The sequence below is a fragment of the Clupea harengus genome, chromosome 9 (genome assembly GCF_900700415.2).
Source record: "Clupea harengus chromosome 9, Ch_v2.0.2, whole genome shotgun sequence".
NCBI lineage: Eukaryota > Metazoa > Chordata > Actinopteri > Clupeiformes > Clupeidae > Clupea > Clupea harengus.
Window position 1 is genome coordinate 14,247,096 of NC_045160.1, and position 72,089 is coordinate 14,319,184.

At 41.6% G+C, this 72,089-nt stretch overlaps 1 protein-coding gene across 5 annotated transcripts; it reads right to left on the reverse strand.

Annotated features, from left to right (window-relative positions):
• Nucleotides 1-15,026: 15,026 nt before the first annotated feature.
• On the reverse strand, nt 15,027-38,181 carry st3gal4 (ST3 beta-galactoside alpha-2,3-sialyltransferase 4). Of its 5 annotated transcripts, XM_031573591.2 has the most exons (12): nt 37,806-38,181; nt 28,505-28,601; nt 27,136-27,204; nt 25,079-25,151; nt 24,904-24,996; nt 22,653-22,753; nt 22,465-22,528; nt 22,035-22,130; nt 20,592-20,781; nt 19,815-19,952; nt 15,888-16,040; nt 15,027-15,716 (listed from the first exon to the last, which is right to left on the reverse strand). In XM_031573591.2, exons 3-12 carry the CDS (start codon nt 27,155-27,157, stop codon nt 15,627-15,629), a joined length of 1,020 nt encoding a protein of 339 aa, XP_031429451.1. In that variant the 5' UTR covers nt 27,158-27,204; nt 28,505-28,601; nt 37,806-38,181; the 3' UTR covers nt 15,027-15,626. The 5 variants fall into 5 exon arrangements, with proteins under 5 accessions (XP_031429451.1, XP_012682147.1, XP_012682149.1 ...); XM_012826693.3 differs by lacking the exon at nt 28,505-28,601; XM_012826695.3 differs by lacking the exon at nt 28,505-28,601 and having other exon boundaries at nt 22,653-22,750; nt 37,806-37,997.
• Between the last annotated feature and the right edge of the window lie 33,908 nt (nt 38,182-72,089).

Genomic DNA, 72,089 nt, shown 5'->3' on the forward strand with positions numbered 1-72,089 from the left:
CTTGAGATCAATCGTCCAACAGCAGTCTCTGGATGACGAAGGGCTGTTAACAGTCATGTGTGAGGTGGAGTCCATCATTAACAACAGGCCTCTCACACTGGCGTCAGGCAATCCCAACGATCTGGACGTCTTGACACCCAATCACCTGTTGCTTTTGAAGGCACAACCAAGCATCCCTCCTGGAATTTTCTCCAAGGATGACCAATATGCTCGAAGACGATGGCGGCAAGTACAATATATTGCAGATCTGTTTTGGACCAGGTGGCTCAGAGAGTACCTACCATCACTGCAGAATCGACAGAAATGGTCAAGACCAAGAAGGAATCTTCAAGAAGGAGATGTCGTCTTGATTGCAGATGATGCTGCTCCGCGGAATTCCTGGGTAATGGGACGGATCAGTAAGACTTTACCAGACGGCAAAGGTGTGGTAAGGAGAGCTATTGTGCAGACGAAGACCAACAAGCTGGATAGACCAGTCAGCAAGCTTTGCCTGATACTAGAGTCAGGATGAAAATGGCTCTAGGACTTTTGAATTGGATTTTTGAACTGTATAGTTTTGAGTATGTATTGTAAGGTTTGAGTTATTCTATGTATAAGGCATGAGCATATTGTAAGTTTACATTGTTTGGCTCTTGTTTAAATGAAGGAGTTTAGTAATTGTTCTACCCACCTGCATAACAATTAGGGGCCGGAAATGTAAGAGCCAATTTGAAGAAGAGTTTTTGTTGTATAAAAGTTTAAAAGGAAGAATTTTGGAAGTTTGGATTTTTTGTCGCGTTCACACTGGTTGCTAGAAGCCTGCTCCATTAGTGGCATATGGAACTAAGACAGAGTGCCACTTACATCTTTTTTTGTATAATGTAGAATAAATGGACATATCATTTTTGATATACCCGCCTCTGTAAAATCCTTAAAGAACTATGTGACAGGGAGTAGGAAAACTTTCAATGATAAGGTAGGCTACATCTTTTCTTCTTAACTCCACTAAAGTGTCGCGGGCAATTCACGCATTCTTGAACGTTTTCTTATCTGGAATTCATTCTAGGCTAGAACAGGATTTAAGGATTTACCTTTCTCCTTGGCACGTTTCTTTTCTTCTTCCTTTCTTTTCTTCCTAAATTGCGCCCCGGATGGCTTTTGCCTCTTCATTATTTTGTTCTTCAAAGTTTCTTGAACACACACACTCTAACCAAGGACATACGTACCCCTTCCGTTTTCGACTTTTAGCTAATTTTACCCTAATGTTAGAATTTTTTTTTATGTCAAAATATTGGTTGGAGATATAGAAGGGGGGCGCAAAAAAAAACTGCGCCCAGCAAAAAAAAAAAAAAAAACAAGAATTGTGGTTTTTTTTTTGCTGGACAGAGTTTTTTTTGCGCCCCTTTTTTTACGGAAGGGGTACGTATGTCCATGCCCTCTGAGTGGCGCCCTAGGCGACCGCCTATACCGCCTGTAGGAAAAACCGCCCCTGCTACAGGGTGTCAAACATGCACTCTGACTGCCATACCAATGAGCCAGGCTCCATAGTGTGGCAGTCAGAGCACACACTCATCTGTAGTGACGGCACTTCGTCACACTGCCCTCCACTTCGGGAAGTGCACACTTGCACTTCATGCACATAAGCATTCCTCGCGCATCCACCAACTGTACTTCTCCCATCCAGAGTGCCCCCCACACACAGACACACAAGTGCTTCACCCATCTATGGGGCCCCTCACACAGGGGCCAACCTACCTGGGGGTCCCTCCTACAGTTTTACGGCCACGCCTCCGATGACCTCACGGCAAGCCATCCCACCTCTGACACCATCTGTCACAGGCTGTACAGTTCCCGTACCAAGTGATGATGCTGTCAGGACACACAGCTGATGGGTGCTGATGCTCTGAACTTCCTCAGCTGACGTAGGAAGTACAGTCTTTGCCTTGATTTCTTCAGTGTGTGCTGGGTATTCACAGTCCATGTTAGATCGTCAGTAAGGTGTACTCCCAGGTATGTCAAACTTGATCTAAATGACTTAACATAAGCATAACATTATCGTATATTTGCCTCATTTTTCTTATTGGACGCGGCTCTGTATACAGCACTATTTAGAATCCATTTAGCCCACTTTTGAGGATGTTCGGGTGTTTTCCTCTTTATCGGTAACGTTGAATCTAACCACGGGAGCCGCCATCTTGCCATTCTGTTGACAAAAAGCAGCTACCTCATTGGTGTAGAACGATCACGTGTCGAAAAGTGCCAGCACTCGCGACCAAGATCCTATCACGCTCTGAAGAAACTAGTTCGGCATAAAACATAGACGCACCAAAAATTGACTGGAAAGTGAGCGACGAACTTTTTTTTGGTAGCTAAGCACGACTCGTTCTTTTTTATGAGCTAAAGATTGTGTAGATGCGCGACTGTGGAGCGGGTTGAAACGAAAACAGTGTTCACATTGCGGCCTAATGAGGGGACCCCGGGCTTTGGGCAAGGTCTACCATGTCACGGGAGCGGCTCAAAGCCCTGATGGCCATGTTACATGTAGTGGACCGCAGTGCTGAGGATGGAAATGATAAGATGAGAAAAGTCAGTCAAACTTTCCTTGACCATTTCAAGGAGCGCTGCAAAGCCCTCCATCAGCCCCTTCAAAATGTGTCCGTTGATGAGCGAATGGTAAAGAGTAGGCCCAGATCTGGAACTCGTCAATATATAAAAAGGTCCAACTTTCCTGGCTTGTCGGCCTCCGAGCCCTTTCCCTCTTAGTCTCACACCTCTCCCTCTCGCTGGTCTTGGGTTGGCTGCCAGATTTTCAGGACCACCCTCATCACTGCTCTCCTCGTGGCTAATATTGCCATTACCTAAGCTGAAAATCAATTCATCTGAAAAAGGAACAGTTCATTTTCTATTCTTCTTTTACACTCATATATATATATATATATATATGTACAGGCGTGAAATTACAAGAACACAAAACCTTGAGGTCTCAAATCAACAACGAAATATTGACAGAACTACACTATCTAACTACACCAAAACCATAAGTAACTGTCAAAATTGTTCATGAATTAGGTTAGAAAAATATCTTGAAAAGGAAAATAAATACTCCTTTATCTCTTCTTCTAAATGTCTTGTAAGTCCCTGCTTGCTTATGCCTTTCAAATGCCAAAATGAAAACCCAGTAACATGTTGTTTGCTTATTAGTACAAGGTGCGTACTACAGCTTTGCGGGAAACGAAACAAATGTGAATGTTCGCCCTCAAAAATGTCTTATAAATCTACAAATCTAGCCAAGTTGAGAGTCGAACACAAAATGAAATACAGGTTGGATAAAGTTTATCATTTACTCCGAGAAACAAATGAGGAAAGCATGCATTTCAGTGACTACCTGTTGGGTGTGTGTATTTACGATGAAACGTACCTCGCGATAGAAACGGAGTCGGAGCACTTTTCTCCTGTGCTTTCTCCTTCCAATCCTTGGTACAATTAAAACTTTTCTCCACTGGAAATCCATCCAGTACCACTGTGTAGAATGCTTTCTTGGTCACTCTCATCATTCATTAGAAATGCTGCTTCTTCTTGTGCTGAAAATCGCTGTTGCTCACTGAGGGGTCGTATACTCGCGGACGGCATGTTTGTTTCTAACCTCAAAGTCGCGTTACTCGCATAGCTTGATTTGACAAGCTCTGTGGGACTAGCCAATCAGCAAGATGGATTTAAAAAGCATGCAATCTGATTGGATAGGTCTTGAGGCTTTTATATAAAAAAAAAATATGTTCAAAAATGTATTATTTTCCATTGTCATGGCACCAAAACGTCATCGTTCCAAAAGGAACGATATCACACTATTGGGTGTGATGATAGCAGCGCAGGTTGTGGTGCCACCGGGCCTGCTATACATACGGCCACTTTAAATATGGTTCCACTGCTTGTGATAAGAGACTGTGCATCACAAACACCACCCTGGGTAAGGAGCAGTCTAGCTTATTGGAACTGCATCGTGCCTGAGAGATGGGTGACCCATCATGTTCAGGTCCCCGTTCGTCGTAAGGGCTGAAGCTAAGTTAATCAATTGTCCTATTAGCCCGTTAACATTAGCGAGCTGATTGAGGACAGGATATATCGGCTCGTCAAAGGCTGGTCCGCATCCAAATCATGTGGTTAATTTCAACCAGGCTAAACTTATCAGGGCAATTGCGCGTGCACGTCCTACTTCAAAAGGCAGTAAAGGTCGATCACCAAAACCATGATTTTCTGACAGTAAAATGGCTTCTAAACTCAAAGAAAGTGCCTCTTTTTTTCTCCGCTGGCGAGCAGGAGATGATCATGAATGCTTATGAAGAATACAAGACCATAATCATGGCCAAATCCAACACCGCCACCGCTGTGAGAGCAAGACAAGAACCGTCCAAGAATAGCAAACAAAACCAAACAGGGAATAGGCAGGAGAATAGTTGTAGGACAGGCAGTGGTCAGAAGCACGAGTAATCACTTTAACAAGGAGGAAGCGCTAATCGCTAGGAACAGCGGGGAAAAACAAGGAACATACCACATAACAACAATTTACGAAGACGCAACGAGAAACAAGAAAACAAGGACTATATATACACACAGGCAACAGATAACGAGGGACAGGTGAGAACAATCAAGGCGGGGCAGACAAAGACACAGGTGGACTAAACAAGGGGAATTAACAGGACACAGTTGAAACCAATAATACAAACAAACCGGGAGATTGGGAACAGGTGAGGGGTGGAGACACGGACAACAACAAGAGGGCACATGGCATAGACAAACAAACATAGGAAAGCACATGGCGGGAACAAGGAAGCACGAGGACAAGACAAGGGAACAAACATGTGACAACACAAGGGAGACAAACTCAGAAATCACACACAGACAGAACACAGACCTTACATCCTTGGTCAATGGGATCTCTCCTTTTTCCGGGGGTGTGGCAAGCTTATCCAGCTACACTTAAGTTAGCCTGCGCTGGAGCAGGTTAGTGCTAATTGATATGTTACTATGGTGATTTATCGAAAGTTGCTTCCACAAACCAAAAAGAGGGGCGTTTTTTTTTATCTTAGCCTGAAAATGAGCTCGCTAAACCGCTTAGCGAGCTACGACGAATACCCCCCAGATGCAGGGAAAAACTCAGGATTGATTCACAAAAAAGTTAACGCACAGAAGATCAAGGGCAAAAACAATCCAAATTCCGAGGAATCACAGAAGATCCCAACTTCGGGATCCAAACACGGGCAGAGCAAAAACACGGAAGCAAGGCAGAGAAGGAATACAAGAACGCACACAGCTAAACAGGACCGAATCTCTCACCATGCTAAAACTGACGAACCCACGCAAAACACAAGACTGACTGAACTGTTAGGTGAACTAAACAAGGGGAATTAAAAAGACAGAGGAGAAACAAATCAGGCAAACAAACAGGGTGATGATTGGGAACAGGTGAGGGAAAAACCAGGAAGTGGCAGAGGGCAGGTGGGGGACGAGTTTCAGGACAAAGACAGAAAACACATGGCCTGACAAACACAAGAAGCACATGACAAAATAAACAAACAGGGGAAAGCACATGTTGGGAACAAGGAAACACAAAACGAAGACAGAGCAGGATCCTGACACCAACACTTTCTAGACATCCCATAATATTCATGTACATTGAAATTGAAATGAAATTATATGCATTAAATATCATGCTTTTATTTGCATTTATTTCATCTGTATTTTTAGTTTCCAGTGTTTTTTTTCATTGATTTGGTGGAATTTTACAGAGCAGGAAAATGTATAAACAAAGTAATAGAAGGCCTGATAAATGTCAAGCTGAGGCCAAGACTATTGGCATTATGCCTGGCTCAAATAACTTCTTTGGAACTGGAACTGTTTACACAAACAACATTTACAGATGGACTCATAAAGGAGGATAGATTACTGATTAAAGATGGTGGTGATTAAAGGATAAGATAGGCTTGGTTCATAGCGTTAAAAAACAAGCTGTGAATATGTGATGTGGAAAGTGATGTGTGTGAGCACTTTTTTTTTTGTTTTGATTGAGATTTAGAGTATTTTAAGTTTTGTAGGTATTTTTGCAGATTGATTTTATTCAAAGTGGCATACAATAATAATTTAGAATGTAATTAAGTATATTAGTAATACAAAAATATTACTATCACAAGAACTACTAATAGTAATGCTACCAATAGCAATATAGTTAAAAGAATAATATATTTGGGGAGGATATGTGTTAAAGTAATACTATGCAACAATTTTACACTTTTTGAGGTATAGGCAACTAGTTTTGGTACCATCCTCAAAATTCATTTTGATAGCATATGGTCATGACCAAATGTCAAGCTGAGGCCAAGACTACTGGCATTATGCATGGCTCAAATAACTTCTTTGGAACAGGAATTGTTCCATACACACAAACAGGACAATAAAACATGGACTCATGAAGAGGATGGAAAATGAGGATCAATTACTGATTACACATGTCGGGAACAAGGAAACACAAAAAGAAGACAGGGCAGGATCCTGACAGTTTTATAGTTTGATATCAAGCTTTAATGCACATATAAAGCCACACAATCATTGTCACCACCATAGAGCAGTCACTTGTGTTGATGTTCAACTCTTCTCTTCAGCCCCATAAAAGAAAGGAAACGCATGTATACATATTTACAGAAACCTGTGTATGTATATAATGTTTTGCTGTGGTCTGGCATAAGCTTATACTGTAAGTACAAGATAAAGAATAAACGAGCCTAACAAATTTGTAATGCTGCCAGTGGAAGTAACTACTGTCGGCTTCACCTTAAGCCTGTTTGTGGAATGTGCAGTACACACTCAAATAAAGCATATCCATCATAAGTTAAAGAGACTTGTCATACTCCTCTATTCCTTAAAACTGCCATGTACTGCAATAGTTTAGCAATCCATGCCTGAAGAAGTGGCTCTAATAGAGTATGGAAGTCGACCGGAAGTTTGTAGTTTTTAGTGTTTGTGTGGGTATCATATCTGCACTGGTACGGCATTAAAAGCGTTGTGATTGTGATTGTGATGTGTCGTGTCTTCATCTGTCTACGGAGCATTACATTCTGCTACCCTATTGGTCAGAATCTGTTTGGTGGCTGTTTTTTTGCCAGTGTCTGGCAAAGGACCCTGTGAGCAGTTAAGCACAAGTATCAATTGATACTAAATACATTACCTATCGCGCATTGTACAACAATAGCTAGGTGAATCAGTTAGAGGTTAGAGGCATGATGAGTTTGTTTTGTCATTCTTGAGTTTTTTATTACGTTTTTTTAAATCGATGAAACATCGATATAAACAAAACATCTGTTGAAGTACAAAAGTAAAGGGTACCACTTTACAACAAGGCTCCCCTTGTAAAGGTTTATAATGATGTTACTAATTAGGTTATAAACACTTTATAGGTCATTAATAAGCCATTATAAACAAGTTATAACACAGTTTTCATACATCGATGCGGGCTCAGTATTTGGCAAGATCCCCATCTTGGCAATCCACTGTCCATCCCTTAACTGGCTATACTAGCCCATTGCACACTCCCTACCATTCTTGTATCTGTTACTACCAGACCCGTAGAGATTACCCCCGCAGCCCCCGCAGGCTCGCCCCCATCCCCCCCCCCCCCCCAAAAGACAAAGAAAGAACGTTTTTTATTAAATATATTTAATTGTGCTTTCTTTGTTAGCTAGGTTAGTGACGTGACGACATAGGTCAGAAGATCACAGACCGGCGCGCTCGCGGCAAATAGGGAGCTTGAGTTTTGATATCTGAGGGGGGGGGGGGCTCTCAGGGTTATTCTGCGGGGGGGGCCTCACGTGTTTCCGTTACAGTACTGGTTACTACCCCACTCCTTTTGAACGTGTTCTCCCTATGTGTATGTGATTTGTGGATGTTGTATCTGGATGCTACTGGATGTCCTAAAATTTCCCTCGTGATTAATAAAGTATCCATCCATCCCAGATCAAGTTACTGCTTACTACTCATTAATCTTACTAATGAGTTACTACGTAATGTTTTTAACTGGCAAAAGGGAGCCTTATTGTAAAGTGTGAAACACATCACCATATATTAATGAGTTACTAACATTTATAACTGGCCAGTGGCGGTTTTAGCCTGAAATTTCTGGTGGGGCAATTTTGTATGATGTCATGTCACCGTCACAAAAATAGAGGTAGCTGATTATTATAAGCAGTAGGCCTATATATATCAGGCCGGGAATTTCAGGCACACATGCAAACTGCAGGTTTGATGAAACAGTTGAGTTTATTCACTCCCTGACTGGTTGGGCAGGCTAGCTAGCCTGATTCCCCAAGCTACAAACACAGCAAGGTTATCAAAGTTCACAACCTCACCGGATACATAAACACAAGTACGTTCCACAATAGCACGATTAGTCCAAAGGAAGGTAATCCACAAAGGTAATCCACAAAGGTAATCCACAGGAAAAGTCTTATCCAGGTTGAGGTGGATGCACAGAGTTAGCAACAGTCAAAGGCAATTAGGGGCTAACCTATGCTAAGCTAATCGCGAGTGCGTTAGCATTCCATAAACAGGGTTGAGATACCCAAACAAGACTTCGTAAGAGAAGCGAGAAGAAAGGTAACTGTACTCACAAGACTCCATGACCGAGTGAAGAGGGAAGGACACCCAGTGCTTAAGTAGGAAGTAGTAATCACCTCAGGTGTAGCCCAGTGTAGAAGAAAGGTTAGTGTTAGGTGTTCTAGAGTGAGTGTCGCCCTCTAGAGGACTGGCGACCCTGCACAGACGTGACAATATAGACCAGTAAGATATGCTATGGGCTGCATTTTGAGTGCCAGCAGGGAGCAGAAAACCTATTTCAAATACATTTTGCATGCTTCAGCGCTAAGCGCGACACAAAGATGTTGCCTATAATACAGCATTAAAGTAAAATGATTGCAACAAAGTAAAAAGATTAGATAGACACGGCTCAAATAACTTTCATAATTTATTAAGCTTGTGGCACACGTGTGGCATACAATATGAAGCAAAAGGCACAACTGAAACAAATAACAGCAACAAAACAGGCTGCTAAATGAACAAAACTTTGTAAAAAGACGATGTCCTGGCAGATCGCATTGATACATCCATCAGCTTGACTCACCGAATCGTAGTGTACAGGTCTCGCGGTTTTCGCATTATTCCAGTCTAGTTGCCAGGCAGATTTCGTTAGATTTCGCACATCTGAAAGTGCCCCACCTCTCAATGTTAACTTTGGCCTGTGTGGTTCACGCTCATTGGTGTTTCCATGGTAACGGTGGGGCAGCGTGGGCCGTTGCCCCACCGGAAAGGGAGGGACAGCGGACAGCAGCATTTCACAGAGCCAGCACAGAGACAGAAAAACACACAAATCAAATTACTCCAAAACAAGACTGTAATGCTTGTGAGCCAAGTTTATTCACACACATATTCACACTACTTTGCATAAAAAAATATATATTTTGCCGCAAAGTACGAATGTATTGAGCTTTTTGCACAACAGCGTCATCTGGATCTGGTGGGGCAGTGCCCCACCTGCCCCTAATGTAGAAACGCCACTGTAACTGGCAAAAGGGAGCCTTATTGTAAAGTGTGAAACACATCATCATTTATTAATGAGTTACTAACATTTACAACTGGCAAAAGGGAGCCTTATTGTAAAGTGTGAAACACATCACCATATATTTATGAGTTACTAACATTTATAACTGGCAAAAGGGAGCCTTATTGTAAATTGTGAAACACATCACCATTCATAAATGAGTTACTAACATTCACATTCACCTTATATAAGTTTTTCACATGGAATGGAAAGTAAGATGCAACAGATACAAGCAAAAATAATGTATTCACACATGTTGAAAATCAACACTCAAAATAATGAAACTGTTCTTATATGCTTATATTTAGACATAAAAGCTTTACGCAGACATCAATAAAACACTTGGAAAGAAATAATGAGATTCAGACTGGAAAGGCTTTTCGTATATCCTTGAACAACCGTCCAAGTGACCCATCAGGGTGACCAGATCCAAAAAGTCAATCATTTTATCCGGGTCACGGCACCATTGTAGTCTAGTAGCCAACTAGGTGAACCCGGAAATGTTGAGTACACCAACGTTTTTTTGCAGAAATGTGAAGTATGGGTTCCCAGTATACAGAAACTGCCGGATGCTAATTTGCATATGTTGATCAATTTGCATAATTAGCATAATTAGCATTATTAGCTTAACCGTCCAATTTGACCACATATTTTGCCCTGTATGGCCATGGTATGGACAATATTGGAGTCGTTTTAGAGGATGCTGAATTCAATTCTGGCACTTTCATACTTTAAAATGGTAATTGAATAACAAATTTGGATACATTTAGACACATTTGTTATTAATTTTGGACGAAATCTAAGGTTATTTTCATGGTAAACACAAGTGCTCTTGTGAATGTTAAAGCATTTTTTTTCAGGGTGTAGTGAAGCTGAATTCCCTCCTGAGACTTGACTCCTGATTCAAATTTACATTTCTGGAGGAAGAAGCATTGCGATTGCAATAAACTCCTTGGGGTTAAACACCCTGTTGCCTCATGTGAGCGGTGAAGCTGAGAAGGCCAGTCTGCTTGTGAGGTGGCTAGGGTGAACAGATGTCACCAGAGTCACAATGTAAACACTTTGATGGTGATTGGGTATCACTTCTGGCACACCCACTAAACGCAGTTAAACTACCTCAAAAGCTGCTGGGCACCGGTGTGCATCGTAACCACCAACCACATGACGAACCGGTATGTAACGTAACTCTGTTGAATGTCCCCCATGTGCGATCAACGAACTATGTACAAATATACACTATATACTGTACATGCCATACAAGACAGGCCCCTTAAGTCGCTAGGGTCATGCCCGAAAGGCAAAAAGGCTGCCCAGGTTGGTCCGCAAATCGCAAGATCCAACGAGGACCCAGTTAAAACACCGCCAGACGCAAAAGTTAAAACTGTCTGGGCAACCGGGTCAGCCCGCCAGACGCAAGACTAATCAAGAGGGCCTCACCTCTGCACCACAAAAAGCACAAACTGGCTACCACCTTCAGGCAAACGGCTATGCCTCACAATTAATCAGCAAAAAGCAGCCTCCTCATCTTCACTATCCTCGTCTGTTCTGTCATCATCTTCTCCAGATCCTTCATCACTCTCTTTGTGTTCTTGCTGTTGAGTGAGTATGTTGCAGCATATCCCATCATTGCCTTTGCAGGAACAATAACTGGTACAGGCCAGACCTGCAGCTGCACAGCTACACTTTGCTGATGTGCAAGGTTTCAACCCGGCTCTGCAACCACAGCTGACGACATCTAACAAAGCCAGAGGAGCAACTGGACTTGAATCCTGGGTGGGCATAATCAGTTCCTCTCCTTCCTTTAGGCCCATCTTCTTGTCCCATACAAACAAAGTGACATCCACAGCCGGTGGATCAGCCTGGTCTGCTGCTTTCCATAAGAGCACCTGTAGGTGGGCACGTCTTCCATGAAGGTGCATATTACGCTCTGTAGGAGGTAGTGTTTTCAGTGCTGGGGGTCTTTTGCGCTTTCGGGAAATGTCATACCGAGCTGCATCCAAGGTCAGAGAGTTCCTCTGATTGTACAGAGCCAGAAAGAAAGTCCTTGTTGCTTTGGTGATCTGTAAATCTGTGGCTTCTGCCTCTCCAATACAGTGGAGAAGCTTGTCAGGTACAACTGTCATGGCCTTGAGTGCAGATACCTTCCCCTTCCCAACAGGATATGAGGTGGTATCACATCCTGAAAGAGCATGCATGGCCAGAATGGAACAACAATGGTCACCCAGGTTCTTTGCAGTTGTATTTATGCTGAGAACAGTGCCATTCCATTTTTCCATCTGTAGGTTAGTTGTGATACCAGCCTTCCAACACCAATAAACCATAATCACAAAGACATCTGTGTCATTACTAAGAATGCGAACAGTTGAAGCCCCATGTCTGACAACATCTAACATGTAAGATATAACTGATATATCAGCCTCATCATGAGTGTCAATGCTGTCAGCTTTACTGACCATCACGATCTTACTTCCTACATTGAAAGTACACAGGAGTTTGCTCAGCCTTTGCTTGTTGTGCTCGACTAGGTAGAGGTATAGTCAATGAGAGCTTGTACTCTGTGGAGCTCTCCCCTGCTCTTCTTTGTCTCTCATGGTCCTTGGCAGACACCTGCGAAGATATTTTGTCAAAGATGACAAATGTTTGGGCGTTGTAACAACTAAGCCGATGTCCCATGCTGGCTGCAAGATCTGCCACTGTCCCAGACGATGGCCAAACCACGTGATAAATGAGCTGAGATGCATCCACAATGACAACATCTGGTGGCTGGGGATTGCAAACTGGAATTCCAAGCTGCTGGACAAGCACTGACATATTGCCCTTTCGGAGGCATCCATTGTCATCAATGATTGACAAGGGGACTGGGCTAAGCTCATATTTGAAGAGAGAAGAGAGCTCCACTTTTCTCTGGCCTCCCACCACCAACAATCGAGCAAATAATGACTCAAGGTCACAAACAACCTTCCCCCTGACCTTCAATCCCTTTTTCTGGAACTTCATAGTCACTACCTTGTGAGAGATGGGTGCATTAAATGCCTCCAGACGTGATGAAGTAAACTTTTTACACATAGCCTGGCCAATCTTCAGCGCATCCTGCACATTCACCTTTTCATCAGCCACCTGTCCATTTATGATGTGGTAGAGCAAAGTGCTCTCTGTCATGAGTGGATTTGTGTTTTCCCACAGTATCCTCACAATTTTAGAGCGGTCCTCAGCATCCAACTCCCGTCGTGCTTCACCCTCCTCTTTGTGTCTGTTGGACAGAGTCTACTCTGATGCTACTTTATCACTGTACATATCATCCAATGACTGAGAAAGATGTGAACATATGCCAAATGATTGGATGCAAACTGCAACCTGTTTAGGGTTGGTTGAAATACCCTTCATGCCCCCTGCTCCCTTCCCTTGCCTGATGCATGTCTGCTCCCCAAACATATCTGCACTCACTGCAAGTGCACCATCTGAATGGCGGCACACATGACTTCCGGAAAGAAGGTCATCTTTTGCAATGGAAGGAAGGTGCTTCATTTCTCGTATATGCCAAGTTATCCATCTAGATTCTAGACTATGCTCCCTTGCTTTACAACATGCTTATTACAACAGCGTATTTGCATAAAAACATGACCGTACCTCAAAAATGTACACAAATGTAGGTTATCAACATTCACATCAAAGAGTAGGAGCTCTTGTGATTCTAAATTGTGAGTTTATTGTGTTCACCATGAAAATAACCTTAAATTTCATTTGGCAAATGTTCTCGTGCAAAACATATCAGATTTTGCATTAAAAAACAATTACAAATATTATAACAAGTATTAACTCAAATGGGAAACGAGAAATAAGGACACCAGTGCAGGTGATACAAATATATCTGAATAAGTAATGAACATGCATTTGATAATGTACTTAACAATATTGTTCTAGTGAACAAGAGTGGCTATGGATAAAGACAGCAAAGAGAGAGTAAAGAGGGAAAAGTTTAAAAGAAGGGAAAAAATGGACTGAAGTAGAGATGGAGTGTAAAGAGGAGTTGGAGAGGGATAGAAGAAAAACACGTGGATGGAGGTTGGAGAGAGAGAGGGAATGAGTGAAAATAGGAAAGAGAATGGACTGGAGGAAGGAGATGTTAGAATGATCGATGGATAAAGTGGAAGATATAGACATGGAATGGAGGGAGTAAAGGAAATTGAAGGGAGGATAGAGGACTGTAAAGTCAAAGAAGCCTGACAAAAAAGTTGGAAAAAAAGTTGGAATTGATGGACAGAGTAATTGAAAAAAGAGAGGAAAGAAGAGTGAAGAGGAGTGGCTATGAATAATGAGATAAAGGGAGAGTGAAGAGGGAAAATATTGAAAGAAGGAGAGAAAATGGAGTGAAGCAAAGAGATGGAGTGTGAGAAAAAGTAAACTGAAAAGGATAGAGAGAAAGATGGAGAGATGGAGAGAAAAATAAGTAAAATAAGTAGAGTATGGAAGGTGTCTGAATATTTAAGCAATATAGTACGAGTGGGGTAGGTAAGGGATATTGCGAGTGGCGCAGGCAACAACACCCGTGGGAATATCCCTTACCTACCCCACTCGCACGAGTACTATATTGCTTTTATAAAACAATTTTATAGTCAACCAATTCACATTTAAACACGAAGTTATTGATTAAAAAATGTTTATTTCGCCCTTGTTTCTCCACAACAAAAAAATAGTTCCATTGTCAACGTCTTTTGGAATGTTTCATCGCGGAGTGATTTATTATTAGCTGTGAAAAGTCCGAGTTGGGATGTCCTGGGATATTCCAACTCATGGAACGTCTCTCGTCCAATCAGAAACAGCTAAATAATTCAATAGAACCCAATTGTTTTATAATCCTAGTTTTACCGTTGAATGTAGAGACAGAGAGAAGAGGCGCCTTGGAACCTTGGCGCAGGTGTCAGCGAAGCACAAGTGCAAGCCAGTTTAATGACCCTATTATGATGTCATAATTCCTAGTTATACAGTTGAATGTAGAGTAATTATTATGTAAGTGCAATTTAGACAAGTCCAATGAATTCATAGACCCAGAAAACATGGGGTTAGACACCAAGATTACTTGGCTAGGTCAAAAAAATGAAGGAGTTAGGATATTTTAAAGACTTCCTGCTCATCTCGGACGCCATCTTGATAATTTTACTTCAATGAAAAGGTAAGATTTTTGTGAATATTTCGAGTAAAAGACAGAGAGGATAAACAGCAAAGACATATTTTTTCATAGCCTGTTTTGGTCACATTCACTAAGGGTGCCTATAATTGTGGAGGGCACTGTATGATGAACAGGAGCATTTTAGCTCGTCAAGATGCTTGTCTTCATGAGTTTGTCTTCTGATTTTATCAATGCCCATGATCGGTTTGTGGATGAAAATCAGCGACAGAGAGAACAGGATACCAAAAAAAATATTTATTTGATTTCATTTTAATATAAACTTAAACAATTCATAGAATAAAATATCCAGTGGTAGAGATTAAGAAGAAATCATTCTAAAAACATTAAATTACAAATTACTCTTAACAAAAGTATGTCTAAAATCAGACATACATTTCTGGAATTGTGGCGTTATTTCTGATCCAGAAATCCAGAAGTCCAGCGCAGTAGGAATCAAGTGTTTTGCACTTTGGTCTGTGTGGAAGTGCGAAGGAGAGGCAGAGAAAATGTGGTGTCATTGTGTTCATGGGTGTCATGTAGATAATGTTTGTATTTATGTACCAGTACATTTTCAAGCGTTTTTATTAGTGTATGGAAACATTCACAAGTTCATGTGTGCAAAAGTACAGATGTAAGGATGTTCCTTAACATCTGTGAATGCAGAAAGGAGAGAGAGATTGTAGAATTTCAGCACTTTCTTTGCTCAGAAGTACAAATGTGTATGGGTCTGGATGTGTCTCTGTGTGTGTGTGTGTGGGTGTACACGTGTATGTGTTTGTGTGCACTCATGTACGTGCATACATGTATGTGTGTGTTGGTATGTGCATTTTTATGTGTGTGTCAGGAATGAGCATGAAGATATAGTATGGCCCCTGCCTCCTCCAGTTTCCTCAAGATTTGGGCCTCACGTCCAAGGTCATGGTAAGAATCCTGACAAGAACAGGAAGAGATCACATTGTTAATAAAGTTCAATCAATGTCCACTTAGCCTTAGTTTAGATTAAAACAAACAAAATCTGTAGGAAACATTCAGTATGGTAGAATATCCTAAGTGGTAGGATATAGAGATCGAGATGAGATTTACAGGTGCAGAAATGCCTACCTTCATGGCTGTCATAGTAGAGGAACCAAAGTAGTGAATTGGCTGCTTCTGGTCCTTGACCTTGGGGTATCCAAAGCCTGCTATGTGCACCACATCACAGTAGTTCAGAGCCATGAACACAGTTAAGATCCCAGTGGTTGGGTGGAAGAGTTTCTGCAGGCCAGACGACAAAAGACAGTGTAGAGATAAGCAATACCATTCCCAAACAGTAGGTGGCAGCAGCCTCTCCAAGTGGGTCTAACTCTTCAGAGAGAGAGCGTGACATTAGAAACTGACTGGGCTACACCACAGATCCTTGGATGATTAGCTAATGGAAGAGGCAGGGGCAGAGGAAATGGGGAGGAGAAGTTTCACGTGTCCACTGAAGGGGGGCGGTCTGGAAAACCTACACAGATGACACATTGAGAGCCTTGAGAGATTCCACCATCAGAACACACTCGTATGCAGTCACTTATACCCACCCACCCACGCTGTTCCTTCAAACGCACGCACATACACACAAACATACAAGCACTTGCACACAAACCTACGCACCCACACCACCTGGTACCGTCATTCCAAACCATCACACACCTGTAATCACGCACACAAACTGCACTCTTACACACACACACAAGTCAGTGGGTATTTTGTGTCTGGCAATGTGTTTTTTACATTTATATGCATCCTATACAGAAGGCAACATGTCCGCTCCAATTCAATTCAGTTAGACAATAGACATGGATCATGCTCCCGACCACAGTTTTATTTTCCAATAACTACAATGCCAACAAATTGGCTGGTATTTAGTCAAATAATTATCTTTGACAGACACTGTTATATGCATGTTTTACAGCAGGCAACATGTCAGATCCACGGTACACCTGGCACATTATTGGAGGTGAAATCAGATCCATCAGACAGATGCTTTATTTGATTTAAAGGCTGTTTATGTTGGAGAGTTGCACCCTGGCTACATTCACAGTAGGGGAGACGGGTTGGCTGTTTTTGTGTATCAGTCTGTTGAGCCCCACAAGAGAAACAACACGGAGGATTTTAAAGTTAAATAACAGTATTGCACACAATGAATGAAGAATGTGTACTCATTTTAAAAACTGATTAGTCTTTCAGGCCTATCTGCACAGATGGGATTGTCAGTGGTTCAGTGTTGTTTCACCTACAGGGTTATGCTGTTTACAGTAACAAATTCATCATGAGTTCAATGTAATGTCTGACTTCCCTTTTTATGTTAATTTCTATGGCAATGGAATTGTGCCTATATTACCTAGGATATCATATGTAAGGGCTTGTCCGATTAGCTGGGAGTGATACTATCTTGAGGATTCCAAAGCAAGCAGGCTAATCGAAGTATCATTGCCATGATTTACTGTACACTCAAAGCATGGAGGATGGGTTTGCCAACCACAAAGCCTACTGTGTGCTGTATGCTCATGTGTTAGGGCTGTATAATCTGTGTGCAGTATGCTCATGTGTTCGGGCTGTATAATCTGTGTGCAGTATGCTCATGTGTTAGGGCTGTATAATCTGTGTGCAGTATGCTCATGTGTTAGGGCTGTATAATCTGTGCGCTGTATGCTCATGTGTTCGGGCTGTATAATCTGTCATTTGCTGGGTTAACAACCCTCTACTACTGCTGTACAATCACATTTAGCATTTTCTTGCGGAAATGCATCTCTAGTTTTCCTGCCTTTTGTGAAATCTCTGGTAAAGAGGAAAGCTTGATTCTATCCACTGATTCGACCTAACACGACTACTGCTGAAAGGGAAGGAGAGAAAAAAAAAGAAAAAAAAACCTTCACAAACACTTCACGGCTGTTCGCAGGCTTGTGGTGTTGTTTTTCTCACACCCTTTTCAAGCAATTTGCCATTTTAATACACTCCACTAGCTCTGGTTTCTCAAGTACTCTCATGCTGTTGGGCCAACAGTCAGTATTTACACACCGCCTAAAACCTGACAGAAGCCTGACACCCAAAGATAGCAGGAAAGTAAAAACAAGCCTGGGCACGGATCTCACAGGAGAAGCAGAAGCGATAAGAGGAAGGGCAGGGCAAATTTATTAATACAGCAAGTGCTGTGAAACCTACAAATAAGGTGTACAATAAGTACAGAACCCAGGTAGTAGAACATACAGAACGACAGAAAGACCATGTTTGAGTAGTAAGCTAGAGGGAGACCTGTTTTTTTATTGATTGAATCTTTAAAAGCAGAAGATCAAATTATCAAGGTGGTTTGCGTGTTTCGTAATGTCACCAACCATCTGCGCACAGTGCCAAACTAAGGGGAGGAAATGGAAGATCGCTGACCGAGTTTGAAGTCAGCACAAAGAGTGTGAGGACCCAAATGTGACCGCATAAACATGCCACAGTTGTACCTACTGTGCCATAGCAACAATAACTAACTCCTGCCATCGGCACTCTTAACTATTAAATCGTCTTAGTTCCCTTTTAGGTTCTAGAACAAACAAGGCCCACACCCAGGGCCGGATCTTTTGTGACTCAGTTCATGTTTCCTGCAAGAAAAAGGATGTCTGTGTCTGACTATGCCTCACCCTTGGCCCTAAGGAAAAGCTCTGCCAAAGGACATTCCTTTAAATCCACTTCTCTTATGGACTTAGTATGGGTTTTCACTCTCTTACTCTAGCTCTCTCCTGCTTGCTCTTCCTTTTTCCTTCTCTTCAGTGTAGGCCATGCAGGGGACGTGAGACTGCTTGAACGGTGTGAGAAAGGGCGCTCAAGGAAGTGTCTCTCCACGCCCTGATAAACTATACATAGTTTGGGGCCCGGCCAATGCTGCCTTGGTGAGAGTGAGTAAGACAGCCAGACGGTGAGATGTATGGTGTTGCATCTCATCAACAGTGTATGCAAAGAAGGTGAAGGAAAAAAAAAAAAATATATATATGTTTGTGTGTTTCTGTTAGTGAACATTTGGATATGCATAAACTTGTGTTTCTTGTGCCTCTGTACATGTCTATGTCTACATTTGTGTGTGAGTGTGTGAGTGTGTGCATGTGCATGGGTTTCTGTTAGTGAACATCTGTAAATGCATAAGCCTGTGTCTTTAACTCTGTGTGTGTGTGTGTGTGTGTGTGTGTGTGTGTGTGTGTGTGTGTGAGACTACTAGCAGACGGTAATGTTTGTTTGCCCTCCTCTGTGAGGCCCCTGTCCTGACTAGTCTGCCAGCAGAAGGCCAGCCACCGCCGCCTAAGCAGACATTGCCTAAGCAGAGTGGCCGCATGCCAAGAACATGGCACCCATGTCAGAGAGAGCTAAAGTGAGAGAGAGAGAGAGAGACAGAGACAGAGAAAGGAGAATAAAGGAATAAAGATAATGTTTTTTTCTCTCTCTCACATACACACAGACAAAGAGGGAGAGGGGTGGGGGTGGGGGGGGGGGTAAAAGAAGTCTAGGGACAAAAGCTATGAGAGAGGCAGAGAGAGAAAGGGGGAGATAAGGGACCTGAGATGGCCCTGTAGAATCTTACATTGTATCGGAGATGTAACAACCTACAGCACAACATCCCACAATATATTTGTAGTGCTTAAAACACATTTATGCTGTTATTCTGTTTATGCTAACCTTTTTCTGTTAATTACGAAAAGGAAAACAGACAGCAAAAAAATGGAAAATCAGACATTAAGTATTAAAGGTAGGGTCAGCAATTACAAGTCACCTCATTTTTTTTTTTCATTTCTGTCAAACCCCATACTCCAAGCTTTACAATAGCAGGTAAAAACAAATTACATGGTCCCCAAAGAACCAACCTATCAGATGTGCACCAGCCAAAAAAGCGTGCTTGAGTGAGAGGGGTGTACATATTTTCACAGGTGTGTTTCAAAACAGCCAACTTTTTGGCAGAATTGCTGACTCCCCCTTTAACAAGCCAGAGGGTTTTTGACATCCATCATGAGGGTGCAAGCTGTAGCTCACCTCTCTGCCCTTTTGTTGCAGAGGGATCTGGAGTAGTTTGCTGGCGGTGTGGTGCAGAAAGTATGGGTCCAGCACACGGATCTGACTGGGCTTAGCCAACCAGATCTGTGGAGGAGGCTTCCAGAAGCCTTTCCTCACCTAGCAGAGAGACAGACAGAGAGAGAAAGAGAGCAAACATGACAGCAAGGGAAAGAGGGGAGGAGGTGGAGACAGAAGGAAAAATACCTTCATCATTTTGTTACCATGACAGGTCATGTCAGTGACCTTTAATCTATTGATTTAGCGTCCTTAGCATGAATGCCTTAAATTTAATGCATGGTGCACAGTGCAACACAGTTACTCCCTAAGCAACTGACTGTCCAGAAAGCTATCCATAAGGGTGGGCAGGGAACACTGTGAGTGGAAGGGCTAGCATACAGTAAGTAAGAGGTGGTGTTTTTCACAAAACACCTGGAGTATGAAAATTGGACTTAATGAGTGCATGCCACTGCTACAACCTCTTAAATGTCAATAGCTAGATGTGGACGTGGCTGGGGACCAGCCGGACACAAACGTGCTTATTACCCACTGTGTCCATTCACACCCGAGAGAGAGAGAGAGAGAGAGAGAGAGAGAGAGAGAGAGAGAGAGAGAGAGAGAGAGAGAGGGAGGGAGGGAGAGAGAGGGTCAGCCAAACATCGCTGGCTGCGGCATATTAAAACAGAGCTTAGTGGCGGAAAAATTAGAGTGATGAAAGTCTGGCGAAGGGAAGTCGGGGCGAGTCCAGGCATGCCGTACCCTTTTCTCATTGTACAGGATCTCTTTGAGCCAGCGCAGGTCCTGCTGCTTAAACGGCACCAGCACCAGGAGCGTGTCTGGGTTGTTGTGGAGGCTGGGGTTGTAGAAGGCCGACTCGGGGTAGAAGATACGAAGGGTGGTCTTGTTGCCCACGTCCTGCTCGTAGCCTCGCACTGGACCGTCGTTCAGCCTAAGGGGGGCGGGGGTACACAGTGTCAACATGATCTTTGATTGAGCAATACTGCTGTGTGGTTGTGTTGCCCTTTCTGTGGTATGTCCCCACATTTTAAAAGTCAAAGAGACACAAATACTGATAACTGGAAGAAAATCAACAACTCTGTCTCAGTCAATGCAGTTAAAAAACACCTTTTTTATCTAAGGATTTTGCATCCCTGTCATATTCTGGAGTGTGAGCACAGCATTAGAAGACCTTATTTCACAATCTTCTTCAAACAGTCAACTTCCAATAACCCCCAAAGAGTGAACCTTGTGCTCAGTTCGACAACCTCTGCATCATCTTCCTGAGAACTGCACAATGTACAACTCAAACAACCAGACGCAATTATCGAGAATAACCTTCATCGCCAGCTCTAACGGCATCTTATCGAACATGTTCAAGTGGGAATGTTGACACAGGTCTTATCATTTCATCTTTGTTCTTGCACATCTGCTTTTAAGAGTCTACGGCCATCTTCCTTTAAGACAGTAGCCATGTTGTCTAGAAAGGACGCATATTCTGCAAGTGATAAGAAACCCACAATTCCACCACTTCCTGATTTAAAAAGAGAAGCATTTTGAAATTCGAAAAGGTTGTGTCTTACTACAGTTCAGCCCTCAGTGTAACATCTGCACATGAAACATGTAATGGGCTCTAATGCTCTTGCTTACAACCTAGTTACTGGCTGGGGGAAGCGGCACTCTATCTGGAATTGTGTCCATACTCTGACCTCATTGGTGTTTGTATGTAATGCTGAGGGAAATGTCAATGAACCAGGTTTTTCTCCTCTTTAGCTTCTGGGAAAGAGGGTGACATGCAGGGGGAGGTGAAAGGTGGCGGTTAATGACGGGTGCTTTAAAAAAAAAAAAAAAAAAATAGAGAGGGGTCAGTAAGAGGCTTAAAAACTATTAAAAACTGCGGTAAATAACATTGTGTTACATAGGCACATGAGCTTCTTGGCTGGGAAGGTCAAACAGCCTTTTAAGAAGGTCTGCCAAGCCAACATTTTACAGGGAAAGTAGCGTTGGCATTTCACTGGTATGTCAGGGGGAGAGTTAGAGAGACGGGGAGTGAATTCGAGAGCAAAAAAAACACACCTGAAAATGATAAATCACTCTGAAATACTTAACTTGGATGAATAATGTAAAATGGTAAATAAGATTGATGAAGAACAAGAAAACACATTTTTCTTCATTTATGAACAAATGGCACATTTCTTACCGTACCTGAAAACAACGTCATACTTGTTAATAGCAGCTCCGAGAGAGCTGTTTTTGATGGCAAATCCGTTCCCTATGACCACGCAAGTTCTACACTCCAGACTGCAGGAAGAAAACAACATTAACATTAATATTAACAACAAAACACTTACATCTAATTAGAACAAAGACAGATTGTCGGCCCACAAACGATTTTAGCATTGCTGTAAAAATAAATAATAATAATAATAATAATAAATTAGAGTCTTTTAGTCTATTAGTCTTTTTGGCTAATTTATTGCCGCATTATCTCAATAATTGTTTTGACAACACTTGACTTTGAAACAAGTGCATTGCAAATACTACTCACTACTAAAACTGTTGATTCAACAACCAAACTACTAAGCCACACACTAGACTCACACTATTAGCTCCCAATTTTCTACTCGCTACTTACTTATCAATAGTGGAAGGCATTTTGTAATTGGCAGTGACTGCTAAAATCTTCAGCAGGAGCGATTCTGAAAAGAGAAAATATATGACTTTATAAAATCAACTGTTTGGCCATGCAGGGTTATCAGATTACTGTACATAATTCTCATCCATGGCTTGACAGAAGGACCAACAGAGAGAGAGAGAACATACCACTGCCTTTAATACCATAAGGCAATGCTAGCGTTGACAGATGTTGTTGCCAGAAGAAATCCTCCAGTTTTAAAAATAGGTCAGTCTTCCTGGTGATGCTGCTTTATTTAGAGACAAAGAACAAAACATACAGAAGAAGCTTAAAACATGCAAGAACATCAAATGGCCGTGTGAGCACACAACACACAAGTGAGCTAATTTGGCCTCTCCAGTGGCATCACCAAATACATTCGCCTGACCCAGCCACACCTGGAAGATCTTTGTCAAAAGATAAAGTTTAAGTTTGAATACTGACAGAGGTCTATTGTTTGTACTGTCAATAAGACTTAATATTTCCTGCATATCAAGCATTCACAAATAATCACATTTCTATACTTATTTAAAAATATTTGATTTAAAGTACTTACAATGGCTGTGGCCAACCAGTTTGCCTTTTTTGAGTAAAAATAAAAACAACCTTGCATTCTGTCTTTGAAATGAAATGAATAGGATTTTGTGGCATCTGCATAGTTTTTTGTGTTGTTCAATATAGTTTAAAGTTTGGACAAAAGCCAGAAACGCCATCAGAAATGGTCTCTAAAATGCAAATGTGCAAATATGCAAATATTTCTAGGCAGTTTTGGCATGGGAGTGAGTGCCATTTTCTTAAATAAAACTTGGTTTTAGCACTAGACAAAAAAAAAAGGTTAATGTGATACAGAGTCTGAAAGTGCAAGTCTTTCACCAAAAGTGTGGGAACCCAGCTTTAGCTGTGAACATCAGGAACACACTGAGAGAAAATCGATTTCAGACAGTTCTGGGTCTCACTGATGGGTATGCCTTGAGTGCTCTCGTGAGGATGCAAACCAAGCTTCCAAGAACAAACCATTCCTAATTGGCGGCCAACCAGACCTTGTTAACGACAAAGCTGACTTCAATTAGCCTTCTCTGACAAACAGTATGCTTCTATGATGTCACACCACAAGTAATGGCCATAGTTCTAGAAGCAAGGCAAACCAGAACACACACACACACACACACACACACACACACACACACACACACACACAGTTCTTGAGTTTCTGGTTCCTAAACTCTACTTCCTCTTTCTATTCTTCTTACTGGTTGAAACTTTAGACAAATAACTAGTTTACTGTTATTGATTACCCCTAGGGTTTGGTTCCATGTAGCTGCATGCATACACAAACACTTTCACACTTTCACTCTTACACACACACACACACACACAAACATCACTCTGGTCAGGGTCAGTGTTTGGACATGTGACCACTGTGTCAGCTGTGTATGTCCCCCTTGTGTTTGTACTTTGGGTGGAATTCCTCACAGTGAACACTGTTTTCTTCTCTCTACAATAGCCAATATTGTCTGAGGTACTATTTTTGGCAAGCTGACGCAGTATAGCGTCTGTATCCTTTTGCTTGGTCCCATGTGAGCCATTAACACTAGCGCTATAGAGCCCCCTCTTCTCTGCTAGTGGCACAATTACAACAGTGTACACAGTCCTTATTCATAAAAAAGGACATAAGCCTAAAACATAAAACATGACATCAAAATGTGGAGCCATTTAAACCGTAAAGTCTCAACACAGATTTAATTGCAACAGGCTATGTAGAGTTAAAGGGGTGTGCTGCTTGTTGTTTTGGCTCTGTGTCAGTTCTGTTCTCTAAAAAAAAAAAACTACTAAGGTATTAAGGGAAAGCTGCAAAATGCATGCAGTGGCGAGAAAGAGTTAAAAGTCCTTTTACTCGGATTACAGGGATACAGTCTCTTTCCTGGTGCATACTAAATGCTTTGCAACTTGGGATATGCAGCAAAATGACCGACTCCGATTCAGAGTATTTTGAGAGCTGTCCAGCTGTGTGGTATGAGTGGTTTAAAAAAAAAAACACCAGCCCCCCCTCTCCAAACTTGCAGGGGTCAAGCCCCAGGTGGGGTAGAGCAGCGTTGTCCTATCCACTGCGCTAGGGAATAGCCAGCTGTACAAACTGATAAAACCCAAAAAAGGGCGAAAAAAACTAAACAAATGAATGCAAATAGGATCTTTTTAAGATTATGCAGTCTGCCAGGCAAATAAATTAAAAAGGAGGGCTAAGAACCCTAGGAACTAAAACTTGAGATAGCAAACACATACAAAGGTTCCCACACCTACGCTGTCTAAAACACACACACACACACACACACACACACACACACACACACACACACACACACACACACACACACACACACACAAACACAAACACAAACTCACGTGAAGTTGAGGCTTTCCCATTTCTTCCCCTGCCCCATCCATTCCTCACACAGGGACTTGGTGGGAGCAGGAAATTTAATGGTGCTTCCATTGCTGAAAAAACAAACCGATTGTCATGGACAGCAAACCCCCACGGAATCAGCGCCTCACAGACAGCTCTCCTGCCAAGGCTTACCTCTGAACGTAAAAGGTGAAGCAGTAGTAGGAGATGAGCAGCAACACAAGGGGAACCAGTCGAATGCACCATGCTGGAAACAAACACAGCACAAATAAGGACATAAGACTTCTGATATTTTGTATGTATGATATTCTGAAATTTTTGTCTGACAGCCTCACATTTGACCACAGCATTGTAACTGTGTTGTAGGGAGGCTAAGGCCTCTTTTTCTTCAATTTAACAGACAAGCCATTAATGCGACAACACAGAGCCCAAGGCATTTCAGAGGAATAGCCATCACATGAGCCGAATAGTTACAGAATGATTCAAAAGTTAGTCATATGCCTTTGCAAGCAGGATGCAATAAGGTAAGAGAAGCCTTCTCGGGCTGGGCGGTGTCCAAGGGGAAGGAAGGAGAGAGGGAGAGGAGTAAAATAGCAGAGTGTTCATCAGGTTACTATTACAAGGGTAACTACTGCAACCGGAAACTATGTTGATGGTGGAAATTCTATTAATTATATAATACGCACTTGTAAACAATTGAGGCCTCATACAATGTATAGCACTTCAGAGGCTGCACATGATAACTGTAAAATGATATCTTGCAGGCAAGCCGGTAGTGCTTGTGTTAACACAGCATACTGGCCCACAGTGTGTGTTCTGCTTCGATAAGATATGGGTGTGCTGCTGTAGATGCATGGAAAAGCACTTTACTTCCACATGAGAGCCGTAGTCAGGCCCTGAACGGAGCAGAGCACAAGGTGATTTCCTCCCTCAAGAAATTAGTACTTCCAAGAGGGGACTGGGGGGACATTTTCCAAATTCCCATATGAAGGGACATTATTTACAGGAAGTGTTAAGCTATTGTCCCTCCCTTCTTGGCCCTGATGACGCTTGCTCCCATAAGGGGTTGAGCCAACCTAACATGCTACAGGATCGCATGGCACTGAAATGACGACGGGCAGACTTTGTTAAAATCTGGGTCAGATCGTGCAGAAGTAGTTTGCCTCCGCAGGCATGCTGTACATTTTCTCCCATGCTGGTTTCCCAGAATACCGTAAAGTCAGGCAGCTGAGGCCAAGCTAAACACCGCCTGTGCTGACACTCCTTTCTGGAGCTCCCATTAACAGACCCACACATGCTTTAAGGGGAGTCTCCTCTGAGAAGGATAGGACTCATCCCAGCACTCCCACACACACACACACACACACACACACACACACACACACACACACACACACACACACACACACACACACACACACCCTTACAGTCCAAAAAAGCACCTATCCTTCACCCATGACATGAGCGAGAGGCACGGCATGCACTGCAGCACATGGAGTCAGTATGCTCTTGTGCTTAAGGTCTGATGCTCAACATCTGGCTAGTGAATGACATGGTTAATGTTGACAAAGCAATTTTCTGATTACAGAGACAGATTACTTTGTAAATAGACGGCACAATCTGCACTAAATACACTGTATTCTAAAACCATAAATATTCCACCATGGATGCACCGGCAGGTAGAAATGACACAGCAGCTCGACAAGTCAAATTTTTTAAGCTTTTGTTATGCCCCTCTACACCCCTACTGGCTTTGCAGTGGCAGTGCAACAGCTTTTAGGTGGTGAATGGGCATAATTAGCCTGATTGTCCACACCTGGGGAGGTGTGGATAAAAGCCAGGCGGTTTGCCCTCAGAAGGAGGCCTTGCATGCTCACCAGGAGTTTGATGCTGGTGTGCACACTATTGGGTTTTGGTGCTTGGCACTTACTATTTTACTCTGTGTTTTGGTGTTATAGAAATAAATGCCATTTTTGTACAACTCTGTGGTCTGTCTCCAATTTATGTTGCGGCTCATGAGCCGGGTCGTAACACTTTCAATCCGTGCAGAGGATACAGATTCTTGTTCTAATATGCCAAATATCAATTACCAGTAAAAAGTCAGGAACCAAACCCTAAGGGTAATCAATACAGTAAACGACTTATTTGTCTAATGTTTCAACCATGAAGCATAAACTCAAGAACTGTGTGTGTGTGTGTGTGTGATTTTCTGATTATGTATTTGTACTTACTTTTCGCCACCTTTAGGTACATCTTCACATGTTCCTCCGCCTTGGCATCTCTGAACTGCACATGTTAACCTGCGTGGGAGGAACAATTGAGGATTGAGGAAAGGTTAAGACCACATCAGCTGACCATCCATAGTGTATGGCTGCATCATTTGGCCTTCCTCTCACTTCATATTTCTATATCTGCGCTCATACCTCATACAGTGAATGCGTTAGCCTGTAAAATGCTGTAATTTTAGGCTGTCCAACTGTTGATGTACTGAGGTAACTGTTTGACATGTTAAATCGGGCACAGTAGTGTGTGGCTGTGTTAGCCAGTTCAAGCCTAGTGGTAATTACAGGTGACAAGACATTTTAAAAATGATAAGAAACTGTGCAAGTTTTCTAGCGATATGTTTGCTAGGCTAACTTAGCTCGGTTGACAACAGAACAAATATACGACAACATCAATACAATCACTACAGCGATTTTTCAAACCTTCAACAGTTTCTGATTTTTGGTCCCCATCACAGCCATGAAATCCATTTCCAGCTATCATACTTTGTCCGATCCATTAAGTACCACACATACGGAACGTAAGCCATGAGAACAACAGCCTTACGCCTCTCTACCAACCACTAGCACATCCCGAAGAAGCAATCAGACGGTAAACTAGCACAACATTCAAGGTCCTTAAAGACCACTAGGAGTTATAAGACATCTTTACGGCTGGTCCCATGCCTGTTACTACACTATCTGCAGTCCAGTAGAGCGCGGCTATTACAACAGCCAGCCAGGCAGTCTGATTTATGGGTGTAAATGACAAGGGTGGATATTTCCTTTGCCAAGAGTATTCCAATCCCCCTACTGTGGCATGTAGGTCAGATAACCTGTGCCTACGGACTGTGTTCATCAGGGCTCTGGATTCAGATAGAGGATTACACAGGATTATAGGGCCACTGATGTCACTAGCATTGAGACTGGATCAGGGCAACAGTGACTCAATGGCACAAATGCATTCAAGCAGACTGGCTGTTTAGCATGTCCATTTGAATTCACAAGCAACTGATAAAAAAAAGTTTGGTTGTTGATTTAGATTCATATGTTTGCTATGAGGCTGCGATGTTTAACACCAAGTAAATTTAGGAGCCATTGCTTTTAGCTATAAATGACCACATTAGTGAGTTATGATCAAGCTTTACATTAATAGCATATGATCAAACATGGTCATATTCAGCAAATCAGCAATTTCTGTAGGCTAATTTATATAATCAAACAAATTCATTTCTTTTAACATTAAAGTGCTACACATAAATGTAGGAAAATGGTCTTTACTGAAGCACCATATAGAAAACAAAACAATGTCTAGTCAGAAAGTAATTTTCAAAGTCACCTGATGTTAATTATGAGTCATGTGATCACATCCCTCAGAGGACCCCTAAAGAATCGTAACCCCCTCAGTTTATGGCAATGTCTCCTTCATCCACTCTCTGGAACCACACACACACACACACACACACACGCAAATCAATCAGATGAACATTGAAAGGTGACTGAGTTCTATAGTACAATAGACAGGTTGTTAGATACTACGCCCAAATTCACTCCTAGAATGCACTGAAATCTCCCCAGCCATTACATTTGTTTAACTGGCTGCTTGTGTTGAGAATGCAGTGGACTCTTCCGGTGTTACTTTTGGTTTGTTGCCAAAGTTGTAAAATTAACCTTTATTTGTGTTGGTTCCTCAAAATTAACACCCTAGCGCCCCCCTGGCGCCGCCCCTGAGTAGAGGAAGCTAGGCAACGAGGTTGGCACCTTGAGGCAGTTTGCTGCAAACTGTTTCCAGAGTGAAAAATTCACACAATCCCAACTCAAAGCAAACATTGCATGGCCATGATTCCTAAAATTGTTTTAAATTCCAACACAAGAATGTTCTAAGGATTTTCAATTTCTCAGCATACAAGATTAATTAAAATAATCAAACACATTAATAAAACATGTTATCAATTAATTTTCATTATATTCTATTCCGTCGATGTAGCCCTACTTAGACCAGTGAATCCTAACTCTATGGTGAAGGTATTTATGCAGTCCTTTATTTTAGCTGGGACCTTTTCTGCAACAGAGCAGGCTAAACATCTAGAAACACATAATCTATACGTATAGATAGGTCTACACTATTCATTAATGTTTAGCCAATGTTGACACATCAGGGAGCTGGTCCTTTCTGTGTCGCATTAATCAATAAAATGCATGGAATTCCTTCCACAGAGTTCTAAATAGGTTGATCAGTGTCAACAACTACGTCTTTTTCTACCATGAAGTTGGACTAACTTGGACTAACCATAATCGGCAGCCATACACTCTCATAGCTGCTCTGTTAACGTCACACAATCATCACCTTGTTAAATGCTCTACAAAAAGATCAAAATAGCCTACAGTAAAACACAGTAAAAGCAGTAAATAAATATATAAAGTATAAAGTGAGCAAAATGGAGGGTAAGAATAACACTGTAAAACATTTTTAGATTAACAAGGTGGCCAAGTGTGCTCAGATTGCAATTATCCTGATGGAAAGAATGGTAATAATAACAGCAAATTGTTCAGTGTGATTTGCAGAATATTCAATGTTAAAGTTTCAAATGTATCAGGATGTGCGTATAGCGCGTATTCAGTCACGTGACCCTTATCCATAACAACAAGCTTTGGCGGCCATGTTGGGGTCCATGCACGGCATTGTTTTGCTGTGTTTTATGCCGCTCTTCTCAAGAAATGACCATCATATAAACAAACAAGGCTGACTGCAGTCAGTTTTTATTGCACGAACAACTCACACGTGTTATATATATGGAGGCGACCAGGACACACTACACACACACACGCACACTGAGGTCGCCGTGAATTCTTGCTCTGCTTTTTTCCCATCCCGGGACGTCCTTCCTCCAGGACCCCCCCAGGAGCAGTGGGCAGATTCTCAGCGCCAAGTGGGGACCAAATGAACCGTCCGTCTCGGTCAGGGACGGACAGGATTGTTCTGTTGGGGTTCTTAGCGGAGGAAACCCCTTGTGAACACGGGGAGAACATGCAAACTCCACACAGAAAGGCCCAGAAGATAGCCCACCTGAACACTGAAGGTCTGGGGAGGACATGCCCCCCAGAGCCAACAACGCCCCATGCGGGAATCAAACCCATGACCTTCTTGCTGTGGGGCTGCAGTGCAAGCAGTGCAAGCAACTGAGCCACCGTGCCACACAAAAGGAAGGAGACACAATTTCAGTTCAAAACGGTGTGCCTTGTGATTATGGTACTGTGCCTCATTGTTGGATGTGGGACTAGGACGGGTAAAGCGCACACACACCGCGAAAAGGTTAGGTTGTTTCATCCTGAATCAAAAAAGGATCGATTCCAATCGCTGAAATCTTTCTTTGGTAACGCAGAAGGACATGAGGTTGAAGGCCTCTTGCATAATCAGACAGCGGACACGCTAGGTCAACTTCTTCTGACATTTAATAAGTGGACCCCAAGATGGCGTGATTGAGCCACGCGAGATGCTGACGTCACGTGAATACACCCTATAGGACAAGTTGTGAAGAGGTCTCATGTGACATCTTATGTTTATGAAACGTCTTTCTTCATGAAGACAGAAGTTATCTAAGAAAACAGTACATGAACCCGCTCAGAACGTGATGACATTTCCAGTTAATTAGGCAAAACAAAAGGCATGTGACGTGTTTGTCTAACCCCATTTCCATTGGCCAGTTTGGAGATATGGGTGTTGGGGAGCAAGCAGCAACAACTATCTACAAACATTTTTACTTGACAGAACTAGAAATACATAAGTATTCAACAGCAGATCAGATTCTGTTACTCCTAGGGGAAACGGTCCCATGGCTGCCGATTGGGTTTCTAACTTTATATGACAGTAAACTAAAACCAAATGACAATGACAATTAGGGGTGGGAAAAAAAATCGATTCTTCGATTTCTCTCGATTCTCTCTACAACGATTCTGTTTCGATTCAGAAAAGTTCATAATCGATTTTTTAATTAAAAAAAAATTATACATATATATATATATATATATATATATTTTTTTTTTTTTTTAACACATCCATTTTGTGTTGAAATGCAAGCTGCATTGATTATTGCATTGTTCATTGAAAGTCATAATTGTGACAAGGAAAAGCTTTTTCTCTAATCGATGATCGATTCTAAACCGATTATCGATTATCAATTCTAAACCGATAAAACGATTATCCATGGATGTCGATTTTTAAAACATTTGAGTTTGCTACTCAGTCTCAAATCACTTCCTACTTTGTGTTTGATAATTAAAGAAAATCAGCAGATGAATTACCTTCTCAATTTTTTTATTAGAGAAAAAGCTTTTCCTTGTCACAATTATGACTTTCAATGAACAATGCAATAATCGATGCAGCTTGCATTTCAACACAAAATGGATGTGTTAAAAAAATATATATATATATAATTTTTTTTTTTTATTAAAAAATCGATTATGAACTTTTCTGAATCGAAACAGAATCGTTGTAGAGAGAATCGAGAGAAATCGAAGAATCGATTTTTTTTCCCCACCCCTAGTCGCCACACGTGTGTGTTGCTGTGTGTCGTTTATGCAAATAAAAACTGACTGTAGTCAGCCTTGTTTGTTTGTGTTTTTGTTTTGTAAATAGATGAGGTCGTTGACAATGTCAATGTCAACTGAATGTCAATTAAGCTGAACTGAACTGTGAAGGAACGGAATTCAGTGGCTTTAGAAAATACCACTACAGGAGACATAATGTAATCCGAATGGCAAAAAGGTAGTGCTAGATGATTGCACAAACATTGTACTCAAACACCACTTAATCTCCTCTTCTCCATTATCCATTCCCTATGTCATTCTGTTTCGTCCTTTGGTGTTCGTCCCAATATTCACAAAGCTTCTCTCTTCTTTCATGTGGCTTCTCTGTCCTCTTTTTTGATGTTTTGTGTTTCAATCATTTGAGGAGCGCCGTCGCACTCCCTGGCAACTTATAAAATGACATGCATTCTCTACTTTAGGTTTCATCACGAAATGTAAGCAGGCCCAACTGTTGGCAAATATGTCAGGGCATCACTGCTCTTTGTCCAATGGAAGCCCACGGGAGGCGTCTTACTCATAAATTGCACCATTTTTCATGGTTGAAAAATTCAATATCGTTTGATATTAAATATTTAGATTTCCAGCGTCAGCCGTGTGTCCCTCTGTTCAACATTTAAGTTAATTTTGGCACCTGATAACTATAGCCTATTACTCATAGAGAATAGGGATGCACAGATACCACTTTTTTACAAACCGATACGAGTACGAGTATTTTTATGTGTGTACTTGCCGATACCAAATACCGATACTTCTTAGATTTGGTCTCCATGAAAGTGCAATTAATTTGGAGGCAGATTTTATTTTATCCTCTGCAGATTATGTCAAGCCTATAGTACAAAATTAACAGAAGGCTTTCCCAAGCCAAAAATAAACAGAGCTTTCTGGTTTTAACAACAAAAAAAAAGCCTTCAAAGAGACAATGTCATCACATTAGACAAAATGCAAATATAACCAGATAAAGGCAATTCAATTTGCTGCATAGTTAACAACACAGTCTACTTAACAAAAAGTGAACAGAACTATTACTGGATTAGCACATTACAGTTACAAAAGGACCAAAAGAGTCTCCTCCTCAAGTACACAAACAATCACTTAAAGTGGCATTATGTAGGAACGCGTTTTTTTTCTTTTGCAAGACGTCAGTTAAGGTTGGTTGCTTCGGTCTTGCGCCACTAGCATTAGTGAACTCTGTGTACTATGGTGCGTCTTCAGATGTTGTGTTAAACGAAGTAGCCAACTTTCCTTTCCGCCCCTCGACACCGTAGCAGTGCAGATCTTACACTGTGCCTTACTTCTGTCGTCATTTATCTTCAAATGAGCCCAAATCGCTGACATGGCTATACTCTTCCGTTAAAGCAGCAAAACGGAGGAATTGCTCATCACTAACGAGATGCCAGCGGCTAAACCTAGCGAAACCTGTTGAAATATGCTTACTTTGACACTATGACAAACTAGAGAGTCAACAACTCTCCTAACACAGTCAAACATCAAGAAAGTGCAACTTAAGCTGTTATTTTAGGGTAAAATAGCTAATCCTAACCCTGAAGTACAATTGCTACTGTTACTTTAACATCTATCCTTTCGTAGCCTACTTTCACACACAAGAGCTTTTGGACAGAATCTCCAAGTTTCCGGCTCATTGTTTCCCCCTAGACTTTGAAGTCAGGTAGGACAACAAATCAAATGTTTTGTCCGCATAGCGCGACCAGTTTGATGTAGTGAAATACTGTTCAGTGGTATCGGTGCTTGGTATCGGCAATTCAAAAACGAGTACGAGTATGAGTATTTTAACGAAGTATCGGCCCGATACCAGATACTGGTATCGGTGCATCCCTAATAGAGAATAATGACAGAAATCAAAGAGAGGAAACTGGAATAGTTCCTCCAAGAAAGGAAACTGGAAGGTGAAATGTATGCTCCACATAGAGATATGCTGCATCTGCCACGAAAAAATGAAATCAACAGAAATTGCACTCACCATGGTGTGAACTCACATATTGCTCATTCTTACATTAAGCAACTGTGCAGGTTTTTCAGATATCCACCCAGGCAATGATCTAACACTTATATGATTAACTGTTCAGTCGTACACAAGTGAACACAGCCCAAGTCCTGCAAAGCTCCACACACCCTGACGAGATCAGCAGTGCCAAGTCACACACTTCCAAGGAACAAAAATGTATAGCGAAAACCTTTACCAAGGTATAGAATTCAACGGTTGCATTTCAGCAACGCCCTTTTCCGGTCTCACAGGGTGCTCTTTCCTGTGACTTCTGAGAGCTTCATTCAAGGTACCCCACCAGCAGGGCCACGTGGGTGCCCTGAGGAGGAAGCTGGGGCGCTCACCACCGTGTCGCAAAATGGTGTCTTTTAGTTCCCCCTTCTTTCTTTCCTTCATTTTTACAAAGCAATTTCATACACCAATATGCTATAGTATTGGTTTCTATACCTTGTTATTTTATATAGGGCCAAACGGCACTACCTAAATATGTTATAGTGCACCAAATATTTTGGGGGCTGCTCTGTATATTTACACTTTGCATTTAACATTTTGTATATCCTGATATGCAAGACATGGGTCTGGTGTTTATGCAGGGCATATTCTTCTAAATAACTGTAATATAGGCTAACCTGTAACCTCAAGGCTAACCTGTAGCTTATATGTCTTCCATTTCAATAAAGGATGCTAAAGTTCAGCTTGATAGCTTCAATTCAATGATTTGCACATTTTGTGAGATTTAAGGCACGCACGCACGCAGGCACACACACTCAACTGATGATGAGTGAGGGCAGGTGAGGCTACTGTTCTACGTGAGTACAGAGTGTTTGTGTGAGAGAGAGAGAGAGAGAGAGAGAGAGAGGGAGCAAGCAGGAAAATCTGACTGATTTGGATAGAACCAATACTGCAGGAAAATGACTGGTGTGGAACCAAATAAAACTATAAAACCTGCAAGCATTTATTCAAAGAACGTTAAACAGGATGAGATTAATTTCTAGTACTGTTGTTGCTGCTACACTTTGAAAATCAATATCTACACCCAGTTTGGAGTAACAGGAACGTACCAAAGAGAGGATGCTAAGGGTCTAACGTGACAGCTCTCAGCTAATACTGACGAACAAGGTAAATACATGTAAACTTCACCTCAGGTCAGAATCACCAGCGGTGGGCCAGGTCTGATTCAGAGACACCAGCACAAAGTCTGCCGAGCCCAGGATGAGTCCACATGAAACTTTGTCTAAGGCACACCCAAAGTCAAAATCACCCACAGGAGCTCTGATACAGCTCTCTGATACAAAAAGCTGACCACATATACATTGTGTTCCACTCAGAAAGCAATTTACATGTAAAATCCCACAGACTGGATTTTTTTTTTTAAACAAAAAAAAACTACACAGCCTTTTCAGTGAAGTTATTGTAAACAAATATTTTTCAGATATGACATTTTTACTTTATTTCTGACAATCTTACTTTCTTACTTTTTTGTGGAAATAACAAGTTTGTTATATAAATATATATATATATATATGTTAAGATTGTAAAAATTGTGTAGTGTAACCCAGACATTTGTAGCAATTGCTCCTCCCTATATATATATATATATATATATATATATATATATAAAAATGTATTATCATTATTATTAAATGGGCCATCACCCACTACCCGACTTTTTCCACTTGATTATCAGGGTTACCAAAAAATAGGCATAATACACTACACAACTAGGATCACACACTACCCGATTGTCGCCAGACAATCCCACCATGACCCTTGGGGGCAAAAAAAACGTTAAGTTGCATGATGACAAATGTAGCATGCAAACACTTTTGTCGCACGAAGCAGAGCGTCCCTCCCGCTGATCAATCTAGTGCCAACCATCAAAAATGCCAGCTATGTTAAAATGCATTAACATTACATAAATACAGATAGTCAATCATCAATACTTCGGTACTGACCAGTCCGATCATTTATTAACTCTAATTAACTAATTACCTATAATTGAGTATCTCCACATGATTTTTGGTCATTATGATGCAACTTGAAAGTTTTATTTCCCAGCCATTCTAGTTCAGCCCTATTACACAAATCGATCATAACAGCAATGCATAACGCATTCATCATATAAAAACCAAATCAGAAAACGTAGGTCCACAAATCTACTGACAACCTTGACCAATATATACATACAAATATACACACAGTGTATAGCTAACGGCACATCAGTTTTGACAGGTTCAGGATTCTGTTTGCTCACTTAGCCTTGTGTCACAATCGAACCTCAGTAAGAGGAAAATCTTTTATACGAAGAGAGCCAAAACAATCTGTTGCATATTTATACAATGACATGTTTAAGTTATTAAACTACTGTCAGGGAGTGGATGACACTCATTTTTGTTTGTCTGGCTTGACTTCTTTGCTTCACTGGTTGTTTTTAATATTAGTAGTAGTCTTGTTAAATGTTAAAATTATTACACAATGTATCTTTTTTTTTACTTTGAACAGCAAACGTTCCCACCCAAAAGACCATCACTGTACTGGCTTAGCTCTACGTGGTGCAGTCAAACAGTTATTTGTCTCGTTCAGTGACTAATTTGATTTACAATTTTACAATATTACAGTGGGACAATGCTTTTCCATTCCAAGGATCTCTCTCAACACAATCTTATTTTCCCCATTCAGTTTCCAGTCTGTCATAATGCTCCAGGTTTCACTTTAACGCCTAAGTAACCAGTGGTTAAAGCTTGCACAATAACAAGATTTAAAATGAAATTAAATTAAATTAATTGTTTATCGTCCTCACTGGTAAGGTGTCATAGATTACAGCTATGTACTTAACCCCACCAGATAAAAATTGTAACATTAAAATGTGGGTTGCCATCTTTGTCCTCTCTAGGTAAAGACTGACAGCCTAATGTCTTTGATACAACTTGTCTATGCAACACGCGGTAGTACGGTACAAAGGGAAACGTTTTCAGATAATGTGATCACTGAGCTGGCTGAATAACTTTACAGGCTAGTACGTTACACATGGCTTGCAACGTTAGAGAATTCACTACAGCGAAGTCATATGAACAAAATAACAATACATCAACAAATGTATAAGATATATAATATGAAGCTAACTTGGCACGAACAAGCTCACTAAAACTCAAACACACACATCCCATTATGCGTCAACCTCACTGACAGCTTTCGCAATATCTGCCTTAAGATACCAACTATCGTAAAGACAGCATGAATAAGCAAAGAACGTCACCAAAAACAAACTGACGTTTAAAATACTTATGATCGGAAACGTTACCATATTGTAGCAGGTAACGTAAACTTAACGTTATAAAAACTAAGATAACACTGCTGGACAGCCAACATAAACCGACGCTAAATAACTTACCGTTAAGTTTAAGGCAAATCTGCATGTTACTTCATGTTCACTTAACTCTTAACGTACCGTTAGCTAAATGTTAACGTTACCTTGTTGTTAAGGCGACGTGTCCTCATGCATATTTTTACATTTGGCGAGCGGTAAAGACATCAAAGCTAGAGATGTGGAGAAGATACCTAGCTAGCTAACTGTTACCTGTTTTTACTTGATAAATACAAAAGCCTACTGCATGTAACATTATAACTAACGTTAATCACATTAGTGGACTTGCCTACCCGAGGCTATCCTTTGGTTAAAACAATGACAGCTAACATTAGGTTATTGAGCCTGCTAACATCAAACCTGATTCTGATATGTTGACGTTGGATTAACCAGTTTATCGATACATACCCTATATGTACACAATGATAGCTGGTTTTAGCTAGGGTTAGCTAGCGAACCTAATCAGCTGCGTACTTAACCGTTAACTTACCACGCAAACAGCGAAATAAATTGGCTTTGTAAAGGCGAAGTTATTGTAGTTATTGGCAACTTTCTACCATCTTGTCGTTTTGTTATAACGTTACTGACTAAAGTGTTTGATTTCATGCAACACGTTTCCAATGAAGAACGTTAAACACAAATGAAGGGAATCTAGTGGAGGGGAAAATAATAATAAAGCAGACTTACCGACTGTGGAACTGGTTAGACTATTCAAAGCAGGTCGAAACTTGACAGTACAAGTTGGTGACGATGATGATAAAAAAAACAGACAGTTCAGCTGGCCAAATGCCTCGGAAGCTGCAGCGACAAGTCAATATATGAAAGGGGGTTCCAAATATTGAGTGGGAGGCGCCGTGGTTTGGATTCAGAGGTGGTACTGTGAATTAAATGAGATACCCGCCGCGACAGCGGTAAAATGCAAATCCTTCAGCGGTGCCTCCTTCTGTCATCGCTCTTTTCCCTTTGTTCTAATAGGTAACATTAGGTCCTAGAAGATGAGTGAGCCGTTAAAATGCTGCACGATATTGCCAGTCACTTCTTACTACTTGGCACAACATGTTCCCAAATTCAAGGAGTTTTAGAGCGGCGCATGCGCGTCATTTAGCTGCATTCCAATGTGCTGCATCTGAGAAGGACCGTATCCCCTGGACCCTCTGTATCCCCTGGAGCTTCTCCTCTGACCTGCCGTGGCTGGTATCCACGTTTCTTTAGAGAATTAGCTTACATTACGTCAATAAAGCAACAACGCTGCATGTCAAGTCATTCAAATAATAATTGTATCACTGCGTGAAACCCGTTAATTCAACACCCTAATCTTATGTTCTTTTTTATTGAAAGGTCTGTGACGGTCGTTGACGGTAGGTGCCGTCAGCTAGTCCCGCGCACTATGTGTATCCATGGTGGCCCAACTAATTGATAACCTCACAAGCAGAAAATATTGCATTACAATAATCGAGCCGGCTTGTAATAAAGGCATGAATCAGTTTTTCAGCATCTTTGCTGATAAGCACTTTGAGCTGCATTGTTTTGTATGAAAGGTGCTATACAAATAAAGTAAATATATATTTTAACGTTTATACCATTTCCAGTGAAGAGGTCTAGCTAGTTCTACAAATGTATAATCTACCTCTACGGCCCTTAGACAATAGCCTCTCTAAAAGTAGACACACACACACACACACACACAACCACTCTGATGTTTCCTGGTTCATAACCTCAGATAAGCCAACTGAAATAAATTATCATCTGATCATATAGCCTACTAACTACTAACTGAGTTTGCATTAATAATTGAGAATCATTGAATCTCATAAACTCTCTTGTCAATAGATGAGAAATGAAAATGCTTCACTTACACATTACATTCTGTGCATTTAGCCATTGTTAAAAAACGTGGTGCATGATTTTAAAAAGCCACTGTAATTTAATATATTGTGAAAAATATTGTGATGAGGATTGAATTTTTCTGTCGGTAGCCTTTAACTGTTCTGTCCTTCAGCAATGGGAAATTCAGGTCAAGGTGTCCACATTTTCCTGACACAGTACATAATTGCCCCCTAGTGGCCAAATGGCAAAACTTTTTACCTAGAGAGTTACAGAGTTTACAGTTACAGAGTTAATTTGGAAACAAGATCAACAGACCATGTTTTTTATAAATGTTACGATGCCCAAATATGACTTATTTGTAACATATATGTTGTTAACATGTCTAAATTTTTAATAAGGTATCAGAGGCATACCTGTCAACATTGAGCTTTGAGAATAAGGGAGGTTTTCAACATTGGGCTTTGAAAATAAAGGAGATATTCCAGTGCCACTCTCCAGGCCTTCCCACCAGCATTACCCCTTACATTTGGACAAGGTTGCAAACGCCGCCTATCTAAAATCTATGACTACACTGATGACTTCTTGCCACTAGATATAGGCTAGCTAATGTTCTACATACTGCCACCTGTTGGGGGCTATCGAAAGGAGAGAGTAGCAAGAACACTTTACTACAGAGACAGAAAGCAGCATTATTGAGCTTTTGGTCTTGAACTAGTGAGATAATATCCTAAAAAGCATTCAGAAACCTAGCAAATACCACCAACAGGCCAATTGGCACTGATAAAATCCAAAGTGGCCTCCCCCCACTGAGCCATGGATCAGATGGGGGACTGCTGCCCTGCTGTTCACTCCTGCTGGGAAGGTGTCACCCTCGTTCTGAGTGGCAGACCGCAGAGCAGCCACTACTGGAGTTGCTGTGTCTCAGTCAGGGGTGCAGATGGGATTTTTGAACTGGGGGGGACCAAGCTGTCAGCAAATGATTCCAACTCAATTAGTTATTTTGTGTAACCCAATGTTAATTTTGGGATGTCTCAATCACGCTCGCAAATTGTTTCCATAGCAACAGTCTTAAGTTTGCAGCGCTGCCCCAGAGGGGAAGGGACAGTGGAGAGCAGCATTTTACAGAGCAAGCATAAACACAGAATCACACATGAATCAAATTACTCCAAAACAGCACTATAATGCTCGTGAGTCTAGTTTATTCACTCACACACATTCACAATTGAATCGCTACTTTGCATATTAAATAAAATAAGATATATTTTGCCACAAAGCACAGATGTATTGAGCTTTCTGCACCACAGTGCCATCTGGATCTGGTGGGGCAGTGCCCCATGTGCCCCTAATGTAGAAACACCACTGGCTGTTGCATTGACAAACATTCAGCCCTGAAAACACAAATAATTCACCTAATATGGTACTTAATAGAACTGTAACTTAACCTGGCAGTAAACAAAGATAACAGGTAAACAATGAAATGCAACTATTAAAAACAAGATACCAGATAGAAGTACAAAATACCATTTGGTCTAATGACAAATGATCTATAACAAAATGATAGATATCAATATAAATGGATGGTCTGTCAGCTGACAAAGAGTCTGTGGAGACGTGAGCATGTTGACTCAGTAGAGCAGGGGTGTCAAACTCAAATACACAGAGGGCCAAACTTAAAAACTGCGTCCAAGTCGAGGGCCGGACATATTCAATATTTATTGGGAAAAAAAAGATATATTATATTTTTTTCATATCTAAACATGAACTTAAGTTTAACATAGGCCTACTGAATCTGGGACAAGCAGCCTAAAGCTTAGGCCTTTTAGTTATTGCCTATAAACACAGAGATCAAATTTAAAAATAAAATAAACGGGAGTTCTGGTCGTCGTGAGCATGGAGTAGACGCACTTACTTCACGCTCCCACCTACTTTATAAATGTAGTGAATTTAGCCCCTTTTTTCCTACCTTACGAATACTCACTTACAACTATTAACCCCTAATAATCAATCCTGTGAGAAAATGGCCACGAAAAACTGCAGAAAAACGAGAAAGGAAGACACTACTGCCAAGGATAGCGTGGCTCCTGGCCACTCTGATATGGATGCCATAGCCGCCATGTTAGAAGAACATAGAGCGGCCCTTTCGACTGAATTCAGATCTGCTTTCTCAACCCTCGTGACAAAACTGGACACGATGCAATCCAAAGTAGATGGACATAACAGTTGTGTTAAAAAGGGCTGTCTCACCAGTTGCATCCAGCTGGGGCACCCCACTGTGCAGGGCACTCACGGGACCTGGGGTCCAGGCAGAGGTCAGCCTATCAGTTGATCCCAGAATCCTGTGGGGGCTCGTGCACAGTGGAAATTCACTGGCCAGATGGTCACCCCATGCTGGGTTTCCAAAGCAGGTCTGAACATGCCCTCTCATCCCCCCCTCTGGCCTATATAAGCTTGGGCCACCACTGGCCAGTTGTGGGTCAGAAGAAGCTGGAGAAAGTCATCATCAAGGAGTTCGGTGAACTATTCAACATCATTATCAGAGACATTCACTTTCATCATTGCCGTGCGTCGATAAGATTGTGAGTGTTCTGTTGTCATATGTGTGTTTAGTAGCGAGTCTGTTTCATGTCAGTGATTTGTGTAGGAATCATTCACTGTCATATCTCATTCATGCTACTTTAAAGATTTACCGTTGGTAACGGAGATACTGGAATGTCCACCGTTACGCGGCACGGTATTAAAGGGACATATCCGCATTTATAGCCGGAATATTCATCATGTAGGCTACACTATATTCATTCTTGTTGTTTATATACTTGTTAATATTTGTATATATTTGTTATTCATATCATTCATAGAAACCACGGTTCTAGGTCTTCAACTCAATCACGGATCAGTACACGGACATTCAAGGATTTATGTGTGTTAGAAGTCCTTTACACGGATAATTCTAGCATTCATTACACGGATTCTGTCCTTCAGTTCACGGAGTCAGGTGTGAATATAAGTCCCTTTACACGGGATAATTATACTCACAGTTCATCCTCATTGTCAATCTACTGTCAATTCTTTACACGGATTACTTTCACCATCATTCATGTTCATCCTGCCATTCAAGGCTTGAGTGTGTGCAATAAATCAGTCATCATTGAACATTGGCATCCGTTCTTGTTCTAACCGGACAGACCTGTGGCGATTGTCACCTATTTCACAATCAGTAATACAGTTATTTTGGGTTTACTCATTCAAATATCACCCTATTGTATATGGTCCTTCTTGCCGGAGATCTACAATTACCACAGTTCAGGATGTCAATGCCAAGAGACAACACTCATGCTTGCCGTGATGGTCATCAGCCCCGCTGATTGGATGACTACTTGGTGAAGCTCCCAAGGCCTCATCTACTTCAAACACACGCACTCCATGAACAAGCCGTTGGAGCCAGCAGACACAGCTATGAAGACGTTCTAGCACCACCTGCTGGACAAACGTCGTCAAGCCACCTCCAAGAGGCATTCCTTTCAGCCCTGAGGGAGATGCAGGAGGACAACCATCAGTTAAGGATGGATTTACTGCAGATGTTGCAAGCCCTCTCACCGCGTGCATCGGATGCACCACCAGCTCCAACCACCAGCTTCGCTGCTGCATCCAGAGGACGACTCCACGTCGCAGACAGTGGGGTATCCAAGGCCAGTGTTCACATCTCTGACTTCTCGTCCACGCCGCTGCCAAACAGTCAGGCATTCATTCAGCCAGTGGATGACCTGGGAGGTGTGCCGTGGCCTGCGTCTCATCATTCTCCGCTGGTGGTTCAACCAGATGATGACACGTTCCCGCCACCACCTCCGGCAGTGTCATACCACGACATGGTCAGTGCGGCAGAGCACAGATTGCCGTGTCAGGTGCCACGCCCACATCAGCCACCTCAACAGCCTGTGGCTGTGCTGACTGACCATATACGGAGCACGCATATCGATCCAGGGCACAGCCCGTCTGCTCACGCACCGCCATTTGAGGTGCCAACGCAGCAGGATGAGGTGTCATTCATTCACGTACCGCTGGAAGAGCCACCTGACCGCCAGGGAGGAGTCAGGGCGAATCAGAGCCCAGCCGTGCGTTCAACCGCTGTCCTGCTTGGGTGTGACTCCCCCGTCAAGGCAGTCGAGCCCACCAAGACAGCACAGCCCCCACCACGGAAGCCAGAGCAGCCACCGAAGTACTGTCCGTTCTGCAACAGCATCCAGCACTACTTCAACCAGTGCACAGCCTTCAGAGAGCTGTCAAAGGATCAGAAGGTCAGCTGGATCCAGACAGGGAAACGGTGCTGGAGGTGTGGGAGAGATCATCCAACAGTGCAGTGCTACCTTAAGGCCAGATGCCAGACGCATCTGCAATCTGACGCATCTGGAAGTGCTGCACGAGTTGAACATCAGACTGGAGAAGCCAGCCCCCGCCATTCATCAGCCAGTGACGTACTACCTTGATCCTGCCAGGAGGGGTAGTAGTGTGCTGCTGAAGCTGGTGAAGGTGTGCCTGTTCAATGGCAACAGGAAGATGGAGACGTACGCCATCTTGGACGACGGTTCCGAGCGCACAATGCTGCTACACAGTGCAGCTCAGCAACTGGGTCTTCAAGGACGGAAGGAGGATCTGGCACTCTGGACTATCCGTCAGGACAGCAAGTCTGTGCCAGGGAGGTCAGTTTCCTTGTCCGTGGCATCAGCCAGTCACCCTCATAAGCGGTTCAGGATAGAGCAAGCTTTCACCTCAACACAGCTTGGCTTATCCACCCACTCATACCCGCTCAAAGCCCTGCAGAAGGCCTATCATCACCTCAGAGGCCTGCCCCTGCATTCATTCAGTCAGGCCCAACCGCTGCTCCTCATCGGGTCTGACTGTCGGGGCGACAGTGGTACAGGAGGTAGAGAAGTCGTTCAGTAATCAGAAGGTTGTTAGTTAAATTCCCTGTCGAAGCGTCCTTGAGCAAGACACTGAACCCCTAATTGCTCCTGATGTGCAGTGTGCCATCAGTGTAAATGTAAAAATGTGTATACATCCTTGTAAGTCGCTTTGGATAAAAGCGTCTGCTAAATGACTAAATGTAAATGTAAATGACTACCCCCATCTCATCACCCCAGTTGAGCGAGTGCACCTAGGCCCACCAGGTGGACCCGCTGCACTGAACACACGCCTGGGTTAGACACTGCAAGGCCCTTTCAAGATACCCCTGCATCAGTCCTCCACCCCTCAGTGTCTACTCACTGGGACTCATCCTCCAACTGTTGAGCTGCATCATCACATGGCTCAGCCCTGGCAGATGGATGTCCTGCCCTCCCCGAATGTGAAGCTCATCACACGGTCAAAGCAGGACACAGCCACTGTCAGGTCACAGGAGGAGAAGATAGTCAGAGTGGGGGTGGATCGCCTGCCTCATCAAGCACTCCAACAGTCCGTCCTTGGTCACCGGTGTGGCACTGGGAAACGGCTGCATCAGGAGTCTATCCGTGCAGAGGCACGGAGCACCAAAGACAGGAAGAAGCCTTCCCCGTCAGCAGGAAGAGACGGGTCATCCTTCCACGAGCCTGCTGACATGCGGAAGTCATCCTTCTGTGGTAACGTCTCTGTGACCTCTGCTCAGTCTCTTCCAGATGCAGGAGGTTTCAGCAGTTACCAAGAGCTGCTGGAGGCCTCTATCAGAGCATGTCATGGGGCGGCCACGCCCACAGACCCCGTAGCAGAGGACGTCAGGCGAGCTGAGCTTGCTCTCCTCCGGACAGTCCAGAGAGACTGCTTCCCGGAGGAATTCATTCTTATTTCCACAGGGAAACCTGTCCCTGCATCAAGCAGACTGCTCAGGTTGGCTCCTGAGTTCGATGCGAAGGTCCAGCTGATCCGTGTGGGGGGGCGGCTCCGCAGGTGTGAGTCCCTGGAGGAGGACGCATTGCACCCCATAGTGCTGGATCCCCATCACCCCATCACCAAGCTCATTATCCAGGATGGTGACAGCTGGCTCATGCATCCAGGCCCGGAGAGGGTGTTTGCTGAGCTAAGGCGACGGTTCTGGATCTTGAGGGGGAGACAGGCCATCAGGAAGCACCAGCACGGCTGTGCTCAGTGCCGAAGATGGCGCAGCAACTCAGTCATCCTCAGAATGGCTGACCTTTCACCCATCAGTTTGCGGCTTTCCAGGCCGCATTCTATTTCAACAGGTGTGGTTCCTTCGAACCATACCTCATCAGCACACGGACGGCGGAGATCCAGGTCAAGGACTGGACCTACACGCGGCCCGTTGCCATCCGACTCCCATCATTCCTGCAGGATGCAACTGGCTCATTTCAGGAAAACACCTTTGCTACGCAAAGTTGAGGGCGGCTGTAAAAAAGGCCACCAGTTGCCTCCAGCTGTGCACCCCCACTGTGCAAGCCACCACGGGACCTGGGGTCCAGGCAGAGGTCAGCCTATCAGTTTATCCCAGAGTTCCGTGGGGCTCGTGCACAGTGGAATTTCACTGACCATTTGGCCACTTCAACAGTTTCAAGACAGTTTCAAGGCCCCCCGTCATCTCTCCACTATAGAAGGCCGACCCTCCTCATGGCCATGTTGTGGGTCAAGTCGAGCGGAGTTGGAGAAGTCATCATCAAGGAGCACATCGGACAATATCACGATCAGAGACATTCACTTTCATTCTTGCCGTGCGTCATTGAGAATGTGAGTGTTTGTGATATGTGTCATCTGTATAATTTGTATTTCACTTGTTACTGTCACTTCAATCAGTAACTGTTATTACGGGATAAATGGAATGTTTACCGTTACGCGGCACGGTGTGAAAGGAACATATCCGTAGTTAATCATAGCCGTAATATTCATAGTGTATATACTGTTTCATTCTTGTCGTATTTGATTGTTAATATTTGTATATATTTGTTATATATTATTTCCATAGAAACCACAGATTCATGTGTGTTAGAAGTCCTTTACACGGATAATTCTTCCATTCATTCCACCGTTCAAATCACGGATAGTCAATCACCGTTCAAACACGGTTCATGGTCTTCAATCATTCACGGTCATTCAAGAATTCATGTGTGAATACGAGTCCTTTACACGGATAATCGTATTCACCGTTCATCTTCATTCCTTCATGTTCATCCTGCCATTCAAGGCTTGACAGTGTGTGTGCAATACATACTTCATTACATCTGTCATCATTGGGACATTGACATCATTCTAGCTCTAACCGGACAGACCTGTGGCGATTGTCACCTATTCCACAACCAGTAATACAGTCCTTTTGGGTTTCATTCAATTCAAATATCACCCTATTTTATCAATGGGAAAATTTGTATTCGTTTTTCTTTAATATCTTAAGTATAAAGTTCAGAAAAATGAAAAATACTTAGCACAGGTGTCATTTACAAGACCTACGGGACAAAGTTTGAACAAAGTTTCTACGTTAAGCGGTTCGAGCTGAATATAGCGCAGAAAAACGTAAAAAGAATAACTAGAAAATGCATTTCCTGAAGGAAAAAGCAGTGCATGAAATGCAAAAGTTAAGTAAGGAAGAAGAAAGGAAAGAAGAGTGGAAAAAGGAAAGAAGAAAAGAAAGAAGAAAGGAAAGAAGAGTGAAGCTAGGAAAGAAGAGTGGAAGAAGGAAAGAAGAAAAGAAAGAAGAGTGAAGAAAGGAAAGAAGAGTGGAAGAAGGAAAGAAGAAAGGAAGAAGGGAAGAAGAGTGGAAGAAGGAAAGAAGAGAGTGAGGAGGGAAAATATTGAAAGAAGGAGAGAAAATGGAGTGAAGCAGAAAGATGGTGTGAGAGAAAGTAGAGTGAGAGGGATAGAAAGATAGAGGAAAAAAAAGTAGAGTATGGAAGGTGTCTCTTAATATTCCTAGTTATACAGTTGAATGGAGAGGGACAGAGAGAAGAGGAGCCTTGGAACCTTGGCGCAGGTGTCAGTGAAGCACAGGTGCAAGCCAGTTTAATGACCCTATTATGATGTCACAATGGCCCAATGTAAGTCAATGGGGAAATTTGTATTTTTGGGGAAATGCATTTTCTAGTTCTTCTTATTACAGTGCATGAAATGCCCTGTATTGTTATTCCTAGGCTTCTTATTACAGTGCATGAAATGCCCTGTATTGTTATTCCTAGGCTTCTTATTCTTCTTCTTCTTATTATTCTCTTTACCGACTTCTGCGCTTAATTCAGCTTGAACCGCTTAACGTAGAAACTTCGTTCAAACTTTGCTGCATAGGTCTTCTAAACGACACTTATGCTATGTATTTTTCATTTGTCTAAACGTTATACTTTTTAAGATATTAAATAAAAACGAATACAAATTTTCCCATTGACTTACATTGGGCCATTATGACATCATAATAGGGTCATTAAACTGGCTTGCACCTGTGCTTCACTGACACCTGCGCCAAGGTTCCAAGGCTCCTCTTCTCTCTGTCCCTCTCAATTCAACTGTATAACTAGGAATATTATTATTTCCTTCTTCCACTCTTCTTCTTTCGTTCTTCCACTCTTCTTTCCTTCTTCCACTCTCCTTTCCTTTCTTCTTTCCTTCTTCCACTCTTCTTTCTTTCTTCACTCTTCTTTCCTTCTTCCACTCTTCTTTCCTTCTTCTACTCTTCTTTCCTTTCTTCACTCTTTTCTTTTCTTCTTTCCTTCTTCCACTCTTCCTTCCTTCTTCAACTCTTCTTTTCTTCTTCCACTCTTCTTTCCTTTCTTCACTCTTCTTTGCTTTCTTCTTTTCTTCTTTTACTCTTCTTTCTTTTCTTCTTTCCTTTCTTCACTCTTCTTTCCTTTATTCTTTCCTTCTTCCACTCTTCTTTCATTTTACTCTTCTTTCCTTTCTTCTTTCCTTCTTTCACTCTTCTTTCTTTTCTTCTTCCTTTCTTAACTTTTGCATTTCATGCACTGGTATTTCCTTCAGGAAATGCATTTTCTAATTACAGTGCATGAAATGCCCTGTATTGTTATTCCTAGGCTTCTTATTCTTCTTCTTCTTATTATTCTCTTTACCGACTTCTGCGCTTAATTCAGCTCGAACCGCTTAACTTAAAAACTTCGTTCAAACTTTGGCGCGTAGGTCTTGTAAAGGACACTTATGCTATGTATTTTTCACTTTTCTAAACTTTATACTTTTTAAAATATTAAATAAAAACTAATACAATTTTTCCCATTGACTTACATTGGGCCATTATGACATCATAATAGGGTCATTAAACTGGCTTGCACCTGTGCTTCACTGACACCTGCGCCAAGGTTCCAAGGCTCCTCTTCTCTCTCTGTCCCTCTCCATTCAACTGTATAACTAGGAATATTAAGAGACACCTTCCATACTCTACCTTTTTTTCTCACTCTACTTTCTCTCACACTCCATCTCTCTGCTTCACTCCATTTTCTCTCCTTCTTTCAATATTTTCCCTCTTCACTCTCTCTTCTTTCCTTCTTCCACTCTTCTTCCCTTCTTCCACTCTTCTTTTCTTTTTTCTTTCCTTCTTCCACTCTTCTTTCCTTCTTTCCCTTCTTTCTTTTCTTCTTTCCTTCTTCCACTCTTCTTTCCTAGCTTCACTCTTCTTTCCTTTCTTCTTTCTTTTCTTCTTTCCTTCTTCCACTCTTCTTTCCTTTCTTCACTCTTCTTTCCTTTCTTCTTTCCTTCTTTCCTTCTTCCACTCTTCTTTCCTTCTTTCACTCTTCTTTATTTTTTCTTTCCTTCTTCCACTCTTCTTTCTTTTTTCTTTCCTTCTTCCACTCTTCTTTCCTTTCTTCTTTCCCTTCTTTCTTTTCTTCTTTCCTTCTTCCACTCTTCTTTCCTAGCTTCACTCTTCTTTCCTTTCTTCTTTCTTTTCTTCTTTCCTTCTTCCACTCTTCTTTCCTTCTTCCACTCTTCTTTCCTTTTACTCTTCTTTCCTTTCTTCTTTCCTTCTTTCACTCTTCTTTCTTTTCTTCTTCCTTTCTTAACTTTTGCATTTCATGCACTGGTATTTCCTTCAGGAAATGCATTTTCTAGTTATTATTATTCTTTGTATCGAACTTCTGCGCTTAATTCAGCTCGAACCGCTTAACTTAGAAACTTTGTTCAAACTTTGCTGCGTAGGTCTTGTAAAGGACACTTATGCTATGTATTTTTCATTTTTCTAAACTTTACACTTTTTAAAATATTAAAGAAAAACTAATACAATTTCTCCCATTGACTTACATTGGGCCATTATGACATCATAATAGGGTCTTTAAACTGGCTTGCACCTGTGCTTCACTGACACCTGCGCCAAGGTTCCAAGGCTCCTCTTCTCTCTGTCCCTCTCCATTCAACTGTATAACTAGGAATATTATTCTTTCCTTCTTCCACTCTTCTTCTTTCCTTCTTCCACTCTCCTTTCCTTTCTTCTTTCCTTCTTCCACTCTCCTTTCCTTTCTTCTTTCCTTCTTCCACTCTCCTTTCCTTTCTTCTTTCCTTCTTCCACTCTTCTTTCCTTCTTCCACTCTTCTATCCTTCTTCCACTCTTCTTTCCTTCTTTTACTCTTCTTTCCTTTCTTCTTTCCTTATTTCTTTCCTTCTTTTACTCTTCTTTCCTTTCTTCTTTCCTTATTTATTTTCTTCTTCCACTCTTCTTTCCTTTCTTCACTGTTCTTTCCTTTGTTCTTTCCTTCTTTCACTCTTCTTTCTTTTCTTCTTTCCTTTCTTCACTCTTCTTTCCTTTATTCTTTCCTTCTTCCACTCTTCTTTCCTTCTTCCACTCTTTATTCCTTTCTTCACTCTTCTTTCTTTTCTTCTTTCCTTCTTCCTTTCTTCTTTCCTTCTTTTACTCTTCTTTCCTTTCTCCTTTCCTTCTTTCACTCTTCTTACTTTTCTTCTAACTTTCTTGACTTTTGCATTTCATGCACTGGTATTTCCTTCAGGAAATGCATTTTCTAGTTCTTCTTCTTATTATTATTCTCTTTACCGACTTCTGCGCTTAATTCAGCTTGAACCACTTAACGTAGAAACTTCGTTCAAACTTTGCTGCATAGGTCTTCTAAACGACACTTATGCTATGTATTTTTCATTTGTCTAAACGTTATACTTTTTAAGATATTAAATAAAAACGAATACAAATTTTCCCATTGACTTACATTGGGCCATTATGACATCATAATAGGGTCATTAAACTGGCTTGCACCTGTGCTTCACTGACACCTGCGCCAAGGTTCCAAGGCTCCTCTTCTCTCTGTCCCTCTCCATTCAACTGTATAACTAGGAATATTATTATTTCCTTCTTCCACTCTCCTTTCCTTTCTTCTTTCCTTCTTCTACTCTTCTTTTCTTTCTTCACTCTTCTTTCCTTCTTCCACTCTTCTTTCCTTTCTTCTTTCTTTTCTTCTTCCACTCTTCTTTCCTTTCTTCACTCTTCTTTCCTTTCTTCTTCCACTCTTCTTTTCTTTCTTCACTCTTCTTTCCTTTCTTCTTTCACTCTTCTTTCTTTTTCTTCTTTCCTTTCTTCACTCTTCTTTCCTTTCTTCGTTCCTTCTTCCACTCTTCTTTCCTTCTTCCTCACTTCTTTCCTTCTTTTACTCTTCTTCCACTCTTCTTTCCTTCTTTCACTCTTCTTTTTTTTTCTTCCTTTCTTAACTTTTGCATTTCATGCACTGGTATTTCCTTCAGGAAATGCATTTTCTAGTTTTTCTTTAATATCTTAAAAAGTATAAAGTTCAGAGAAAAATGAAAAATACATAGCACAGGTGTCCTTTACAAGACCTACTGTTACAAATGGTGGGTGTTGTGCAGGACTCAATAGCACAACTCAGCACAGGGGTAGATTTAAAGGGTGAAACGTTTTACTAGCCGGGTTCGGTACACAGGTAGGCAGTCCAACAATTGCAAACAAAACCAAACAGGGAATAGGCAGGAGAATCGTTGTAGGGCAGGCAGAGGTCAGAAGCACGAGTAATCACTTTAACAAGGAGGAAGCGCTAAACGCTAGAAACACGAGGAACAGTGGGAAAAAAAACAAGGAACATACCATATAACAACAATTTACGAAGACGTAACGAGAAACAAGAAAACAAGGACTATATATACATACAGGCAACAGATAACGAGGGACAGGTGAGAACAATCAAGGCGGGGCAGACAAAGGTGGACTAAACAAGGGGAATTAACAGGACACAGGTGAAACCAATAATACAAACAAACCGGGAGATTGGGAACAGGTGAGGGGTGGAGACACGGACAACAACAAGAGGGCACATGGCATAGACAAACAAACATAGGAAAGCACATGGCGGGAACAAGGAAGCACGAGGACAAGACAAGGGAACAAACATGTGACAACACAAGGGAGACAAACGCAGAAATTAACACGGACAGAACACAGACCTTACACCTACGCGACAAAGTTTGAACAAAGTTTCTACGTTAAGCGGTTCGAGCTGAATTAAGCGCAGAAAAAGGTAAAAAGAACTAGAAAATGCATTTCCTGAAGGAAATACCACTGCATGAAATGCAAAAGTTAAGAAAGGAAGAAGAAAAGAAAGAAGAGTGAAAGAAGGAAAGAAGAGTGGAAGAAGGAAAGAAGAAAAGAAAGAAGAAAGGAAAGAAGAGTGAAGCTAGGAAAGAAGTGGAAGGAAAGAAGAAAAGAAAGAAGGGAAAGAAGAAAGGAAAGAAGAGTGGAAGAAGGAAAGAAAAAAGAAAGAAAAGTGGAAGAAGGAAAGAAGAAAAGAAAGAAGAGTGGAAGAAGGAAAGAAGAGTGGAAAAAGGAAAGAAGAAAGGAAAGAAGAGTGAAGAAAGGAAGAAGGAAAGAAGAGTTTAATGACCCAAGCCAGTTTAATGACCCTATTATGATGTCATAATGACCCAATGTAAGTCAATGGGAAAATTTGTATTTGTTTTAAATTAGTAATAATAATTAGTACTTAAAAAGTATAAAGTTCTGAAAAATAAAAAATACAAATGTTACTTTTGATCTGTTGTCATATATCCTACTCTCTGGTTGAGTAAGAGACATTTGACGGCCACACTCCCTGATAAACGCAGCATGTGATCCCTATCTCCTTCTATCACACTAGTGGTCTGTGTGCCTGTGTCCCATGGTCAATGTGCCAAGTTTGAGCATCAGGTACATTAATTCCACGGAACCACTCCAGTAAATCAAGTATGCTGACATTCCCCACCCAAAACAGTGGGAGTCACCATGTTAGCTATGTAGGTGACTGGTAGAACAATTGCTTCTCTGTATAGGCTAAAGACATGGATTTAACTGAGGAAATCCATGGCACTAAAAAATAAAAGCACTTCAACTATGATTGGTTCCAATAATATTTGTATATGACAACAAAGAGGCTTTGCTACCGAAGAACATACCATCACAGCTTAACGGATGTGTCATCTGCTCACACACACACACACACACGCACACACACACACACACACACACACACACACACACACACACATTCATGTCAAGTCAGTGAAAGAACAAAGCCCAATTATGGTCCAAATATTTATGGTTCATAATATAACACTGCTCATAATACCTTCTCTTTTTTTAAGGACATTTGCTCATTATGTAATCGTAGTGATAGACAAAATTAGATTATAGCTTATGAAAACATTTTAATAGAACTTGAATTAATTTAAATCTAGTAGTAGATATGTCCAAAATAATCAATAATATTTTAACAATGATAAAGATTGTCATTAATTTATTTAAAAGTGTACTGTGAAAGTGTAAAGTGTACTGTGTGTTATACAAGAATCCATCTTGTATATTGAGTTTAGATTCATTTCATATGTGTTCTTTATGTAGAATTAATACATTTCATGCATCAAGCTAGTTGAAATACAATGCACTCTCTGACCTGTGTGTGTGTGTGTGTGTGTGTGTGTGTGTGTGTGTGTGTGTGTGTGTGTGTGTGTGTGTGTATGTGTGTGTGTGTGTGTGTGTGTATGTGTGTATGTGTGTGTGTGTGTGTGTGTGTGTGTGTGTATGTGTGTGTATGTGTGTGTGTGTGTGTGTGTGTGTTGGATGGATGTTATTCCACCCATTCTAAACTCTCAGACCTGACAGCTTCTGTTGAAAATAAAGCAGAGATTGAGTTGCACACGTTACACATCCCTAAAGGGAGTGGTTTCTCATAAGAAGGCCCATACATTGTCACACACAAGGATCAAGCACAGGTCAACAAAACAGACACAGCATCTCTCACGCATGGTTACGGTTTAGATCCACCCCCTTATTATTGTTCTCAAATCTGTTTCCTCCTTGGCCTTCATCAGGAGGCAACAGATGATAAGAGAAGGGATATTCCCTACCCAATATACGAGAAGTCCTCAAGCACTTTATTCTGTTAATCGAACATCCACTGATAAGTAGCTTCAAGTATTAAGCGGACGCTTTTGTCCAAAGTGACTTACAAAACTGAAGGAAATACCAGTGCATGAAATGCAAAAGTTAAGAAAGGAAGAAGAAAGGAAAGAAGAGTGAACAAGAGTGAAAGAAGAAAGGAGAGAAGTGTGAACAAGAATGGCTATGGGTAAAGACAGTAAAGCGAAGAGGGATAATAGTGAAAGAATGAGGAAAAATGGAGTGAAGCAGAGATGGAGTGTGAGAAAGAGGAGTTAGAGAGGGATAGAAAAAAACAAGTGGATGGAAGTTCTACAGAGAGAGGAAATAAGTGAAAATATGAGAGAGAATGGACTGGAGTAAGAAGATGTTAGAATGATCGATGGATGAAGTGGAATATATAGACATGGTGTGGGAGCACAGTACACTACTGAGCTACTGGGTTGTTGTACCCCAGGAATAACCTGGTTGACGCGCTTAGATCCTCAGCGAGATAAAGTCCATACACGCATTGCGTTCGTTAAACAGTTCTCCATTTATTGTCCATTAAAACGCAGAGCAACGACATGTTACTCAAACCTTCGCGGTATAGCGGTCAAAACCATTTGCCCTTCCGGGGTCAACACCTAACCACAACAGTAGGCTTCCTACCTATATGCCTAAAAACACCTGTGCAATGCACGGCAACACCCAGTGTACAAACAGGGACATTACACATTGAGTGACAACACATTTTGGCTGTAGCAACCCATTTGGCTGCTACATACCGGCCCCTAATTGTTAATGGCAGGCAGACATAACAATTCAATGAACAAAACAAACAAACATATTGCAATTAGCCCAAACATACATGACTTAAAAGGCATAATTTAAAACTTCAATTACATTAGGTTTGGTTTGTAATCTTACAGAATGTACATGACCCTTTTTATCTGTAAAGACCTCAAGAATTTAGCCCAATGGCCAGGAGCCTCGAGAGGCTGAAGAATCCATCACCACTACAATGTCTCCCCTGCTCAAACCTATTTTCTACTGGTTCCATTTTTGCTTCTCTTGGAGTAAGAGCAAGTACTCTCACACCCATCGTTTCCAGAAAAAAGATCTGAGATGTACTGAATCTGTCTCCATCTTGTATTGGTCATGAGGCCCAAAGACTCCAGGGGGCAAGGCTGGTTTTCCCCTTAGAAGTGGAAGATGATTAAGAATGAGAAGCTCCAAGTCGTTCGGATCATTGGAGAGCTGGGTAATTGGGCGATCATTGAGAATGTAAAGTGGAGGCCAAAGCACTGTATGCAGCCCATCGTCATCTAGTGTTTGCTGGCGCAGAACAGAGCTGAGGACCCTTCTCACTAGCCGGATCATCCGCTCCCAGACACCACCATGATGCGAGCCTGCTGGTGGATTGAAACTCCAATGGTTTCCGACCTGAGAAAGTACTCCTTGAATATGGTCGTGGTTTAAAGCAGAAACAGCCTCCCTCAGTTCTCGTTTTGCCCCAATGAAGTTTGTGCCATTGTCCGACATTAGTTGTACCACTTGGCCTTTCCTGCTGATGAAACGGAGCAGGGCATTAATGCAGGCATCTTGTTCCAAAGGCACAGCTACCTCCAAGTGGACAGCTCTGCTTGACATACAGGTACAAATGGCTCTGTAGCGCTTACAGGTTGATCTTCCCCTCTTCACTCGGACAGGACCGACGTTATTCACTCCTGTATTGGTGAAGGGTGGTAGGTCAGGGAGGACTCGCACCTTTGGAAGGTCAGCCATCTTCTGTATATCTTCTATAGCTCTTCCATTATAGCGCCTACAGAACCCTAATTCACTGATGACCTTCCATACGGCCGAGTTGGCATTAGTAATCAAAAACTTCTTCCTTACAGCAGATAGGGTATGACTGCGTCCACTATGACCCAGATTTTGATGAATATACTTAAGAATGAGTGAAGAGACATTCTGATCTTTTGAAAGGATGAGTGGATGTTTAACCTCCTCAAGCATTGCTCCCTTACTCAATCTCCCTCCAATTCTAAAGAGCCCATCATCCAGGACTGGATCTAGCCTGTATAGGGAACTCTGGCGACTCACTGTTACTTTGCTTGAGGACAGCGCCGCAATCTCCTCACTGAATCTCAGTTGTTGGCAGTAGCGAATGATTGCCATTTCTGCTTCTGATAACTCGTCTACTGTAAAAAAGCAACTGCCCGAGGTAACTTTGCCTCTCGGAATCGGAAAAGTAGCCAATTGGCTGTCTAGCAGGACTGAGGTTATTATCCACATTAATGGCATTTATGGTCACCTGCCGTCCAACCTCTGGATCGTTGGAGTCCACTAAAGTGTCCAATGCCAAGTTGGGCCAATCCTCCTCACTTTTCCAAAGAAATGCAGGGCCTTCCAGCCACCTGTCGTTCTTCAGTAGATCGGCAACTTTCAACCCTCTTGATGCATCATCTGCTGGATTGTCTTTGTTGTTCAGAAACCTTTTCTTTAAGCCCTGAATCCTTTGCTCGGCTATCGCAGAGTTCTTGGGTAGAAATACCTCTTTCCTCTTGAAAGGCAATTTCAGGCAATACCTCCCATTCTGGAGAACAGCTGATTGTTCTGCTATTTCCAGGAAACTGTGGTCTTCTCTTGACATTTCCTTCTCTTCTGTGAGGTTATCATCAAATTCATTTTTGTACTGATCAGTCAGCAATTTTCCCAATTTACAAATAGCAATCCTGTTCACTGTAGCAGAGGGAAGTTGTCGCTCCAAGGGTTCATCGTGTTTAGTCAAGGGACCATTGATGGCCCATCCGAGCAACGTCCTGATAGCATATGGGCCATTTCCACAACTGTTTATAACTTCCCAGGGTTCCAATATCCAAGCAGCATTGGCACCTATCAGCAGGTCAACATTTGCCTTTATGCTAGGGATATGCACCTTAGACAGATGGGGCCATTTAACCAACTCTTCTGAATTTACCATGTCATCTACAGTGACCGGCATGTCTTTCTGGGTAAGAACTTCTGGAAGGATGTGAAAATTGTTGCTGTTCAGACCAGTAATCTCTAACCCAGTGAGGGAATAAGCCGGAACAACCTTTTCTTGGCCCATAGTCCGCAACAGGAAGTTAGTCCTTCTGCCTGTAATGTTCAACTTCTGCATTAAGTGTTCTGAGCAAAAAGTAGCAGAGCTACCAGCGTCCAAGAAGGCATATGTACTTATGATCCGATTCCCTTTAGCTGATTTTACTTTCACAGGTATAATGGATAGTGCGCATCGATCCTGACCGGCCCCTGTATGGCCACAGAGTTTGAGTGAAGTCGACTGATTCCTGGATTGTTCCCTCGAATATTCCTGAATTGCAGTACATCCCTCGCCGGCCCCTGTATGGCCACGGAGTGTCTTTACATAAGTTGATGGATTGTTGGATTGTACCCTTGCTTGATGTTGAGTTGTAGTGCGTCCCTCGATATGAAGTACAGTAGGGTGAGTTAGACCACAGGACTTACAAGTCAAGCGCTGCTCACAATAACGACTGATGTGCCCAGGATGTAAACACGCGAAACAAACTCCTCTGTATTTCAAGAAGCCAATCCTTTCCCTGTGCCTTTTTCTCTGAAACTGTCTGCATTCCTCTAAATCGTGACTTTGAGCACAATAAAGACATTCAATGTCGTCAGGCGTGTCTGAGTCTGCAGTTCCTTCAGGATCTCCCTCATGCAAAGCCAGAGATGTTACTGTGGTGGCGACGACATTTCCTTTTACTCTATCTCTGGGCTGTGAGTTAAACTTGGTGAAGTTCTTTCCTACTACAGCATTAGATGATTGATCCTGTAGATCACCAAACAGGGGGTCGGAAAGAATTTTCACTCGTCTTTCAATGAATATGATCAAATCATAGAAATGGGCTCTCTGGTTAGAAGTCTCCATTATTACATGTGCCTGGGTCCTCCATTGCTCCCTCATTTTAAAGGGTAACTTAGCGAGGATAGTTCTCATATTCACCGGCATATCGAGCTCCTGAACATATGGCAACTCTTCCATTACATTACAGCAGCCCCGCAGGAATAAGCAGTATGTTTGAAGGGATTTAGTATCCTCGGATTTTATCATTTCCCATGCTAGAGCTTTCTCCATATAGGCAGCTGCAATTTTGTATGGATTGCCAAAGTGTTCCTGCAAGAGCACTTTTGCCACAGAAAAGCCTCGTTCTGGGTTCATGTGCTGGCAGCTGCGCACCAATTCCTGCGGTCGTCCTCTTGTAAACTGTTCCAAGTGATATAGACAGTCTGCCTTTCCTGCTTTCCCTTCGACTCCTTGCTCAAAGGCCCTGATGAATGCCCTATACTGGAGAGGATCCCCTTCAAATATGGGAATTTCTCGGGGTGGTAAGGATGATGTGTGCTGTTGTCGCACCAGAGCAGCAGTTATATCATTTTGCCTCTGCATAATGGAAAAGAGGTCACTAGATGAATATTGACCAACAGGTTGATGATATGAGAGCTGTCTTTGACTTCCCTCCAAGGGGGCCAGTAAAGGCTGATGACGAGATTGTTGTGATGTTCCCATGTTTTCTTGCCAGTGTTCATTTGGGTTACACCACTGCCTTGGGATGGCTTCGTGCCACTGTTCTGCTTCCTTTCTACGCATATCCAATGGTGGTGGATCGTTAGATGATGGTAATTCTTTTGATAGGTCAAGTGGCTGTTGTTCACCTACGTACCACTGTCTTGAAGCAGCCTTGCACCGTCGATCCATTTCCTTTCTTTGCACATCCAGGAATGGCGGGTTGTTTGACGGTACTGTTCTCCTTGACATGTTGGTTTGTTGCTGCTCATTGGACTTATACCACTGGGTTGAGGCTGCCATACACCAGCTCTCGGTCTCCTTCCTCCTCACATCCAGTGGTGGTGGGTCATTGGGTAGTAATGATTGGTTGGTGACATTGATTGGTTGTGTTGATTTCCAGGGTTCTGCATTAAATTCCTTTGCTGAAGGGTTCAAGATGCTGACAGGTTGCCGTTTACTTTTTTCCTTTTCCAAATAGGAGTTCATGCCATCTGTGGGTGCTCGAGAACAACTTTTCACATCTGAGGCCTGCAACACAGCCAACTTAGCAGTGGATGCAGCTAAATCAGTTTCCATGTCAAGCTGCTCCCTTCTTCTTCTCAGCTGTTGTTCCAGCTCCTCCAAGGCATGTCTTTCCTTCAAGACTGCGGCACGAGTAATGAGTGCAGCTCTTTCTGCCTCAGCCCTTATCCTTGCTGAGGAAGTGGTGCTTACTTTACTCATGCCACTCTTTCGACTTGAGCAGTTGCTTGCAACATTGGAAATACTGTCATCTGGATTTACCTCATCCTCAACACCTTTGTGCACAACGCTGGACACATTATTGTGTGTAAGCATTTTTGAGACAGAACTGGTTTGACTGGGAATATCAATTGGATCAACATTGAGCCCATTATTTTGCATAGCTACATTTTCAACGGTGCCACCATGTACATAACTGGAAACATCAGTTAAATTAGCCTTTTGCACATCGTCACACACACTTAGTTGTTCCACAATAATACTTTGATGGATGTTAGAGACAGCATTAGTTGAAATAACATTCCCATCGTGACTGTTGCTACAAGACATCCACACATTTGCATTAGCAATACACTCATCATTAGACAACATTTTCGCTTCAAACCATATTACATGTTTCTCTTTTTCATCAGAAGGCAGCAGTTGCAACAAAGATTCATGTATACATTTTATTTCATTGCATGAATCAATTAATTCATTAAGATCATTCTCTGCCTGTGTTTTCTCATTTTTTACCATGTAATTTCTTATTGATTTTCTAATGACGTTTGCCTTGTTCAATTTGGCCTTTCTATCAGTTTGTAACTTATCCAATTTCTCAGCAAGTGCCTTGGCAGTGAGTTTAACAACTCGTTTCTGAGTCACGTCAGTTTTGGAACCACTCGCAGTTTGTACGTCAGTCCCTCCAACGTTAATAGTCTCGTTTGTCGCCTTGCACGGCTCCATGATAATCAGTTCAATCGAACGATAGTGTTAGTCCTCCAAACAAACGACATGAGCAGTCAATACAGAGTCATAGCGAACCCACGATTACCAATGCATTGGATTTCCCCGGTATGTGTGCACACAAATTAAATGGCCATGACACAATGTAGCACTACACCCGGGTTACCTTGTACGTTGGGCGCCGTAGTAGTATAGACCAAGAAGTAGGTCAACAGACATCCTCAGCTCCAGCTTCGAGCATTCAATTCCTCGGTCTCCAAGCAGCTCTCGTAATTTCCAAACAGCTCGAGGACTCCGTCGAACTCCGCAGAAACTTCCAATTAGCGGCTGGTTTTGACTGTGTGGGAGCACAGTACACTACTGAGCTACTGGGTTGTTGTACCCCAGGAATAACCTGGTTGACGCGCTTAGATCCTCAGCGAGATAAAGTCCATACACGCATTGCGTTCGTTAAACAGTTCTCCATTTATTGTCCATTAAAACGCAGAGCAACGACATGTTACTCAAACCTTCGCGGTATAGCGGTCAAAACCATTTGCCCTTCCGGGGTCAACACCTAACCACAACAGTAGGCTTCCTACCTATATGCCTAAAAACACCTGTGCAATGCACGGCAACACCCAGTGTACAAACAGGGACATTACACATTGAGTGACAACACATTTTGGCTGTAGCAACCCATTTGGCTGCTACACATGGCATGGAGGAAGTAAAAGAAATGGAAGGGAGGATAGAGGACTTTAAAGTCAAATAAGGCTGCCAAAAAAGTTGAAAAAAAGAGAAGGAATTGATGGACAGAGTAATTGAATAAATTGGCCCAGATAATAGATAATGAGATAAAGAGAGAGTGAAGAGGGAAAATATTGAGAACAGGAGAGAAAATGGAGTGAAGCAGAGAGATGGAGTGTGAGGAAGGATAGAGGACTGTAAAGTCAAAGAAGGCTGACAAAAAAGTTGAAAAAAAGAGTAGGAATTGATGGACAGAGTAATTGAAAGAAGAAAGGATAGAAGAGTGAACATGAGTGGCTATGGATAATGAGATGAAGAGAGGAGTGAAGGAGTGAAGAAGAGAGATGGAGTGTGAGCAAAACAGACTGAGAGGGATAGAGAGAAAGATGGAGAGATGGAGAGAAAAAAAAGTATGGAAGGTGTCTCTTAATATTCCTAGTAATACAGTTGAATTGAGAGGGACAGAGAGAAGAGGTGCCTTGGAATTGGCGCAGGCGTCAGTGAAGCACATAGTGGGGCAGATAACCTGAACAATTGTGCATTTTGTGATAAAAGCGTGAAATTTGGAAATGTTTTAGATATCGGGCCATCATGAATTTTCAACATGGCGGTCATAGCAGCCATTTTTCAAGATGGCCGCCGGTGCAAGAGTTTTCAGATCAATTTTCTTATTATTATGAAATATAATATGATGTTGATGATCTTGTTAGTTACAGTTAGTCATCATACATAGTTTTGGGGAATTTTATACTTGAAAAAACATTTAAAATTAATAAAAACTCAAGATAGTAGCCATGATTAGCATGGAATTTGTAACAGCAATAAAGTTACTTATATTGCATATGATTTGGATGATTTCCATATTGAATCATACATTTTGTGATGCAGAATTAAAATCAGTAATGTAATTTTAGCCCAGAATCTTTTTTGTTCTCACAAATCAAGTCATTTTCTGAATGCCTCTATGAAGGGGTTGAGTTATATGTACTTTTTTTTTTTTTTAAAGATAAAAATAGATGAACAGGTTAAGAAGGTAAATCTTAAGATTAAGGGAGACCCTTTTTATTAAGTTCCATTGACAGCCTTTTACATGGAAACAGTCAACGTGCTAATGCCAACTTCGAAACTGTGGACAGCTCTCTCCCCCTCCCTATCGAAAGGGTGTGGCCCCGAGTCATTTCACTGACTAGTCAGAAACTTTCTGAACATTTTCTCCTACGCGACAAAGTTTGAACAAAGTTTCTACGTTAAGCGGTTCAAGCTGAATTAAGCGCAGAAAAAGGTAAAAAGTATAACTAGAAAATGCATTTCCTGAAGGAAATACCAGTGCATGAAATGCAAAAGTTAAGAAAGGAAGAAGAAAAGAAAGAAGAGTGAAAGAAGGAAATAAAGAAGAGTAAAAGAAGGAAAGAAGAGTGAAAGAAGGAAAGAAGAAAATAAAGAAGAGTGAAAGAAGGAAAGAAGAGTGGAAGATGAAAAAAGAAGAGAGAAGAGTGAAAGAAGGAAAGAAGAAAAGAGAGAAGAGTGAAGGGAAGAAAGGAAAGAAGAGTGGAAGAAGGAAAGAAGAAAATAAAGAAGAGTGAAAGAAGGAAAGAAGAGTGGAAGATGAAAGAAGAGTGAAAGAAAGAAAGAAGAAAGGAAAGGAGAGTGAAGAAAGGAAATAAGAGTGGAAGAAGGAAAGAAGAGTGAATAAAGGAAAGAAGAGTGGAAGATGAAAAAAGAAAAGAGAGAAGAATGAAAGAAGAAAAGAGAGAAGAGTGAAAGAAGGAAAGAAGAAAGGAAAGGAGAGTGAAGAAAGGAAAGAAGAGTGGAAGAAGGAAAGAAGAAAAGAAAGAAGAGTGAAAGAAGGAAAGAGAAGTGGAAGAAGGAAAGTAATTCCTAGTTATACAGTTGAATTGAGAGGGACAGAGAGAAGAGGAGTCTTGGAACCTTGGCGCAGGTGTCAGTGAAGCATAGGTGCAAGCCAGTTTAATGACCCTATTATGATGTCATAATGGCCCAATGTAAGTCAATGGGAAAATTTGTATTAGTTTTTCTTTAATATCTTAAAAAGTATAAAGTTTAGAAAAGTGAAAAATACATAGCATAAGTGTCGTTTACAAGACATACGCAGCAAAGTTTGAACAAAGTTTCTAAGTTAAGCGGTTCGAGCTGAATTAAGCGCAGAAGTTCAGTATAAAGAATAATAACTAGAAAATGCATTTCCTGAAGGAAATACCAGTGCATGAAATGCAAAAGTTAAGAAAGGAAGAAGAAAAGAAAGAAGAGTGAAAGAAGGAAAGAAGAGTGGAAGAAGGAAAGAAGAAAAGAAAGAAGAAAGGAAAGAAGAGTGAAGCTGTGGAAGAAGGAAAGAAGAAAAGAAAGAAGGGAAAGAAGAAAGAAAAGAAGAGTGGAAGAAGGAAAGAAGAGTGGAAGAACGAAAGAAGAGTGGAAGAAGGGAAGAAGAGTGGAAGAAGATAAGAAGAGAGAGTAAAGAGGGAAAATATTGAAAGAAGGAGAGAAAATGGAGTGAAGCAGAGAGATGGAGTGTGAGAGAAAGTAGAGTGAGAGGGATAGACAGAAAGATAGAGAGAAAAAAAAGTAGAGTATGGAAGGTGTCTCTTAATATTCCTAGTTATACAGTTGAATGGAGAGGGACAGACAGAAGAGGTGCCTTGGAACCTTGGCGCAGGTGTCAATGAAGCACAGGTGCAAGCCAGTTTAATGACCCTTTTATGATGTCATAATGGCCCAATGTAAGTCAATGGAAAAATTTGTATTCGTTTTTATTTAATATCTTAAAAAGTATAAAGTTTAGAAAAATGCATAGCATAAGTGTCGTTTACAAGACATACGCAGCAAAGTTTGAACAAAGTTTCTAAGTTAAGCGGTTCGAGCTGAATTAAGCGCAGAAGTTCAGTATAAAGAATAATAACTAGAAAATGCATTTCCTGAAGGAAATACCAGTGCATGAAATGCAAAAGTTAAGAAAGGAAGAAGAAAAGAAAGAAGAGTGAAAGAAGGAAAGAAGAGTGGAAGAAGGAAAGAAGAAAAGAAAGAAGAAAGGAAAGAAGAGTGAAGCTGTGGAAGAAGGAAAGAAGAAAAGAAAGAAGGGAAAGAAGAAAGAAAAGAAGAGTGGAAGAAGGAAAGAAGAGTGGAAGAACGAAAGAAGAGTGGAAGAAGGGAAGAAGAGTGGAAGAAGATAAGAAGAGAGAGTAAAGAGGGAAAATATTGAAAGAAGGAGAGAAAATGGAGTGAAGCAGAGAGATGGAGTGTGAGAGAAAGTAGAGTGAGAGGGATAGACAGAAAGATAGAGAGAAAAAAAAGTAGAGTATGGAAGGTGTCTCTTAATATTCCTAGTTATACAGTTGAATGGAGAGGGACAGACAGAAGAGGTGCCTTGGAACCTTGGCGCAGGTGTCAATGAACCACAGGTGCAAGCCAGTTTAATGACCCTTTTATGATGTCATAATGGCCCAATGTAAGTCAATGGAAAAATTTGTATTCGTTTTTATTTAATATCTTAAAAAGTATAAAGTTTAGAAAAATGCATAGCATAAGTGTCCTTTACAAGACCTACGCAGCAAAGTTTGAACGGAGTTTCTAAGTTAAGCGGTTCGAGCTGAATTAAGTGCAGAAGTCGGTACAAAGAATAACTAGAATATGCATTTCCTGAAGGAAATACCAGTACATGAAATGCAAAAGTTAAGAAAGGAAGAAGAAAGGAAAGAAGAGTGAACAAGAGTGAAAGAAGAAAGAAAAGAAGAGTGAACAAGAGCTATGGATAAAGACAGTAAAGAGAGAGTGAAGAGGGAAAAGTTTGAAAGAAGGAGAGAAAATGGACTGAAGTAGAGAGATGGAATGTGAGAGAGAGGAGTTGGAGAGGGATAGAATAAAATAAGTGGATGGAGGTTGTACAGAGAGAGGGAATGACTGAAAATAGGAAAGAGAATGTACATAGGGGAGGAGGGAGATGTTAGAATGATCAATGGATAAAGTGGAAGATATAGACTTGTAACTTGAAACTTCTAACATGAAGGAAGTAAAGGAAATGGAAGGGAGGATGTCCCTGTGCCCACACATAATGACAGACAGATGCTGTCAAACTCGCAGAGGTCATCATTCTTGGTATGTTTTCTCATCCGAGACCTATTTAAAAAGGCCTTTGTGTTATACAAAGAAAGTCATACAAAGAAATTCAGGCTTTATTACAGGCGGAAGGTTTCGAAGGATTACTGGCATCTTTATTTATCTTTCAGTGACTCATTTTGTAGATTTGAGGACACAAGAGAGCGTTTCATAGTATGTCACCTATGGAAGGTGGTGGGAAATTGCATGATTAATGAAACATCAGCATGGTGCTCAGTGGTTAGCACTGTCGCCTCACAGCAAGAAGGCCCTGGGTTCGCATCCCGGTCCTTCCAGGTCGTTCCAGGTCCTTTCTGTGTGGAGTTTGCATGTTCTCCCCGTGCCTGCGTGGGTTTACTCCGGGTACTCCGGTTTCCCCCACCATCATAAAGACAAGCATTGCATTGTGTGAATATAAATGAGTGTTGGTGGTGGTCGGAGGGGCCGTTGGCGCTGATTGGCAGCCACGCTTCTGTCAGTCTGCCCCAGGGCAGCTGTGGCTACTGAGGTAGCTTACCACCACCGGTATGACTGTGTGTGTATGACTACTGGACTCTTGACTCTGTAAAGCGACTTCGGGTATATAGAGAAGCGCTATATAAAATTGAATTGATTGATTGATTGATTGATGAAACTGAAATGAAAATAAAACACATGCCAGCGAATAATTTGATTACGTGATTGGTTCAGTCCATTTCACAAGAAACCAAATGTACACAGAAACTGGCACAAGTTACTGTTGGCAATCACAGGAGGTATTGTGTACTTGTATGTATTCTGTGTGACATTTTTGTGTAATGTCCATGGGATCACCTGGTGAGCCATGGCATATTGCCGGTGAGCTGACTCAAAAACATGTGCTGTAATTATGGCTGAGGGTGCCAAAGTATTGATGGTAATTATTTCTATATCCCAAATGTATCGGAGACTCAGTCAGATTGTGATGAAAAACCAAATCCAGGTTTATTCTTTCAGTGGCGCGCACCAAAGGAGGAAAGAGAGTTAGATTTCACTGTGTGTTCCACCTAAATCTCCTTCACTGAGTGTCTTTTGGGAAAGCACAGAATTTAAGCTGTGTGCATGCCAGGGGGGGTGGATCCCTAAATGCTAATTATTATATGTCTCTAGTCAGGGGGGGAAGCTGTGAGGGCTTCTCACACCTCATGTAGGCCAGGAACAGAATACACATGAGAAGTTTTTACAACTCATGAAATCCAAAGAACATTAAAATGACCACTAGGTCAGATATATTGAATTATTGACTATGGAATATATTTATTAAACTAACTATCAAATGTCGGTCCCTTCATTCCCCCTTTTCAAGACTTAAGGTCTTGGACATAAATCTTTGTTTTTAAGATCAGAGTAAACGCTTGCTTAAGTTTTGGGTGAACACAGTCAGTTTTTCTTCTCTCTCTCTCTTTCTCCCAAAAGGTGCGCATTCTCTCGCGAGGTAAGGCGAAACCTTTTTCTCATCAGGGTGCCTCACACCTGTTTGCCAATTTTTGGTGGGCCCCCCTGATGTTTTTAAGGGGAAATTCCTTACCGACGTCAAATCAAAATGACCGCCCTCTCCAGCCGCGAGAGCCGACAAATGTAAGCAGAGAAATAATTACATGTACAGTACAGGGTAGCCATTCGGAAACATGAAGTTACAAACAGTGGGAACACAGAACAAAATGAACTATACATGAAGATGAACTCAAACAAAAATGAAATTGCTCGGATTACACAATTGTACAGAAGATAACGGATTATGGGAGATACATTACAGTGTTACAACATCTTAAAGCATTTCCTTTCTGGTTACTGAGGTGTACATGGCATGTCATTACTTTATTGAAATGTGGGTTGACGGTTTGATACAGTTAAGTGTGTGTCTGTGAGCAAGTATCCGTGTGTGTGTGTTTGTGTGTGTGTGTGTTAATGTGTGTGTGTCTGTGACGCTTGAATTGTCCGTTGTTTCCCTCCTGTGGTCTTTGCTCCATATGGGGTAATTTAGCCTATGCGTCTCTTAGCATATCAGGAGGTTGCCGTTCCTTTCAGATGTGTTGCTCGTCTGTGAAGGTTGAAGTTGTTGGCTGTTCGCGATGTTTGTTCAAAAGGTCCTGCTGTTCCCTCTGTTGTCCCCCTTTCGACACCTTGGCGAGATGCTGTTCTATGAGTTGAAAGGTGTTGATGGAGTTGATGTTGATTGAATTAACGCTGTCTGGGTTTCCAATGGCCACTCCACCCCCTTTTGATTCCGTGGCGAGCTTTATCGGTCCAACTGTGAGGGACGGTGGTAGGGTCCAGGTGACCGTCAGCTGATTCGCTTCTGAAAGAGATCTTAACAAAAGAATGAATCTTATGCAAAAGGTTTAATCTGCGATAGATGAGCCCACCGGAATCATCCGGTGTCATCCATTCCCTAAGGACAGGGAGCCAAATGTTTCTGTTTGCATAATCAACACATAACATCCTGTGAAATAAATGGAAAGTAATTAACAGTTTACCCTGAAAACAAGTCAGTGAAAAGTCATGTAAAATCATTCATACAGCCGGCCGGCACAAAGACACACACACACACACATTCATTTGTTTGCTCCGGTGACAGATGTTCATGCCTAGAGAAAAGGAAACAAGCTGTTTAAGTTACAGAATTATGTCATAAAGCCCCTTTTTGTATCCAGATTCCAGTGGCCCTTGATTTTTGTTCTTCATAATTAATTCAGCGTTCCTGGATCATTTGATGAAGTCAGACATTCATCCAGTCTAAGACCTGTTTGAGAAAGAACATTCTGCAGTTATCATTTTATTTAGGATATGTATTTAGTAGTAGGATAAGCCTTTTGTAATCTTGCACCTGATTAACTTTGACAGAGAATGCAGTTATTGGGGAAGAATGTCTGAATATGATGCAGGCAGGGAGTCCAACTAGTCCTATTGATCAGTGATGTTAGATTTAGCCAAACTTCTGAGAAGATTTAAAATCTCAGAGGTTGTGTCAGAGTCCATGCCCCGCTGCTGAGAGGACACAGGTTTATCTGTGTTTCTCTGTCTATTTCTACAAGAGCTAGACCAATGGCCTGACTTCCCACATTTGTGACAAGGTGTATGTGGGGGTATATTCTGCCTTCTTTGCTGATAACTATTGTGAGAGGGTACGTCCTGTACTGCAGCTATCTTGATCTTATTGTCATTAAGTTGAGCTACACTCGCCTCAGCTCTCTGTCCCCAAATCAAGAATTCTTCCCAGTCTCTGATTACTGGCAGACCTAAGGTCCACATCTGTTGGTATCTTTCATTCATGTTTCTAGAAGCTGTATCAATTATAAAACTTGACCCGAGAGTTGGCGTGTCTGTACGACAGGCAGCCAGGGTCCTGTGTTTCTCTGTGAAACGGTTTATCCAGCAGTTAAAACTCTCTGTTGGTCCCTGGATACAGGTTGACAGAGAAGTAAATGACTGATATCCTCTACCTAGGATTGCCTGAGTTATATTTTCACACTGTACAAGATGCTCTTCCCAGGCCACATCATTATCTGGCATAAGCCGAGGCCACTGTGCATCAGCTAAACGTGAGGCATAGCCCAAAGGGGCTTTGGCTTTAATTATAGTTGCTACCTCACTATATTCAAGAGAAAAGGTAATCACGGCATCTTTTAACTTTACCCAAAAATCAACATTTGGATCTTGTGTTTTAAGTGGCGGCAGAGGCTGCAGAATATGGCTAAGCGCTCCAGGTGTAATTGGAGTAGCCATTCCCAAGTCGCCTCGTAGTCCAGGCCCTTTATAAGTAACATTAACACCCTCAACCCCATTATTCCGAACATCTGCTGGTGTCACAGGTCTAATGGGAGCCATCTGAGGTATCTGAGATAACACATTCTGTGAAACAAACGGAGCAGTGGAATATAAGTTTACCTGTGGCCTCAAATCCGCAGGCGGGGGAGGGGCTGTAGGCACATTAGTCTCTGTTACAGCGGCAATTTGAAATGATCTCTCCTCTACCTGTGAAACGGCTTTACCCACACTGGCCACTAGTTCAGTTATTAGCTTGGCATAATCTGCAATGCCTTTAGGATCCTTTACATCAGTAGGTGGGATTTTTCCCAGTAAATTTTTTACAATTTCCTGAAGTTTGTCAGCATTCTGTTTCATACTTTCACGCAGTCTAGGAAGGGTCGCTGGCTGGCCATCTGATTCCACCAAGAAACCCTGTGAACGCTGTGTCCATCTGCTCATGAGGTAGCGCGAATATCGCTGTCTTTTCTTTTCAGACTTAATGTCTAAAACCCATTCACTGGCTTTCCTGACTCCCCAAATTAGCTGAAAACCATCTTTTATCATCTCAATTTTAACTTTCTCATGTTTTATATCATTTCCCACACTGGCCATTGCAATCTGAACACTCAAAGGGACCTTAAGTCTTGAATCTTTGTTTTCCATCTCAAAAAGACTGAATCTGCACAATCTAATGTAAATAATTTACGAATTAACTTAGAGCAATCTCTAAATTCAAATATTAAACACTGAAGATTTCTTTTCCAAACACCCGTTATGGACACAAACACTTTTATTCTCTTGGGAATAATATCTGAGTGACAAATCTAGATCTGTGGAACAAATGCACAACCCCAGCTCTGACTGTGTTGCACCAGATGCCCGTGAAGACTTTTTTAGAGCCTTAATGGAACTTTTAGTAAGTCCGTGGAGTGTCTTTCAGGACAGCTCGTGGAGTCTCTTTATAGAGCTCGAATGGAACTTTGGTAAGTCCGTGGAGTGTCTTTCAGAACAGGGGAGAATTACTCCAATTTCTGGCAGAACACTCAAATATGGAGCTTCAAGGAAGCTCGAATTTGTTTATCTCCACACAGGGGGTTGCCTGTTGGAAATGACTAAAATCTATCGTACGTATTTTCCCAAGATTAGGTAAGTTTACTCACCAAAGCGTTGTTTCAACCAGGGTGATGAGGAATCTTTACAGCAGAACTGAAATCTCAGCAAAAATTCCAAGAAGTAATATCTCGGTGGTGGACCTCCAATTGATGGTAATTATTTCTATATCCCAAATGTATCGGAGACTCAGTCAGATTGTGATGAAAAACCAAATCCAGGTTTATTCTTTCAGTGGCGCGCACCAAAGGAGGAAAGAGAGTTAGATTTCACTGTGTGTTCCACCTAAATCTCCTTCACTGAGTGTCTTTTGGGAAAGCACAGAATTTAAGCTGTGTGCATGCCAGGGGGGGTGGATCCCTAAATGCTAATTATTATATGTCTCTAGTCAGGGGGGGAAGCTGTGAGGGCTTCTCACACCTCATGTAGGCCAGGAACAGAATACACATGAGAAGTTTTTACAACTCATGAAATCCAAAGAACATTAAAATGACCACTAGGTCAGATATATTGAATTATTGACTATGGAATATATTTATTAAACTAACTATCAAATGTCGGTCCCTTCAGTATTCTTCATAGTGGGCCATGGCTCCAGTATATTCTCTGTACTGAAGTGAGAAGTATAACCCAGACCAAAGATAGAGTCTTCCTGAAACCTATGTTTTTAAACCCTCTGGAGCCTGCTATCCTGCTCTGATTGTAAGCTATATGCAACGATAAGCCATGCTGTAGTGAGACCCGACCCTGAATGGCACTATTATCAGAATATGAATATGTTTACTCTGTATATACAGTAATATTACTACTACCTCATTCACTTCATTTTTCTCATTTTCATTTCACTTACTACCACCACTTATACTTACACCTGCACTTTATATAAACTTATCTAAACTACCTACTTCTATTGCTGCTAGTCTTTTATCAGCACTGTTAATATTCCATATCTATTTCTTACTGTACATATCTTATTTATCTACATATTCCACTTTACATATGCACATACTCTGCACTTGTACTGCTTTTTTGCACTTCTGGTTAGATGCTAAACTGCATTTTGTTGTCTCAGTACTTGTACTCTGTGCAATGACAATAAAGTTGAATCTAATCTAATCTAATATGAGAGAAGCACTAGGCGACATTGTGCAAATTGAATTTGAATGATTGGCGCTGTTCACAACAAATATCACTTTTGATCAAAAGGGAAAGATATAACCCGCACCAAAGATGGAGATCTCCTAGAACCTCTTCATGTTTGCGCAAAAAAAATGACTTCTTGAACTGCACCACTCAGACCATCTAAAACAAATATTACTTTTGATCTGTTGTCATCTCTCCTGCTCTCTGGTTGAGTAAGAGACATTTGACGGCCGCACTCCCTGATAAACGCAGCATATCATCCCTATCTCCTTCTCTCACACTAGTGGTCTGTGTGCCTGTGTCCCATGGTCAATGTGCCAAGTTTGAGCATTAGGTACAACAATTCCACGGAACCACTCCAGTAAATCAAGTATGCTGACATTCCCCACCCAAAACAGTGGGAGTCACCATGTTAGCTATGTAGGTGACTGGTAGAACAATAGCTTCTCTGTATAGGCTAAAGATATGAATTTAACTGAGGAAATCAGTTCTTGTGACTTCCATGGCACTAAAAAATGAAAGCACTTAAACTATGATTGGTTCCAATAATATTTGTATAAGGCACAAAGAGGCTTTGTTACTGAAGAACATACCATAACACCTTAACGGATGTGTCATCTGCTCACCCAAACAGACACAACCACACACACACATTCATGTCCACTCAGTGAAAGAACAAAGCCCAATTATGGTCCAAATATTTATGATTCATAATATAACACTGCTCATAATACCTTTTTTTTTTTAAAGGGACATTTGCTCATTATGTTGTTGTAGTGATGGACAAAATTAGATTATAACTTATGAAAACATTTTAATAGAACTTGAATTCATTTAAATCTAGTAGTAGATATGTCCAAAATAATCAATAATATTTTAACAATGATAAAGGTTGTAGTTAATTTATTTAAAAGTCTGCTATGAAAGTGTAAAGTGTACTGTGTGTTAAACAAGAATACATATTGTATATTGAGTTAAGATTAATTTTATATGTGTTCTTTATGTGAAATTAAAAAATGTCATGCATCAAGCTACTTGAAATATAATGGGATCAACTAATCCAAAACCGCTCCCTCTCGTATTCTCACAATTATTGTTCCTCTAAATGACTGGAGCCCACTTGTGTGAGTGATTACACTGTCCAAAATCAATCATATTCAGTGAAATGTGGATATAAGCAGAGGTCCACTCACACACCAACAACCGCCCTTTTTTTTAAGAAACTATTCAAAATAAAACAAATGTTGCCAACAAGTGAAGACCTATTTCTTTGGAAAGAAAGATATTGCGAAGAGCAGGGGTGTCATTTTACATCCGTTTTTCACTAATATATGCAAATTGTACATAATGGCAATTCTGGATCTTGACATTATCTTCAGTTCAGGGAAGTATTTCAGGGACTTCTGTTAAAAACACAAATCAGCTGTCCATGACGTGACATTTCTTTTAAGTTAAGTTCACCAACGTCTCAAGCAGGTAAAGGGAGCCTTTGTGTCATGCAGAAGATTTGGCTGAATGTGCAGGGGTCAAACACCGCATATTCATCATGAATTTGAACTCATTTACTCAAACAAATTGACCTTGAACCACAAATCAATCATGTGCAACTGGAGTCTGATTTATATGTGTTCAGTGCTGCGTGAAAGCCTATTTCTAAGTTAAGCGGTTCGAGCTGAATTAAGTGCATAAGTTGGTACAAAGAATAACTAGAAAATGCATTTCCTGAAGGAAATACCAGTGCATGAAATGCAAAAGTTAAGAAAGGAAGAAGAAAAGAAAGAAGAGTGAAAGAAGGAAAGAAGAAAGGAAAGAAGAGTAAAATAAGGAAAGAAGAGTGGAAGAAGGAAAGAAGAGTGGAAAATGGAAAGAAGAAAAGAAAGAAGAGTGAAGAAAGGAAAGAAGAGTGGAAGAAGGAAAGAAGAAAGGAAAGAAGAGTGGAAGA

Excerpts from the sequence above, each read along its gene's own strand:
- st3gal4 (XM_012826693.3), bottom strand. The coding sequence starts at position 27,157 with ATGTACCTAAAGGTGGCGAAAA. Across the intron at positions 22,754-24,903 it reads TGGGAAAGCCTCAACTTCAC|CAGCATCACCAGGAAGACTG; the intron begins GTGAGTTTGTGT and ends CTCTAAATAAAG. Across the intron at positions 16,041-19,814 it reads TGCAACAAAAGGGCAGAGAG|AAACTCTTCCACCCAACCAC; the intron begins GTGAGCTACAGC and ends TCTGGCCTGCAG.